Genomic DNA, 56314 nt, shown 5'->3' with positions numbered 1-56314 from the left:
GTCCCAGAGGTCTCTTAGGCTGTCTTCATTTCTTTTCATTGTTTTTTCTTTATTCTGTTCTGCAGCACTGAATTCCACCATTCTGTCTTCCAGATCACTTATCCATTCTTCTGCCTCAGTTATTCTGCTATTGATTCCTTCTATTGTAGTTTTCATTTCAGTTATTGTATTGTTCATCTTTGTTTGTTTGTTCTTTAATTCTTCTAGGTCTTCTAGGTCTTTGTTAAACATTTCTTGCATCTTCTTGATCTTTGCCTCCATTCTTTTTCCGGGTTTCTGAATCATCTTCACTATCATTATTCTGAATTCTTTTTCTGGAAGGCTGCCTATCTCCACTTCATTTAATTGTTTTTCTGGGGTTTCATCTTGTTCCTTCATCTGGTACATAGCCCTCTGCCTTTTCAACTTGTATATCTTTCTGTGAAGGTAGTTTTTGTTCCACAGGCTGCAGCTGTAGTTCTTCTTGCTTCTGCTGTCTGCCCTCTGGTGGATGAGGCTATCTAAGAGGCTCATGCAAGTTTCCTGATGGGAGGGACTGTTGGTGGGTAGAGCTGACTGTTGCTCTGGTGGGCAGAGCTCAGTAAAACTTTAATCCTTTTGACTGCTGATGGGTGCGGCTGGGTTCCCTCCCTGTTGGTTGTTTGGCCTGAGGCAACCCAACACTGAAGACTACCTGGGCTCTTTGGTGGGGCTAATGGCAGACTCTGGGAGGGCTCACACCAAGGATTATTTCCCAGAACTTCTGTTGCCAGTGTCCTTGTCCCCATGGTTAGCACAGCCACCCCCGCCTCTGCAGGAGACCCTCCAACACTAACAGGTAGGTCTGGTTCAGTCTCCCCTGGGGTCACTGCTCCTTCCCCTGGGTCCCAATGCACACACTACTTTGTGTGTGCCCTCCAAGAGTGGAGTCTCTATTTCCCCCAGTCCTGTCGAAGTCCTGCAATCAAATCCCACTAGCCTTCAATGTCTGATTCTCTAGGAATTCCTCCTGCCATTGCCAGACCTCCAGGTTGGGAAGCCTGATGTGGCACTCAGAACCTTAACTCCAGTGGGTGGACTCCTATGGTATAAGTGTTCTCCAGTCTGTGAGTCACCCACCCAGCAGTTATGGGATTTGATTTTACTGTGATTGCGCCCCTCCTACCATCTCATTGTGGCTTCTCCTTTGTCTTTGGATGTGGGGTATCTTTTTTGGTGAGTTCCAGTGTCTTCCTGTCGATGACTGTCCAGCAGCTAGTTGTGATTCTGGTGTTCTCAGAAGAGGGAGTGAGAGCATGTCCTTCTACTCCACCATCTTGGTTCCCAACTCTGTATTTTTACTTCCCCCCTACACATTTAATGTTTTTGACATCATATGTTACATCATTTTATTTTGTGCATCCCCAAATATTTATTGTGGATATAGAGGATTTTTACTATTTTTGTCTTTTAACCTTCCAAATAACTTTATAAATGGTTGATCTACTACCTTTACTATATGATTGCCTTTACTAATGAGATTTTTCCTTTCATAATTTTCATATTTCCAGTTGTGGTCTTTTCTTTTCCACTTAGAGAAGTCCCTTTAATGCTTCTTTTAAAGCTGGTTTGGTGGTGCTGAACTCTTAGCTTTTGCTTATCAGTAAAACTCTTTATCTCTCCTTTAAATCTGAAGCAGATCTACGTTGCTGGGTATGGTATTCTTGGTTGTAGACTTTCTCCTTTCATCACTTTGAATATATGATGCCATTCCCTTCTGGCTTGCAAAGTTTCTGATGAAAAGTCAGCTGAGAGTCTTATGGGAGTTCTCATGCATGTAACTAGTTGCTTTTCTCTGCTGCTTTTATGATTCTTTCTTTATTTTTTGTCATTTTAATTATTATGTATCTTGGGGTAGACCTCTTTGGGTTGGGTTCATCTTGTTTGTGACTCTGTTTTCCTGAACCCTAATATCTGTTTACTTTCCTACGTTAGGAAGGTTTTCAGCTATCATTTCTTCAAATAAGTTCTCTGCCCCTTTCTCACTCTCTTCTCTTCTGGGACCCAACGTTAGTACACTTGATGTTAGTACACTTGATGTTGTCCCAAAGGTCTCTTAAAATTGTAGAGACCTGATTTTTAAAAATTCATTTTTCTTTTTTTCTGCACAGCTTGGGTGATTTCCACTATTCTCTCTTCCAGTTTGGTGATCTGTTCCATCTAATCTACAGTTGATTCCTTCTAGTATATTCTTCAGTTATTATTTGGTTCTTCTTTATATTTTATAATTCTTTGTTAAACTTCTCACTGTTTTCGTATATTCTTCTCCTGGGTTCATTGAGCATCTATATGATCATTTACCTTGAGCTCTTTATCAGGTAGATTGCTTTTCTCAAATTCTCTTAGTTCTTCTTCTGGGGTTTTGTTCCTTTGTTTTGAACATATTCCTCTGTCTCCTCATTTTGCCTAATTCTCTGTTTGTTCCCATGTTTTTGGTAAGTTGGTTATGATTCCTGATCTTGGAGAAGTGACCCTGTGTAGGAGATGTCCTGTGGGGCCCAGTGATACATTCCCCTCCGATCACCAGAGCTATATGCTCTGGGGTGCCCCCTATGTGGGCTGCATGGGCCCTTCTTGTGGTGGGAGTGGCCCCCAGCTTGGTTGGCTGTTAGGCCTTGCCTCATAAGGTGGCTGCTGGTCTACTGGTGGGCAGGTTCAGACCCCAAAATGGCCAGCTGTGGGACCCTTGGGGCCCAGAGCTGGTGCTGGCCTGCTGGTGGGCAGGTAAGTCCCTGGTGCTAAAAGGCTGGAATGAGGCTCCAAAATGGTGCTTTCCAGCACCAGTGTCCTTGTGGTAGAAAGAGTTCCCTAAAGTGGTTGCCACCAGTAACTATGTCCCCAGGGGGAGTCCTAGTTGCCTCCCGCCCCTTTGGGAGGTTCTCCAAGATCAGCAAGTGGGTCTGACCCAGGCTCCTTTTATTTTTAATTAATTAATTAATTTTTGGCTGCATTGGGTCTTTGTTGCTGCACGTGGGCTTTCTCTAGGTGCTGTGAGTGGGGCTACTCTTCGTTGTGGTGCGGTGGCTTCTCTTGTTGCAGAGCATGGGCTCTAGGCGCGCAGGCTTCAGTAGTTGTGGCTCACAGGCTCTAGAGCACAGGCTCAATAGTTGTGGTGCACGGGCTTAGTTGCTCCGTGGCATGTGGGATCTTCCTGGACCAGGGCTCGAACCTGTGTCCCCTGCGTTGGCAGGCGGATTCTTAACCACTGTGCCAACAGGGAAGTCCCCCAGGTTCCTTTTAAACTGCTGCCTCTGCACTAGGATTCAGAGCATGTGAATTTTGTATGCAGTCTTTAAGAGGGGAGTATCTGTTTCCTATAGCCATCTGGCTCTCCTGCATGCAAGCCCTGCTGGGCTTCAAAGCCAGACATTCTGGGGGCTCATCTTCCTGGTACAAAACCCCTGGGCTGGGAAGACTGATGTGGGCCTCAGATCCCTTGCTCCTTGGGGAGAGCCTCTGTAATAGTTATTTCATCCCATTTATGGGTTGCCTATCCTGGGGATATGGGTCTTCACTCTACTGCATCTCCACCCCTCCTACCCATCTCATTGTGGTTCCTTGTTTATATTTTTAGTTGTGGAAAACCTTTTCTGCTAGTCTCCAGGTCATTCTCTTAGATATTTGCTCTGTAAATAGTTGTAATTTTGGTGTGCCCATGGCAGGAGGTGAGCTCAGGGCCTTCCTACGCTGCCATCTTAGTCACACCTCCTCCATGTTTGACTTTTTTTTTTTTTCATGTTTGACTTTTATTACTGGTTCTGACTAGCTGGGGAACAAAAGTCGTTGAATGCTAATACACAGAATTTCCCCTCTAAATATTTCCAGCATAGTTTTCCTCTGTTTCTGTGAAGAAACATCAACTTGGGAAGAGAATTCAAGGGATTTCAGAGACTAAACCACATCACATCACTGATACTGCATGAATTTACACCATTTAAGGAAATCTTTTCTCTCTGTAATATTTTGTTTTTGAAGATCACTACTTGAGAACACATTTTTAGGCAGAATCTCAGAAACTACTACCTCCTTGGATTTGACTCATCATGGATGCAATCTGGAAGTTATCTTCCTCTTTAAATTACTATATTTAAAAGTACAATTCTGTGATTATAGAATTTCAGGATGAGTAACTGCAATTAAATCAGAATCTAAGCAGAGTAACTCTCTCTATATCCAAAATATCTTTACTCTCTAATTATATTTAGGCTTTGTTTTACATATGTCTGAAGATGAGCATCATCTTTTCCATTTCCACACTGAATTTTGGCCCAGCTTATCTTTATTTTCCCAGTTAACCAGGCTTGAAAATTTGGAATCATTGTTGGCTCTTCCCTATTTTTCTCTAATAATAATGGCTAACGTGTTCAGTGTTTGTTACTTGTGAAATTCTGTATTGGGCCCTTTATATAGAATATTTAATATCCTCACAACAATTCTTTTAGGTATATACTATTATTACACCCATTTCATAGCTGAAGAAACAGCTTTATAGAAATTAAGTGACTTGCCCAAGGTCACATAGGTAGTAAGTGGTATAGCCAGGGTTGGAAGCTGGAAATGTAATACCTGAGGTTATGCTCTTAGCCATTTTTTCTATACTGCCTCCTAATAACATCATCACATTGATTTACAGATTTATCCATTCATTTATTATTTATTCATTGCACAAACACTTCTTTTTTTTTTTTTTTTTTTTTTTTAAACATCTTTATTGGGGTATAATTGCTTTACAATGGTGTGTTAGTTTCTGCTTTATAACAAAGTGAATCAGCTATACATATACATATGTTCCCATATGTCTTCCCTCTTGCGTCTCCCTCCCTCCCACTCTCCCCATCCCACCCTTCCAGGCTGTCACAAAGCACCGAGCTAATATCCCTGTGCCTTGCGGCTGCTTCCCCCCAGCTATCTACCTTACTACGTTTGTTAGTGTGTATATGTCCATGACTCTCGCCCTGTCAAAACTCACCCCTCCCCCTCCCCATACCCTCAAGTCCGTTCTCCAGTAGGTCTGCGTCTTTATTCCTATCTTACCCCTAGGTTCTTCATGACATTTTTTTCCCTTAAATTCCATATATATGTGTTAGCATACGGTATTTGTCTTTTTCTTTCTGACTTACTTCACTCTGTATGACAGACTCTAGGTCTATCCATCTCATTACAAATAGCTCAATTTCATTTCTTTTTAAGGCTGAGTAATATTCCATTGTGTATATGTGCCACATCTTCTTTATCCATTCATCCGATGATGGGCGCTTAGGTTGTTTCCATGTCCTGGCTATTGTAAATAGAGCTGCAATGAACATTTTGGTACATGACTCTTTTTGAATTTTGGTTTTCTCAGGGTATATGCCAAGTAGTGGGATTGCTGGGTCATATGGTAATTCTATTTGTAGTTTTTTAAGGAACCTCCATACTGTTCTCCACAGTGGCTGAACCAATTCACATTCCCACCAGCAGTGCAAGAGTGTCCCCTTTTCTCCACACCCTCTCCAGCATTTATTGTTTCTAGATTTTTTGATGATGGCCATTCTGACTGGTGTGAGATGATATCTCATTGTAGTTTTGATTTGCATTTCTCTAATGATTAATGATGTTGAGCATTCTTTCATGTGTTTGTTGGCATTCTGTATATCTTCTTTGGAGAAATGTCTATTTAGGTCTTCTGCCCATTTTTGGATGGGGTTGTTTGTTTTTTTGTTATTGAGCTGCATGAGCTGCTTGTAAATTTTGGAGATTAATCCTTTGTCAGTTGCTTCATTTGCAAATGTTTTCTCCCATTCTGAGGGTTGTCTTTTGGTCTTGGTTATGGTTTCCTTTGCTGTGCAAAAGCTTTGAAGTTTCATTAGGTCCCATTTGTTTATTTTTGTTTTTATTTCCATTACTCTAGGAGGTGGGTCAGAAAGGATCTTGCTGTGATTTATGTCATTGAGTGTTCTTCCTATGTTTTCTTCTAAGAGTTGCACAAACACTTCTTAAGCAAGCATTCTAAATCAGAGACTATAGAAGGAGCTAGGTATTGATTAAGACAAGGTCCCTACTCTAACAATTTAGGGAGAAAAGCATGTTAACAAAACATTCAAGCATATTACAAGTGTTTAATAGATGTTGTTTTTGTTTCCCTTTCTATCAATTTGCATGCTTTGGGATGAAAATAACTTGGAGCCTGACTTACAAAAACTTAAACAACGTGGGAAATTTACTTACATCACAGAAAAGTTTGGAGTTTGGCAGTTCCATGGTCCATTCAGTGGCTCAGTGATGCCAAGGATTGGAACACTTTTAATTCTTCTGCTTCACTATCCACACAATATATATGAGAGCTCTCTCCTCGTGTTCTGAAAATGACTGCCATGGTACCAGACATAACATCCTCACACTATAACATCTAAAGCAGAGGGAAGGAAATGAACAGAAAAGAGCTTTTTTGTATATCTGCTCTTTTACAGGGAAAAAAATACCCCTCCAGAAGCATCCAACATACTGCTCTTTATGTCTCAGTGGACAGAGCTTGGGTCACATGCCCACCACTATACCAGTCTCTGACTATGGGGAACAGTATTTGGCACAGTGCCTTCTGAACAAAAGCAGGGTTCTGTTACAAGGAAGAAGATGGAGGATAGGCAGCCAATAGTATTGCCATATCCCCTTTCCAATATGAGTGCCAAAATAGAGGTATACAGAAAGTGCTGTGAAAGCATTTATTAGATAAAGAAATGTTTCACTCTGGCTAGAACTACTGGCTTTTTAAAAAATTGAAGTATAGTTTATATATGTTATAGGTATACAATATAGTGATTCACAATTTTAAAAGATTATGTTCCATTTATAGTTATTATAAAATATTGGCTATATTCCCCTCTAGGAGCTTTATGGTATTTGGTCTTATACTTAGGGGTCTTTAATCCACTTTGAGTTTATTTTTGTATATGGTGTTAGAGAATGCTCTAATTTCATTCTTTTATGTGTAGCTGTCCAGTTTTCCCAGCACTACTTATTGAAGAGACTGTATTTTCTCCATGGTATATTCTTGCCTCCTCTATTGCAGATTGATTGGCCACAAGTGCATGGGTTTATTTCCGGGTTCTCTATTCTGTTCCACTGATCCATATGTCTGTTTTTGTGCCAGTACCATACTGTTTTGATGACTGTAGCTTTGTAGTATAGTCTGAAGTCAGGGAGTGTGATTCCTCCACCTCTGTTCTTCTTTCTCAAAATTGTTTTGGATATTCAGGGTCTTTTATGTTTCCATATAAATTTTAAAATTATTTGTTCTGTTTCTGTGAAAAATGCCATTGGTATTTTGATAGGGATTGCATTGAATATGTAGATTGCTTTGGGTACTATGGTTATTTTAATATTAATTCTCCCAATCCAAGAACATGAGATATCTTTCCATCTGTTTGTGTCATCTTCAATTTGTTTCATCAGTGTCTTATAGTTTTCTGAATAGAGGTTTTTTTTATCTCCTTAGGTAGGTTTATTCCTAGGTATTTTATTCCTTCTGATGCAATGGTAAATGGTATTGTTTCCTTAGTTTCCTTCCTGATAGTTCATTGTAAGTGTATCGAAATGCAACAGATTTCTGTACATTAATTTTATATCCTGCAACTTTACCAGATTCATTGATGAGCTCTAGTAGTTTTCTGGTGGCGTATTTAGGATTTTCTACATATAGTATCATGTTATCTGCAAACGGTTTACTTGTTTCTTTCCAATTTGGACTCCTTTTATTTATTTTTCTTCTCTGATTGCTGTGGCTAGAACTTCCAAAACTATATTGAATAAAAGTGGCAAGAGTGGGCATCCTTGTCTTGTTCCTGATCTTAGAGGAAATGCTTTCAGCTTTTCACTATTGACTATGATGTTAGCTGTGGGTTTGTCATATATGGCCTTTATTACGTTGAGGTATGTAGAACTAATGACTCTTTGAGGACTGGTACATTTAAGCTGAGTCTTGAAGGGTAGATAGGAGTTTACCAGGCAAAGGATGAATATCTCAGAACACTAGGGATGATGGACCTTAAAGAGTATTTAGTGCAAACTCCATTCAACACATGCATTTCCTTCACAGTATTTTCCAAATCTGCCACATTCCTTTCTATGACCTATGCCTCCAGCCAAGTCAAAGCCAGCAGTGCTTTGGCCTCCTCACTTTGGTCAACAGTGATTATATGTAGTAAGAGGTCCAAGATAAAATAAATGCGATAACCACATTTTTGCTAGCTGACCAAATACTCTTTTGATCAAAATAAGGCAATAAAGGACATAATAGGCACACTGTAAGGGGCCTTAAATATTTGTTCCTTTCTCAGCTCCTTTTCTCTCTTTTCCCATCTTTCCCATTTATTAACTATCTTACACTCTTATTTTAGGGAACACCAAAATTGAAAAGCTATCACTTACTTTTATTCCTCTGATAGAAATGAAATAGAAACTGAAGGGCACCATATAATAGAGACCAAAGAGCTCTACTTACTCGTTATTCAGTATTAAAACTATATTAGTTATCCTCTGCTGTGTTACAAATTATCCCCAAAACCTAGTGGTTTAAAACAATAATAAACATTTATTATCTCACATAGTTTCTGTAAGTCAGAAATTCAGTAGATTAGCTGGGTGCTTTCAGCTCATGGTCTTTCATGAGGTTGTAATTAAGATGTCAGCTGGGTGTATAGTCATTTGAAGGCTTGAATGGGGCTAGAGGATCTACTTCAAATATGGTTCACTTACATGACTGTTGGCAAGAAGCTTAAGCCCTCTCCATGTGATCTCTTCATAGGGCTACTTGATACATAGAAGCAGGGTAAATTAGCAGAGAAAACATGAATCATTAGATGGTGTTTGTATAACTAGATTACTATGTGAAATTAACTTGGATCCCTATTTTATATCACATAAAATTTCCATATAGATTAAAGGCCTAACTATAAAGGTAAAATTATAAAACTAATGGAAGAAAATATAATAGAATTTCTTTGAGAAATTTGGGATGGAAAAATATTTCTTAAACAAGACCCTATAAGCCTAAAATATAAGGTGAAAAAATGACGGATGCAACCACGTTAAATTAAGGATTTCTGTTCAACAGAGGATGTCAGAGACAAATGAACAGATGAGTCACAGATAAGAAGATATTTTCAGTGTTTGAATATCTGTAATAAACAAGGGACTCATGCATATCAACAAGGAAAAAGTGGAAAACACAATAATGAAGTGGCAAAGGGTCTTAATGTACACATCACTGATGGGGAAAGGTGAAAGACTAATGAGTTTATGAAGAGATGCTCAACCTATCTAAAGATCAGAGAAGTGCAAATTAAGACAATTGCATGCTTCTATACACTGATAAGATGGGCAAAATTTATTGAACAAAACCAACTGTTGGTAAGGAAGTTGGAAAAAGGAAATCCTTATGTACTGCTGTTAGAAGTTTGAAGTGGAATAGCCACCTGGGAGAGCAATCTGTTAGTGAAGAGTTGTATGTGCATACCTTCTGGGTATATCTGCAGAGCAACTGCTGTATAGGTTTATGAGGTCTTGTCCACAGCAACACTGCTTGTGGTAGGAGCTCACTAGAGGCACCCAAGAGTCCACCATTACAGGAATGGAGAAGTAAAAAGTGATGCACAGAATGCATAATTCAGAAGCTCAGAACCAGATATACCTATATGACAAGGGTAATCTGTTTAAACTTGTGCTTCATAAGGGCAGAAAGTAGATCAGTGGTTTCCAGGGCCTGGGAAAAGGGGAATGGGGAGTAACTACTAATGGGTTTGAGGTTTACTTCTGGGATGATGAAACTATTCTGGAATCAGATAATGGTAATTGTTGCACAATGTTGCGAACATACTAAAACCCACTAAATTACACACTTAAAAAAAACACTAAAAAAAAAAAAAAAAAAATCAGGGCTTCCCTGGTGGTGCAGTGGTTAAGAATCCGCCTGCCAATGCAGGGGACACAGGTTAAAGCCCTCGTCCGGGAAGATCCCACATGCTGTGAAGCAACTAAACCCATGCACCACAACTACTGAGCCTGCGCTCTAGAGCCCGCGAACCACAACTACTGAGCCCATGTGCCTAGATCCTGTGCTCCGCAACAAGAGAAGCCACAATGAGAAGCCCACACGCAACAACGAAGACCCAACACAGCCAAAAATAAAAACAAATAAAAGTTTTAAAAAAAATCAGTGAACATATCCACTGTAGAAAATACAGATAAGCAAAAAATTTCCAAAAAGTATGCTAAGTGAAAAAAAAAAGAAACAAACTGAGTCTATATCTAGGATGACATGTGTAAATTAAAAAACAAATACATGTATACACAAAACATTGTATATCACTAAATGATACGTATATAACCGAGGTTCCATTAAGTATTTTAAAGGGGATGGGGGCTTCCCTGGTGGTGCAGTGGTTAAGAATCCATCTGCCAATGCAGGGGACACAGATTCAAGCCCTGGTCCGGGAAGACCCCACATGCCGTGGAGCAACTAAGCCCCTGTGTCACAACTACTGAGCCTGCGCTCTAGAGCCTGTGAGCTACAACTACTGAGCCTGTGTGCCACAACTACTGAAGCCTGTGCACCTAGAGCCTGTGCTCTGCAATAAGATATGCCACCGCAATGAGAAGCCCGTGCACTGCAACAAAGAGTAGCCTCTGCTCCCTGCAACTAGAGAAAGTCCACATGCAGCAACAAAGACCCAACACAGCCAAAAATAAATATATAAATAAATAAATTTATTAAAAAAATAATAAAGTGGGTGCCTGGGGGATGGAGGTGAGGGAGAGTAGAACTGGAATGGGAATAGAAATGGTGAATGAAGAAGTGTCATAAAAAAATGACATGATACGACATGACATAAAATAAAACAGGAATGAGGACTGCAGTAGGTAGAATAATAGCACCTCCAAAGATGTCCGTGTCCTAATCCTAGGAATGAGTGAATGTTTTACCTTATATGACAAAAGAGATTCTACAAATGTGATTAGGGATTTTAAAATAGTGAGACTATTCTAGATTATCTGGGTGGGTCCAGTGTAATCACAAGGTTATATAAAAGATGGAAAGGGAAATAAATGAGCCAGAGAAGATGAGGTAGTGATGGAAGCAGGGTCGGAGGGATCCAACTGTTAGCTTTGAAGATAGAAGAGGTTCATGAGCCAGGAAATGTGGGCAGCCTCTAGAAAGAGGAAAAGTTAAGGAATGGATTCTTTCCTAGAGCCTCAAGAAGAAATGCAGCCTTCTTGACATCTTGGTTTTAGTCCCATGTGACCCATTTTGAAATTCTTACCTAAAGAACTATGTATGTGTTGTTTTAAGCCACGACATTTGTGGTGATTTGCTACAACAGCAATAGGGAACTAATACAGGCACTTGTACAAACCAAAAATAATAATCTGCTGGTCTGTGGAAAACAGTTAACTCAATTCTCTGCACTGAAAGCCTCCCCACCAAAGTCTATCTTCCCCCATAAACAATTAGCACTTGGTTCATTCTGTGTCTGTTCTAAGAATTACCGTGGCACCTATAATATGAAATTTCTAAAATGTAAGTTCAATTAAACTCATAATTTTTAAAAGATAAAAATACACCTTTTCCACTAATTTCCATGGATATTTGGTTCCTGTTTTTATTAATCTGCTTAGGCTGCCCTAACAAAATACCACAAACTGCCTTGCTTAAACAACAGACATTTATTTTCTCACAATTATGGAGGCTGAAAGTGCCAGATCAACATCCAGTAGAGGTGGTTCCTGGTAAGAGCTCTCTTCCTGGCTTGCAGATGGTCATCTTCTCACTATGTCCACACATGGACTTTCCTCAGTGTGTTCTTGAGGTGATTATAGGAATGGAGAGAGTTCTCAGGTGTCTCTTCTCATAAAGATACTAATCCTGTCAGTTCAGGACCTCACCATTATGACCTCATTTAACCTTAATTACTTCCTTAGAGATCCCATCTCTAAATATAGGCACACTGTGGGTGGGGGTGTAGGGTTTCAGCACAGAAATTTGGGGGGCCTCAAACATTCTGTCCACAACATTGTTTTATTCGATTCATTTTAAGTAACCTTCTTTGAGGACACTGTTGTGACCCTGAACAGTTTTGGTATGAATTTAAAATTTCTTTTAAAAACGTAAGTTGTGTAAGGGAAGAGGAATCATTTGTCTTATTCTCTGTTATATTCCTAGTGCCTAGCACAGAGCTTGTCACATTCTAGGGGTTCAGTAAATATTTACGGAATGAATAAATCAGTCAGTCAGCGAATGGAAATTCTCCTCTAAGCCTTCCTTAGTCAATGGAAAAGAACCAATCCCAGAACTTTCTGTAACACATTACCTATTAAGAAAAGAAAACGGAATATATTAGTTTCCAAGGGCTGTTATAACAAAGTATCACAAACTAGGTGGCTTAAAACAACAGACATTTATTCTCTCACAGTTCTGGAGACTAGCACATTCAAATCAAGACTGATTCCTTCTGGAAGCTCTGAGGGAAAATCTGTTCAATGCCTCTTCCTAGCTACTGGTGGCTCTCAGCAATCCTTGGCATTTCTTGGCTTGTAAATGCATCCCTCCAATCTCTGCCTCCATCTTTATATCATCTTCTCTGTGTCCTCTCCTCTTCTTATGACACTAGTCATTGGATTTAAGGTTCACCCAAATCCAGTATGATTTCATCTCACTTGTTAAGTAATTACATCTCCAAAGACCGTATTTCCAAATAAGGTCACATTGTGAAGTTCTGAACACTACAAGGAATCTGATGGCAGATAGATTTCCATCATTAAGTAAATAAATAACACTTCGTGCTATGCCTTATATAAACTGTCAAGGAACCAACTACTGAAATTAATATTTTATGTTATTTGACAATTATTATTGATGCCCTTCCATGAGAGATCAGAGAAGAGAGCAAGAGTCTATCAGATCCATTAGCAAATCAAAAGATAGCTTTCTGTGAATAGAAACTTACTGTATGTGAGTGGGATTCAGATATTGAATTTAGCAGGTAAAAACTTCAAAGGAGCTGTTAAGAATATGTTCAAAGAATTATAGAAAAGTATGATAATAAACAAATAGGAAATCAACAACTAGAAGTTATTAAAATTTGGAATTCTAGAGTTAAAAAGTACTACAATTAAAATGAAAATTTCACTGGACACCTCAAAAGTAGAACTGAGATGGCTGAAGGAAGAATCAGCAAGCCTGAAGATTAGATTGGATCAATAGAAATGATCTAATCCAAAGAATACAGATAAAAAGGACTGAAGAAAAATGAACAGAGCATCAGAGACTTACAGGATAATGGTAAGGGTCCCAACATGTGTTAATGGGAGTCCTCAAAGGAGAAGAGAAAGCCAATGGGTAGAAAAAAAATACACGAAGAAATAATGGTTAAAACTTTTCCAAATATGATTTAAGAGAAAACAAAACATACGATCCAAATGTCAACAAATCCCAAGTAGGATAAAAATAAAGAGAACCACACCTAAACTTATTACAGTCAGACTCCTGAAAACCAAAAACAAAGAGAAAACTGTGAAAGCTGCAAAAGAAAAATGACTCACTATGTATGGAAAAAACAAAAGTATAATTACTGGCTGACTTCTCAGAAACAAGAGCGTAGTGGAATGACATATTCAAGGTGTTGAAAGAAAAACAAGTCAACCATGAACTCTACATCCAATTAAACTAGCCTTCAAAGATGAAGGTGAAATAAAAATATTTGCAGATAAACAAAAATGAGAGAAGTTGTTGCTAGCATACCTGCCTTCCAAAAAATATTAAAGGAAATGATGCTTGACAATAACTTGGATCTGTGGGAAGGAAAGAAGAACGTGGGAAATAGAAATCTGTGGGTAAATATAAAAGACTACATAATTTTTCTCTTATTTTCTTTGAAAACCACAAGTTTGTTTAAGGCAATAAATATATTACTCTATTATTTGGTTTATAATATATATTATAATAGCATAAAGGAAGGAGGAGGAAATGGAGTTCTACTGGTGAAATAGTGCAATATTTTACCAGAATCAAGTCAGTATAGGAAGACTGTAGAAGACTCTGATAGGTTAAAGATGAATATTGTAATCTAAAGAGGATGCACATTTGTGTGCACACGTATACTCTCATACACACACACTAAACCTCATAAACTCATCTAAAAAAATCAACAGAGGAATTAAAATTGTAAGCTAAAAATATTTAACCAAAGGAAAGCAGTATAGGAGAAACCAAAGAACAAAAAGCACAGAGAAAACAAATTCCAGAACAACAGACACAATTCTAAGCATATCAATAATTACATTAAGTTGTACTGGACTAAAAACTCCAGTTAATAGGCAGAACAATCAGATGGGATTAAAAAGCATATTCTGTTTACAGGAGAAATACTTTATATTTAAAATACAACACATCAAATGTAATAGGATGAGAAAAGGTATACCAAGCAAACAGTAACCATAAGAAAACTGGAGAGGCTATATTAGAATAGATTTTAATAACAAAAATATCGCTACAGACAGAGAGGGATATTTCATAATGACAAAAAGGTTAATTCATCAAAAAGTTACAACAATTACAAATATACTTGCACCTAACAAGAGAGCCCCAAAATATGTGAAGCAAAATTTGACAAAATCAAAGGAGAAATAGACCATTCAGTAACTATAGTTGATATTTCAATATTTCTCTCTCAATAATTGATAATACTAATAGATATGACAAGAAGCAAATCAGAAAGGATGCAGAATACTTGAATATTATTAAACAGCTAGAATGCTCTACCCAACAACAGTAGAATATACATTCTTCTCAAGTACACATGAAACATTCTATAGAATAGACCATATGCAAGGTGATAGAACAAGTCACAATACATTTATAAGGACTGAAATCATACAAAGAACATTCTTTGACCACAGTAGAATTAACTTAGAAATAAAGAGCAGAAGGAAATCTGGAACATCTCCATAGAGTTGGAAATTAAACAGTACACTCCTAAATAAATCATAGGTCAAAGAAGAAATCACCAGAGATATTAGAAAATATCTTCTACTGAATGAACACAAAATCATGCCATAGCAAAAGTAATGGAAAGCAGGTAAAGCGGTGCATAGAGAGAAACTTATAGCTTTAAATGCTTCTATTAGAAAAGAAATGATTTAAAATCAATAACTTAAAAAGTCAACTAACTAAGCTTTCATCTTCAGAAATTAGAAAAAGAAGAGCAAATCAAACCCCAAGTAAGTAGAATGAACAAAATAATAGTGCCCACAGCAGAAATGAAAAGAAAAAAACTAGCAGAACAATAGAGAAAAATCAGTGAAACTGATGGTTGGTTCTTTGAAAAGACCTATGGAATTGCAAAACTTTAGTAAAATGACCAAGAAAAAAGAGAAAAGATACAGGTTACCAAAATTAGGAATGAAAAGGAAACATCCTGAACGCTACAGAAATTTAAAAGATTATGAAGAAATATTATGAACAACCTTATGCCAACAATTTGACAACTTAGTTGAAATGGGCAAATTCATAGATAGAAATTATCAAATTGACTCGAGAAGAAATATAAAATCTGAATAGACCTATATCAAAGACATTAAATTATTTGATTTACTAAAAAATCTTACTACAAAGGAAAGTCCAGGCCCAGATGGCTTTACTGGTGAACTCTATCAACATTTAAGGAATTGATAATACCAATACAACACAAATCCTTTCAAAACTAGAAGCGAATGGAACACTTTCCAGCTCATTTTACCCTGATACCAAAGTTTCAAAGATATCACAAGAAAACTACAGACCAATATCCATCATGAATATAAATGCTAAAATTCTTAGAAGAATAGTAACTGTGTATAATACTGTATAAAAAAGATTATACATTATGACCAAATAGGTGTATCCACTAAGGCAGGCTAGTTTAACATCTATCAATTAATGTAATACATGTAGTAGTAACAGACTAAAGCAGGGATCAGCAATCCACAGCTCAGAGACCAAATCTGGCATGACTTTTGTTTTTTTAAATAAAGTTTGATTGGAAAACAATCATGCCCACTCATTTACACGTGCTCTATAATTGCTTCCATTCTACAGTAACAGAGTTGATCGGTTGCAACAAAGATCATATAGCTCACAAAACCAAAAATATTTACTATATGGCCCTTTCTGGAAAATGTTGCTGACCCCTAGACTAAAGGGGAATATGACAATCTCAAAATATGTAGAAAAAGCTTTCGATAAAATATCAATATTTACAATACATCAGAAATCAAATCATTTGCAACTGTGTAAATTTAAAATTTAGATGTGAATTTAAAAAAAGAAAAAGCATTTGATAAAATGCAACAAACATTCATGATAAAGCTCTCAACAAACTAGGAAAGAAGAGAAAGAAACATCATTAATTTGATAAAAGGCAGCTACATAAAACCTACAACTAACATCACGCTTAAAGATAAAAGACATTGCTTTCCCCCTGACACTAGGTACAAAGCAAAGATGTCCACTCTCACTACTTGTATTCCACACTAGACTGGAGCTTCTAGCCAGTGCAGTAAGGCAATGAATACAAAATCAATACATAACCAACTAGAAATGAAATTAAGAAAATAATTACATTCATAACAGCATCAAAAATTAAAGTATTTAGAATGAAGTTAACAAAAGAAGTGCAGAACTGTACACTGAATATTATACAACATTGTCAAGAAAAATTAAAGACTGAAATAAATGGACATATATCCCATGCCTGCAAACTGAAGACTCAATACTGCTTAGAAGTCCATTTTTCCGAAATTGATCTATAGATCCAGTGCAGGCTACCTAAATCAGCAGGCTTGTTTTTGGTGAAAATTGATAAGCTGATACTAAAATTTATATGAAAATCTAAAGGATCAAGACTAGCCAATATGATTTTGAAAAAGAGCTAAGTTTGAGAACTTATATGACATAATCCCCAAATTTACCATAAAGATACAGTAATCAAGACAATGTGGTATTAGCATAAAGACAGACATAGATCAGAGGAACCGAACAGAGTTCAGAAATAAAGTCATGCATATATTGTCAATTAATTTTCAACAAAAGAAAGTAATTCAATGGGAAAAGGATAGTTTTTTCAACAAATGGTACTGAAACAACTGTAGAGTGTTAGGTAACGAACTAGTTCTTTCTTTGCATAAAAACTAAGTTGAAATGGATCATAGTGCTAATAAGAACTAAAGCTAAACTCTTCTAGAGAAAATCACGAGAGAAAAACCTTTAATCTTAGGTTAGGCAATGATTTCTTAAATATAATCAATGGCATGTTGACAAATTAGACTTCATCAAAGGTAAAAATGTTGCTCTTCAGAAGACACTACTAGGAATGAAAAAAAAGAAAAGAACAAAAAGACAAGCCACAGACTGAAAGAAAATATTTGCAAAACATATATCTAATAAAGAACTTATTTCCAGAATATATTAAGAATCCTTAAAAATCAAAAATAAAATCAACAACACAATCTAAATAATAGGCAAAAGAAACTTTAACAGAACTAGGCAATAAAGATATATGAATAGCAACTAAGCACATGAAGAGATGCTCAACATTATTATTCACTGTGAATTATTATTCACTGTTTTAAAACACAATTATTTACTATTATATACTACTACTATAATATATTCTATATATACTATATAGAATGGATAAAAATTTTAAAGGCTTTTGATACCAAATATTGGAGAAGAGGTAGAGAAACTGGGACCTTCATATGTTGTAGGTGGAAATGTAAGATGATACATTTTGCAAAGCAGTTTGGCAGTTTTGTAAAATGTTATACATAAACTTACCACATAACCTAGTAAGTCTGCTCCTAGGTGCCTACCCAAGTGAGACGCAAACCTATGTCCCCACACATATTTATACATGAATGGGCATCATATTGATAGCAGCCAAAACCTAGAAATAATCCAAATGCTCATCAGCCAGTCAGTGGATAAACAAAATGAGTGGGAGACATCTTACAATAAAATATCCCTGAATAATTAGGTATTTCCATACTATGGAATACTATGCTGTAATAAAATAATTACTGATACATTAAACTTGGATGAACCTCAAAAACATTATGCTAAGTTAAAGAAGCTAGACATATAAGCCTACACATTATTTGATTCTATTTATATGAAATTTCTAGAAAAGGCAAAATTATAGACAGAAAGCATACAAACGGTTGTTTGGGGTTGAAGGTGGGAGCATATATTGGCTGCAAATGGGAACAAGAGGACTTTTTGAGTTACCTTACCCTAACTTCTTTGAGTTTATGGAAATGTTCTGAAACTGGATTGTAGTGATGGTTACACAACTTTAAATATTTATTAAAACACATCAAATTGTACATTTAATTATAAACATTATATATAAATCAAACCTCAGTAAAACTTTTTTTTTTTTAAAAAAGATTGCTTTCTGCTTAAAATATACTCCCCGTATACTATTTGCACTGCTACCACAGAGGACTGACACATCACGTGCTTTGAATTACTAATTCAGATTGGAATATGTATTAGTCTTGCACAAAATCAACACTAACATGATTTATTCCTCTGCCTCTTTCACTAGCCTTTGTTTTGTCAGTGGTTCTCAAAGTGCGGTTCAGGGACTAACTCAGAGTGTTTGCTAGGTTAACAGTACTTTCATAATAATTCTAAGACAATATTTGCCTTTTTTACTTCATACTCTCATGAGTGTACAGTGAAGCTTTCTAGAGCCTATATGGCATGAATTACAACAAACTGAATGCAGAAGCAGCCGTGAGAATCCAACTTTTTTTTTTCAACTAAGTCAGACAGTAGATTCACAATTCCACTCTTCTAATTTTGGGGAAAACATAGTTTTATCATAATAATGTGTTATGTTAATATGTAATGGGTTTATTATAGATACTTAAAATGAATTGATAACTATTCATTAATGAATGAATTAAAATGAATTGATAACTATAACTAGTCCTCAGTTTTTATTTATAATATGGCAAATATTGACAGATAAAACCACATAAATAAAAGCTCTTTGGAATCTTCAATCATTTTTGTGGATATAAGGGGTGCCTGAGATAAAAATTTGAGAACCACTGCCCTTGACTACCTGCCAGTTGTAAGAACTCCTATTTGCCACATTTGACAACAGGGCATTAGAAAGAGAGTTGGGTCAGGTCTTCTTTGAGAGCTAACTTGTTCTGGTGGCAAAAAATTATCTGCTTCAAGATAAATCTATAGCTTTTAATCAGGACATCACTTAAAAATGTAACAAATGTTAATACAAGATTTCTTCTTTCTCTTGGTGATATTTAATGGAAACAAACACAATACAGTACTAGTAAAAGGAGAGGCATAAGCGCGCGAAGGACTTGAAGCAATGCCTAGCATAAAAGTAAGCCCTTAATATAGGTAGTGATTATTACTATTTTATTATCACACTACAACAGTCTTTATTCATTCAACAGGTATTTACTGAATGTCTACTATACGCCAGCCTCTATGATTGGCAATGGAGATTTACAAAACACAGTCGGCCCTCAAGGAGTATAAGTAAAGTGGAGGAGGCAGCAGAAATAATGCCATAAAGAAATATGTAATTACAAATTGTGGTAAGAACTTTAAAAGAGGTGATAGAGGTACGAGTCCATAAAGGAGATTTGACCTGATTTTCAGAGTCAGAGAACACGACTTTGAGGAAGTACTAGTTGAGGTGCAATTCGGAATAGGAGCAGGAGGTGTTAAGGAGACACAAGGGAGAAATACAAGTGAAGGCATATTCAAACATCTTTGAAGTAGGAGAAAGAATGAGGAGAGGCAGTGTAGCTAAGCTGGGGCTAGAGTGGTAAATAAGAGAACTACAGCCCAAGCCATTTGGGGCCTTACGGACCTTGCCAAGACTTTAAACCTTTACTGAGTGGCCTGAGAAGATTTTTTTTGGAGAGAGGGTGTGGGAGGACTAGATTTGTATTTTTCAAAGATTCTTGGCAGCTGGAGTGTAGTGAGACAAAAGCGAAAAGCAGGGAGACTATTTACAGAGCTATAGCAGTATCCAGGTGAAAGATCCAGGTGAAAGGTGAAAGATACTGCTATAGCAGTATCCAGATGTAAGAGCAGAACAGAGTAATCCTGGGAGAAACCGAAAGAGGTGGATGAATTTGGCATGTATTTTGCAAGCAGGGCCCAAAGGAGTGGTGATGAATATCAAGTTTAACTAGCACAGTAATGGCCAAGTCGAACACTCTTCCCAGCAAGATCAGCTAAGGGGGTTATTGAGAAGTTGCAAAATTTGCCTTCTTTTCCCTTGGCACAAATCCAAAGACCCCGGTGAGAGTCAGGGCCCACGAGGTATTCTGGAATTGCAAACCGCGTGTACAAGGCAGGTATGTCCAGCTCTTGTGCAGAACCCACACGGCTTTATCTCCTGGAGGTCAGTGGCGTGGAACCGCTCTGTTTCCTGGGCAACGCCATTGTGGGGCACTCAGGACTGGGGAGAGGTAACTTAGGACAACGGACGTTAGAGAACACCGGAAGAGAGGGAGAGTCACAGGGGTAAAATGGGAAGCACGTGCCGCTGCCCCGGCCGTAGCGGGCGATTCGAGGCTCGGTACCAGGGGTGCGTGGAGGGCGGGAGGAGCCGGAGAACGTGCCTGTGATTGGCGGACCGCGGGGGGGTGGGTGTACCAAGACACTTGTGGTTGGGCGAGGCCAAGACCAAGGGCTGCTTTTTGAACCGCGTAGGGTTCTGGGTAGCAAAGGCCTTGGAAGGGTCTTAACTGAAAGGGGGAGGGGAGAAGGTCGCCAACAAACGGCTGAGCTTACAATCCGGGCCGGGAGTAGGCCGGGGCGTCCCCCTACCCCCATGGAGAGAGCCAGGCCGGAGCCGCCGCCTCAGCCGCGCCAACTGCCGCGGGCGACCCCGCCGCGCCCGCTGCGCCCCGCTCCGCCCCCGGTGGCTGTCGAGGGCGCCTCCTTTCGGGCAGCGGCCGCGGAGCCCTCTGCGTCGCCGCTCGCCGCGTGCGCGGCCGCCATTGTGACGGTAGCCTCGTCGTGCGGAGAGGCTCCGGCGTCGGGCGTACAGCCCGCGGCACGGCGGGTACTGCAGGTGAACCCGGAGCAGGTGTTACTGCTGCCGCCGGGGCCACCACTGCCTCAGGGCCGGGAGGAAGGCGCAGCCGCCTCTCCCGCGCAGGCGCGGCTGCTGCAGCTGAGGCCCGAGCTGCTACTGCTGCCGCCGCCGGCGTCCGAGGGCTCCCCCTGCAGGCCTCAGTTGCACCCGGTGCAGCCCCTGCCGGTGCACGTTAAGACAGAGAAGCAGGAGCTGGACCCCAGCTTGGATCCGTCAGTGGGACCTCGGAGGGCCGTCAAGGCGGGCCTTAAGGCCTCCAAGGCAGCGAAGGCAGGAGGCCCCGGGCCGGCCCTCGACAGCCCCCGAGGGGACGAGAAGGGCAAGCTGGAGGAAGAGGAGGATGTCATGAGCTACACGGCGGCGAAAGGCGGGGAAGGCAAAAGCCTGGCGGCTATCAGAGAAGGAGTCATCAAAACGGAGGAGCCTGAGAGACTCCGCGAGGACTCCAGGCTCGGCACAGAGCCCGCGTCCAGTGACCTGGTCCATGGCAGCAAGGATGTCATCCTGACCCAGCCGTCCATTGCCTTTGGGCCGCACCAGCAAGACCTCAGGATCCCTTTGACTCTTCATACCGTGCCCCCTGGAGCCCGGATACAGTTTCAGGGACCTCCACCTTCAGAGCTGACAGGATTGACCAAGGTCCCCTTGACACCAGTGCCTATTAAAATGCAGTCCTTACTGGAACCTTCTGTAAAAATTGAAACCAAAGATGTCCCGCTCACCGTGCTTCCCTCAGATGCAGGTATTAGACGGCAGGGGAAACAATCTGGTTTTCAAGCTTCGTCTGTTGCCCCGTAGCTGACATGTCAGCTGTTGAGAAGCATAAACTAGAAAAATAAAATCATGGGTTCAGGGCAAAGTCTGCAAAGGTATCACTTCTGACTTGTACATATACCAGTAAAATACGCTAACACGTTCAGGATTCCCAAACATTAAAAATAATTATTATTTTAAGGCCCAGTGAAGAATGAGATTTAGATGTGACTAATGTTTATACACAAAAATAGAAATATTCTTGCTAGATAACACGAAGCCCTCAGTTTATATGCTACAGATAATCAACATTTTAAAATATTGTATTATAGTAGCTCAGTATTTTTACATGTATCAAGAAACAAGAAAAAATAGTGTTTAATGAAAAAATAAACAGGAAAGTTTATACTGGATATAGAGGTGATTTATCTTCTTTAAAAATGAAGAGTAAACATTTTCTAGGAGAAAACAGTACATAATTAATTGTAATGGTATTCTAAAAGCTAAGGACTTATAGAAATATAGAAAATGAAAACACTGTAGAATAAGTTGTTTTCAAAGAAATGACCACAGTTACAGTAGTAACAATTACAAGTAGATATTTTATTTCTATCCGTTATTTCCAAATATATAGCTAGAAAATTCTTATTTTAAGATGTAATTCAGACAGAATACTATGGCAGTAAATGTCAATGGAAAGTCATATTAATCTTCAGTTCATATCTTCATTGACTTTTATCTTTATTGTTTTCTTATTTTCTTTACTAATTCTTCCTCCCCACCCCACCCTCTTGCTTTTTTTTTTCTAAAATTAGAATATAGTTGCTTTACAATGTTGTGTTAGTTTCTGCTGTACAACAAAGTGAATCAGCTATATGTATACATATATCCCCTCTTTTTCGGATTTCCTTCCTATTTAGGTCACCACAGAGCACTGAGTAGAGTTCCCTGTGCTATACAGTAGGTTCTCATCAGTTATCTATTTTACACATAGTAGTGTGTATATGTCAATCCCAATCTCCCAATTCATCCCACCCTCCCCTTACCCCCCGTGGTACCCATATGTTTGTTCTCTCTACATCTGTGTCTCTATTTCTGCTTTGCAAATAAGTTCATCTGTACCCCATCCTCTTGCTTTTTATCGTCAGTAATTTTTAAACTTTGTTTTCATTTTCTAAAGGAGAGAAAGGGGAAGCTTTCTTTATAATACTTATTTCATCCTTTGTGCATTTAAAAATTTTATATATCAAGTAACCCTAAAATAAAGAGAAACAGTATATGAAGTGTATAGGCAGTGGTTTTTGATGAATTATGTAAGAGATGTGAATTTAAACAACTTCCTTTATTGTAATTTCAGCTGTCTCTGTGATTTTCAAAAAGTCACCTTTCTTATTTTCCTCTTATTTTTTCTCCTGGGACATGGAACTAGTGTTAGTGACCCACCTTGGCAGGTGCTTCACCTTCATAACAAAATATAAATAATATAGTATATTAATATTATAAGTATTTTTGTTTGAATGGGCACTCTAGTGGCATGTAAATGAATTCCTTTAAACATTTAGGGTACACCCACCTAGCGCTGGGATTATAGTCATTAATAAGTCCTAATTCCTGTCCCCCAGTAATAGAATATTTTAATGGGAAATAAACTAAATGTTAATTATTGTTAGATATATTAATATAGCTCAAAGAAGTAGTAAGCCAGCAGTTTACTGTGTCTTCAACATTATTACTTCCACAGTATCTTCAACAATATTATTCTTTTTGAGGAAGAGAAGAGTCTTTCTAAGCCACAGTTTAGAATGCAGAGTTCAGGGGTTATGAGGAATTCTGGAACACTGGCAGTTCCTTGGCTATATTGAAGTGTATATTTTCTCCAGATATTTAAAAAGTAAATATAGGTGGAAGTGCACTTCACTTTAAAATTGTGTGTGTGTGTGGCACATTAATTTAGTCTCTTAATTTTTGTCATGTAGGAATACCAGACACTCCCTTCAGTAAGGACAGAAATGGTCATGTGAAGCGACCCATGAATGCATTTATGGTTTGGGCAAGGATCCACCGGCCAGCACTAGCCAAAGCTAACCCAGCAGCCAACAATGCAGAAATCAGTGTCCAGCTCGGGTTAGAGTGGAACAAACTTAGTGAAGAACAAAAGAAACCCTATTATGATGAAGCACAAAAGATTAAAGAAAAGCACAGAGAGGAATTTCCTGGTAATCAAATGAAATGAACAAAGCCTCTTTCTAATTTCTTTAAATTTATTTAGGTAAAGAATAGGTTAGGTTGAGACTGAAAGACAAAAATGTAATTTTTTTCTAATCTGATATGTACAATAGAGAAAATACTGGCTAATATTACAGTAATGATTTAATTGATACTGGGCATAAGTTTCCTTAAACAGAACAAAGTAGAGGGATAGCTGGTCTCATATTTGCCAACTAATGCAAACCTGGGGACAAACAGTTATTACTGTCGTTTTGATTAAATATATAAATATAAACGTAATGAAGGTAAAGCTCCAGAGTTCTAGGCTATAATTTTTCAAATATGCTAGAAAATGAAGTTCAGATCAGAGCAACAGAGAAAATATGCAGGGCATGCTGCAGGTATTAACACCATGCTCCATTTTAATATTATATGATTATCAGAATATAGTGCTGCCTTCTGATTGATAAATTTATCCTCATCATGATGTAGTTTGAAATAAATTCTGATTCTCTCCCCAGCAGTGAGGAAATTGATATTAAGCTTGGTAAAAGCACAGTTTATGGCCAACATATTGTGCATGGTGGGAAAAGAATAACTATTTTTCTAAAGTAGTAGGAGAAAGGTTCTAGGGGGGAATCGTCAGAGCAGCAGTTACAGGGAACCAGTGATTCTCTTGGTTATACAGTGGCTACAACTGCCCTAACTCCACTTTTCTGAGTTTGGAAGGAAATTGGGTGGTTTGTGGACTTGGAGACTGCCAAGTCTAAGAGAGTGACTCTTTCTGAAGAAGGCATAAAAATAGTGACTGGTCGTTAGTAACCACTTCATCGTAAGATATAGATAATTGTGTCTTATAGAAAGTGAGGAAACAGGAGGAGACAAATAGTATCTTACTGGGGCATTGTTTTATGGGTAGAGGAAAAGCTTTGGGATTCAAACTCAGTGCCTTTAATGTTGATTTTAGTATAAATTCATTATGTGTCTTTGGATAAAAGACATTCGCCCTTTCTCTTCCTTTGAATTATGGGTTACAACATTGGCCGCTAGTTAGGAGCCATATGGATATATATGCTAAAATGCACAGAAATGGTATCATAGAGCTGGAAAAGATACTTTAGACAATGAAGACTTAGAAGTGTTTTGGACTTTTAATGTGTAAAGAACTATTTAAAGGCTAAATAGCATCTATATATTCAAATTAAAAATAGTTTATCTTCTCTAGGTTGGATTTATCAGCCTCGTCCAGGGAAGCGAAAACGCTTCCCTCTAAGCGTTTCCAATGTACTTTCTGGTACCACACAGAATATCATCTCTACAAATTCAACAACAGTTTATCCTTATTGCTCACCTACCTACTCTGTGGTAATTCCCAGCCTACAGAACCCCATCACTCATTCAGTTGGTGAGTTGATTTTATTGTAGATTACAAATTTTTTAATGGCTGTGTGATAATTTTACCTCTTAACTTGAAATTTTGTTTCTGTTAGCTTAAGAGTTTAGAACAACAATGTTAAGAAAAAAATCAAAAATAGAGTGAAAACATTGAATCAGGGAAAGAAAGATTTCAGTAGACATCAAAACCCTTGGTTTGCTAGAGTAGCAAATATTCTGTGTCAGACCTTTTAAGCAAATCAGGATGAGTCCATAGATTATGCAGATAATGCAGGAAATGACTGAGGTAATTCAATAGGAAATAGGAATATGTTTTTACTATTAGCATAAAAGAATGCCTTGCTGATGGGGTATGAGGCATCCTGTCCTGGAATATAGTAATAGTGACTGATCTCTTAAGACCATTTTTTTTTTTTTGCTGCCCTAGAAAAGCAATGGAAGTTATCTTCTACCAGATATTTCGTTCATTACATTGTCTTTCCCTAAATTTCTCCTCTGTTATCAGTTCTTCACAACATTCCTGTCTTTTGCTTTTAAGAACCCAAAATTGAGAATCTAGTATCTTAAGAACTTGTTATAGGTCTATCCATCATTAGTTTGTTCTTCCAGAGCCTATTTTAGTCATCTCTTAGGCAGAGCTTTGTACGTTCACTACTTGCTATCACTTGTCCTGAAACTACTGTTCTTTCCAGTTTCTACCTCCTCATATCTATGTGATGAGAGGTTTAGATATCTTGAAAATTAACTTATTAGGATCTTAGGCATTTTCAGTTTTTTTCCTGTGTATCATTGTAGCAATGGATACCAACAAAACCACGTTCTGGCTATCTAGGCTCAAGGCAAAGAAAGCTGATCCTATCACCCTGTCCTCTCCCAGAACAGGCAGGCACTTTCACCCTTTGCTATTTGGTAGTATCTCTTTTAATCCTGTATTTCAATCTCGCCTTAATTGTGCTTTTTTTAAAAACTTACCTTGTGTTATCTGTTATTTATGATTTACACTTTTATCATCTGTTTCTTCTCTTTACCCCTTTTTCTAAGACCCCTCTTCCATGTCATTCTATCCACAGTTAAATGCTGTATGTTTTCTCTCCCCAGAAATATATTTATCAGTGTTCTTACTTGAGACAGCTGACAGTTTTATACAATATATTAATTTTATGCAATTCTGAGCAAAGATTTGGGGAGATAGAAAGTGGTAGAGCTCTCGCATCCATGATGTTTTATTTAAGTATGAGAAGCAGAATTATAGGAAGCATTTCAGAGCCATATACAAAGTAATCAAATCTAAGGAAAATGATCTTTTATTTGCTTTTTTCTTTTTAAATTTCTCTTATTTCTAGTAATATGTAGTGTCAGTAAAGATTTAATTCTTGGGTCTCAAATGATTAAAAAAATCATTATCTTTTAAGTATAAAATTTGGGAATTATTTTCCCAGATATATAAAGTTATATGTATAATAATTATGATATATATATTTAATAGTTATATAAGAGTTATGATGAGATTTATTGGCTACTCTGCTGCCCAATCATACAACTTTTGAAATATGTTCTTTTAGTTTGTACTCATCAGTGTGGCATTATATTACTTGGAGGAATTGTTATCAGTTGCAAATTTGGTAATTTCACTATATATTTTATATTCTAAATCATTTATAAAACTGTTAAATAAGAACAAATTATAGCACAAATCCCTAAGAGAATCTACTTTTAATCGCTTATTACCTACAGATACAAATTTTTACACCATCCCTTTTTTTGTTTCTTTCAGCTAATTTTATATTATATTCTAAACATAAAGTCACGGTAATTGTGTTTTCAAACTTGTTTTGTTTATTCCCATGGAAGAAAGATATCAAGTTAGTGAGGAGTGAGGTATAATTTATCTCTTATCAGAAAAAATTTGCTCTCTTTTTTCCTAGCAACCTTTATACACTAATACATTGTATAGATTTCATCAGCTTTTTAAGTGTAGGAAATAGACTCACCAGGGCTTCCCTGGTGGCGCAGTGGTTGAGAGTCCGCCTGCCGGTGCAGGGGACACGGGTTCGTGCCCTGGTCCGGGAAGATCCCACATGCCGCGGGGCGGCTGGGCCCGTGAGCCATGGCCACTGAGCCTGCGCGTCTGGAGCCTGTGCTCCGCAACGGGAGAGGCCGCAGTGGTGAGAGGCCCGCGTACGGCAAAAAAAAAAAAAAGAAAAGAAAAGAAAATAGACTCACCAAACTATAGTTCTCAAGTTCACTACTTCCAATAACTTGGAAAATGCTCTGGCATAGCATTTTTGGCAGAGAAACCATTTGTATTTACTTCATCTAATATTTTCTCAGCTCTAACTTTGAGTTTCTCTAAAGTTCTTCAGTGAATGCCACCTAAGATCTTGTGATATTTTGATCTTGTGAGCTTGTCTCCTGTTTCTAGTTTCTGAAAGTACTTACAGCCAGATAGTCCAGAATACTTTTTAGATACTTTCTTTTATCATATGTCTTTGATGCCAGTTATGCCAGCATTTTCATTTTACATTAAGTGATCAAATTTATTTTAAAGGATTCTGGAAGTTTGGTAGAAGCTATATTTATTTTAGCCTGGCTTTTAAATGTCAGTTTTATATATTTAGGAATTTTCTGGTGAGATTATTTCATTTTCTACATTTTATTTCTCAAACCTGAAATGGGTTTTCCTTATTACATCCAAACTCAGTTGACATCTTTCATTCTTCTGAATTCATACATTTTCTCTAAATTTTTACTTTAAAAATGTTTACTACTATTTTAATTTTTTGGTAGTAAACATGTGATGTGATTTTGATTTACCCATCTGTTCTTATTTAACAGAAACAGAACAAAAAAAACCCTCCAACATTCTGATACTGTTATTATAATGCAAAAAAATCTGGTCTTGTCCCTGACTTAAGATCAGTTCTAGCTAAGTTTTATATCCATAAGAAACAAAGATATGGCTTGAAAATTCCTTGAAAAGTGATGTAGCTCATTATTGTAGGTTTTCTTATGAGGCAAGGAAGATGGAATCTTATGGTTCAAACTATAGTAAGTCTTCTTAGGTTCCTCATTACCATTTCTGTCCCCAAAGTCCCATCTTTCTTAGCAGTTGTCTAACTGTTCTTCCCAAGTCTCCATTTCCCATCTCTGTCTCTATGTCTCTGCTCTTACTCTATTTCTCTCTGTCCTCTCCTCCTCTCTCTGCCTCTGTTTCTCTCTCCTCAGCCATATGCTTATCCTCCTGTTCTTCTTTCTACCTCTATACAACTTTTTCTCGTAGAGAAATTTGGTCTGTCCTCAGTTTATGCCATTCTCTACTCCTTCCTGTTTATCCGAGTCACACAACAAAAGCCTGGTTGCATCCTTCACCCATTCAACACAGGCAGTAGAGTCTTCCTCTTTAGGAGTGGGTGGGAGAGATTTGCCAGAATTGTTGAAAGTTATTAATAACTTTAAATTTTTTCTTTTGTTCTTATCATATTGTACTATAGATCTAAAATTCTGCTCTGTACCTCATGTAACAATTAGATAATGCTAGCTGCTTCAACACTCATCTAAACATAACGGTTTAAACAGAATCATGGTTTACTTTTTTACACATGTAAAGTCCAAAATAAGTATTTCTGGCTTTCTTCCAAGGGATTCATGGACACAGTTTTCTTCTACCCTATGGCTCTTCCATCTTTGATATGTAGCATCCAAGTGTGCATGACCTGCGGAAGGGAAAAGAGCATGGAGGATCATGCATGAGAGTTTTTTATGGGCCAGTTTCAGAAGTGGTGCATATCACTTCTTCTTACATTCCATTGGTTAGCCTGAGCCACAGGACCACTCCTAACTGCAAGGGAGGCTGAGAAATGTAACCTAGCTGTATGCTAGAAGGAGAGAAACCAGGTGACTGGCTGGTCTTCTCCATACTTTATCTACAGTGTGATACATTAGATCTCTGCCCATTCCACAAGTCTTCCCTATTCACTGACAGTTTATCAGTGATGACTAGGTGTCGCAGACTTTAACCTCTTGTTTAGCAACAAGAATTTTGACATTTAGGACATCTTCATTATACTACCATATAACTCTCTATGCACCTGATTTATCTGATTTTTTACCTCAGGCCAAAATGGTGCTTGACACATGTTAGTTGCTTAGTGAATATTTGTTTAGTTAAATAAATGCATGATTTTATCACCTCATGCCTCACTGGTACCCCTTATTTTATAAAAATATCTTTGGTAGAAAAGAACATTTGTATCAGCTAAAGGATGAGTCCCTTCCTTCTTCAATAACTGAAATAATATCATTGTTCTCTATGGCTCGTATAATTTGTGTTTCCTTTGCCTAAAATGACCATACTTCTTTTCTGAGGACTAAGAGCCTCTTGTACTGTACAGGGAAAAGAAATCTGCATCAGAGTAGATTTTAGGAGCAGATGTCTTGAGTGCAGTGATAATTCAGTGAATAAAACTGAGAGATTTTACAGGTCAGCCTGGCTTCATAGTTGCATAGAGAAGGAGATTTTCCTTATACCAGATGAGTGGCAGAGGTTCTGTCAGCTATAGGTTTATTTGTTAGTTTGTTTTTTCTTTCATCTAGTCATACCTTTCTTAACTATTATTAACCAAGTTCTGTGCCAGGTAATGGGGATACAAACATGAATTAAACTGTCCCTGCTCTTGAGCTCCCAGTTTTGTGATTGTGGTAAGGGTGGCAGACCTGCAAATTTACACTATTTTGTGATGTTTGATAGATTTATAGGTTCTGAGGGGACCTGAAGAGGGAAATTATGTTTGATTAATCAGGAAAGGCCTAAGGCCTGTGCCTCACAGATTGGAGGGCTAGTCCATGTAACCCCATTAACTGAGAATCAGTACAGCTCCCATCTACACCCTGCTCCTGTGTTGCCTCTACTTCACTGGGTCAGAGGCCAACTTGAAACAGATATACCCCTTAATTCCCTACCTCCAGGTTTAAGCGGGAGGAGGGGTAGTTATTTGACTTATCTGGAGAGAAGGAAGGAGAGGAAGGTGTTACCTGGCCAAGGCTGAGAGAAGATTCACAATCCTTTTGGCCTCTGACAGAAACATTTCTAACCACAGTGTCTGTTCTTGGACTGCATCTTCTATATTAACAGAGACCTAACTGCATGGAAATAAACTAGATCATGAATCTATTGCTTTGGCTTCTCTCTGTATTTCTGTGGAAAAGTTGAGTTAAATTTAGGCTAAGTGTGTCATTTGGATAACTCAGCAACTCGGTCAGCAGTCCTCTCTTCTTCAGGATCAAAAAGATCAAATACATGGTTATTTCACTTGCCTCTAAAAATTCTGCTATATCCAGCATGCCCTGCTGCGATAATATTCCTTTCTTATCTGTCACAAATTGCTGACCTATGGTAAGTCTTAGTCTCACTTGGGAATTTCCTTATGTATTCATATTGAATGCAATAAAGCAAAATAATTTTACTGATTGTTTCTTTAGTTTTTTCCAATTAAAAAATTAAATGTCAATTATAATTTAGTTTAATATAGAGAAGTATACAAAATAAAAGAAAAATGACCCATACCACTAGGATGAAACCTCCATTAATATGTAAAATAAAATTGATATATTTAGAGAATAGAAAGTTCAAATAGTACCAATAGGTATAAAATGAAAGTCTGGCATCCCACGGCCCTGTCCCCTCTTCCAGATGACCACCTTTTAAAAGTAACCACTATCAGTAGTTTCATATTATTTCTTTTAGAAACATTTTTATATATGTGCCAGCATTTGTGTGTATTTGTCTTTCACTCAATCACTCAATCATTTTATTCATCCAAAAAATATTTTTTAAGGGCCTATTCTGTGCCAGGCAGAATTTTGAGGCCTGGGGATACAGTAGTGAGCAAAACAGAAAAGGTCTCTCCTCTTATGGCACTTAGAATCTAGGTGGGAAAGAGAGACAAGAATGTAAAATAAATGAACAAGATGGCTTCAGTTTGTTCAAGGTGGTAAAATAGAGTGGTGATGTTCTTAGGTAAGGTGGTTAGTGAAGGCTTCTGGTTGTATAGTTTATTAAGTTCTGCTGAAAAAAGAAAAATATGGAGTGACTCAGTTTATGCCTGACCCATGCTATTTTTATTTCCAAAGATGAAGCTCCACCTGCCATCCAGCTGCCCACACCTGCAGTCCAGCGCCCAAGCCCCATCACAGTTTTCCAGCCAAGCATCTCCAGTACTGCCCAGGTGGCTGTCCAGGCTCCAAGTTTGCCCCTTTGTCCACCACTCCTACCCCAGTGCTTTGCTGGGCCCTCCGAAACGGACACTCATCAGCTGCATTCTGGAGCCAGTCACTCTGTGAAGAGACCCACTCCTGTCTTTCTGGAGAGCACCAGCAGGATTCCAACTAGTGCAAGTACTGCCCACGCCAGATTTGCAGCCTCTACCATCCAGCCTCCCAAGGAGTATCCCAGCATTTCCACTTGTCCCAGAAGTGTTCCAATCCCCCAAGCTCCTCCTATTCCACACTCACATATCTTCCAGCCCCCTCCCCTTGGCCATGCAGCCACATTATTTGGGACGCCACCACGATTCGCTTTTCATCACCCTTACTTCCTACCTGGACCTCACTACTTCCCATCAAGGTAAATGAACAATTTATTTCCTTTCACCTAAAACTACTTATAGCTAATGAATTTTTACCTCTGAAGGCCTCTCTTATTTACTGAAAAAGGAACTTCCTCATTACTGCTTGGGATCTATATAATTTAGATTAGTGGCTAAATAGGGGCCAAGCAGTTAATATAAATACATGGAGGGGCCAGATGAGGACTGGGGAAGCCAAGGAGAGTGCATGCCCCATCTTATGAGGCAGCTGCTACTCAGTTCCAGCCTACTGTTGCCGCATGAGAATACAGGCGCCAGTGTTGTCAGATCTGATTTTTCTCTTGAAAAAATAATCAGTTATACGTGACCTTAATTTAAGATCATTTAGTCAAACCCCCTGATTGTATAGAGGTGTGGTTCTGAAACTTTCATATATATATATAAACCACATGTGATCTTGTTAAAATGAAGACTCTGAGTCAGCAGGTCTGGGGTACAGTAGTTTCCTATACTGAGTTATAGTGAGCCTAATATTCTGCATGTCTAACAAGCTCCCAAGTGATGTCAATTCTGCTGATTGTGGACCACACTTTGAGTAGCAGGGATATAGAGAGCACTTGATCTAACAGGTTAAGTGACTTGTCTGAAGTTATATACCCTCTCAGTGCCCTTTTTAACAAACCAAAATGTTTATTATGTAAATTACCAGTAAAGGAATTTATTTTCACAGGGAAGTATCTAGGGAAAACAAATTTGTAACTTTTCATTTTGGAGTGATAGAATTTAACTTCTTTGCAAACATTCTAATAGAGTGGCATTAACCTCTACTTTTCAGTTGCTGTTAAGTGTGTAGACAGAGATGGTTTCTGTTGAGAATGGAGTGTTACGTGTTTAACACAATCTTTTATGGTTACTTACTTAGAAAGTAAAACTACTCCCCACTTGGGTACTAAGGCCTCAAAGAACTTTTGAGGTATATATTATGTTGCCTCAATTCATAATGGGATTGCTTGCTTTCAAGTCCTTAGCCCAGAACTGGAAGAAAGTGGAACTAGGGGATCAGATCAGGAGAAAGGGAGATTTTGCTATTTGTTGTTTGTTTTGTTTTTCCCAATAGGCTCTTCTTTAATAGCTTTCAGAAGTCTTTTAGTTCAAGAAATCAAACTTCAAGAGACTCCTAAGGACAGGGGTTGATAATCTCTTCTCATTGCTATTTCCTAGGATCTGAGATGTTGCAGGAATTTTAGAGAATTTTACAGTGTTTTTTTTAGTTATAAGAAGAGTGCTAGGACATAGCTGGAATTTAATAAGTGAGTAGGTTTGAGAAGATCAGCCTTAGTTAGAACTTCGAGGTCCACAAACTAAAACTGCGGAAATTTTATCTTTGTTACATAATTCATTTTGTAATACAGGAAAGACTTAGACAGTATTTACTCACATTAAAGGAGAAAAAGAGGCATCTAGAACAGGTCGTGTACCACAATCTCACTCTAGTTGTTATTGTTTTTTTCTTTTTAGCATTTTGAGTACTTGGCATTTTTATCTATAATTCTCACAACAATCCTTTGTTTTAGGCATAGTAATCCCTTTACTTTTTCAGATAAAGAAAGTGATCAGCTGTTAAATAGCTTTGTTAAGGTCACACAACTAGTAAATGGCAGAGCCAGTAGTCAAACTTAGATTTGCTGTCCGATTTTGAATTCCATGTTTGTTTTTTTCACTGTATCAGTAAGGCTTCTCAATATAATGGCTTCTCTTGATTGGTAGCTGTTAGTTGCTAGCAGAGAATCACATGGAAAATACATACTGTATTTTTGAATGGAAAAATCATGTAGTCAAGTAGACTTTTGGGCAGGAAATGTTTCCTTATATAATAAATAGATAAAATCATAGGAAATTTATCTTCTTTACTCATGACAAGACTTATGGGATTTAGCTGTTAATGTACAAATCATCTGATAGTTTAAAGAACATTTTGAAAAGAAACTCTGAAAAGTATGTCCTTAGAAGACAGAAACTATACCTTTATCTTTACTACCATTATTGCTAATTAATAATAATGCTGTTGGGCTTCCCTGGTGGCGCAGTGGTTGAGAGTCCGCCTGCCGATGCAGGAGACACGGGTTCGTGCCCCGGTCCGGGAGGATCCCACATGCCGCGGAGCGGCTGGGCCCGTGAGCCATGGCTGCTGAGCCTGCGTGTCTGGAGCCTGTGCTCCGCAACGGGAGAGGCCACAACAGTGAGAGGCCCGCGTACCGCAAAAAAAAAAAAAAAAAATGCTATTAAAGGAACCAAATGAAGTGAGTTGGTAGTTTTATACTGAATTTTATTTCATGTAAGAATGTCAAACAAGTATATCAGCTTTAAACATTAAGTTGCTCCTAACTTCTACCTGTATGTGTGTGATGATAATTTTCCCGAGGATATGGATGATCTTATTTATGCTTATTTAGATAGTATATTTCAGTAAAATCCAGCCTGGCTAAATAACAAAATTAATTGATTTCCTCTCAATTTTTCTGTTGTCTCTTCTCCCAACTAATAATAGTCTTCTATAAAGAATATTTCCTCCCTAATCTAATCCATTTACGTGTGGAATTATTCAACCATTTCAATACCGTAATTGTAATGACTTTTGATATATATATTAAATATATACCAAATATACATATTTGATATTTTGCCCTGTGTATCTAGAGTAAAAATCAAGGAGTGTAAGCAGTTTAATCAAGGAGTCACTTTATGAAACAGATGGACACTTAGAAATGCTGATCCCTAGCTGTGAGGGCTAATATCCTCCTACCTTCAAATATTAACCATCTTCATACTGTGCTTATTGAGACACTCTCTTTCTGTACCACATTAATTTCTTAGTTATTCTTTTCACCCCCCCACCTTTTCTTCTTTTTATTTTTTTTTAATTAATTAATTAATTTATTTATTTTTGGCTGTGTTGGGTCTTCGTTTCCGTGCAAGGGCTTTCTCTAGTTGCAGCGAGCAGGGGCCACTCTTCATCGCGGTACGTGGGCCTCTCACTGTCGTGGCCTCTCCTGTTGCGGAGCACAAGCTCCAGATGCGCAGGCTCAGTAGTTGTGGCTCATGGGCCTAGTTGCTCCGCGGCATGTGGGATCTTCCCTGACCAGGGCTCAAACCCGTGTCCCCTGCATTGGCAGGCACACTCAGCTACTGCACCACCAGGGAAGCCCCACCTTTTCTTCTATACCTCCGCCTTCTTGTAGTATTTATACTTTCATATGCACAAGAGATATCTAGGATCTTCATTCTGTTGGCCATTGAGTAAATAAATGTGTTCAAAAAGTGTATTGCAGGGACTTCCCTGGTGGCACAGTGGTTAAGAATCTGCCTGCCACGGCAGGGGACACGGGTTTGAGGCCTGGTCCAGGAAAATCCCACATGCCATGGAGCAACTAAGCCAGTGCGCCACAACTACTGAGCCTGCGCTCTTAGCCCGTGAGCCACAACCACTGAGCCCACGTGCCACAACTACTGGAGCCTGTGCCCCTAGAGCCTGTGCTCCGCAACAAGAGGAGCCACTGCAATGAGAAGCCCGCACACCGCAATGAAGAGTAGCCCCCGCTCGCCGCAACTAGAGAAAGCCCATGTGCAGCAACAAAGACCCAATGCAGCCAAAAATATAAACAAATAAATTAATTAATTTTTAAAAAGTGTATTGCAGTTAGGGATATAGAAAAGATACGAATGATAAATGGGAATTTATTAGCTTGAAATGTATAAAAAATATAATCAGACATAGCTATATCTATGTATCTATTAGGGAAGGTAAGTCCAAAGAATTCTAAATTTGTAGGATTATATAGCATCTTAACTGTAAAATTTTAGACAAACAGATCTAAAGTTAAAAGCAATTATCCTTAAACCTTGTTTGGTTTGTAGACCTATTTAAGAATTTAATTAAAGTTTTGGACCTATTTTCTGTAATAATGCACATCTACATACATATACAATATTTTGCCTAATCCTTATTGGAGGATAGAATTTATAGTCCCAAAACATGATAGATTTAGCTAATATGGAATACCTTCTGCTGTAACTATCTATAACTGTTGAATTTATATATGAACAATTTAATACCTAGCTGAAATCACAAGAAAGGAAAATAAATCCCCCTTCGTTAAAATGACAAACGAGCTGAAAACTAGTACAGTGGTCTTGGGGGTAGTTTGCAGATTCATATAGTCTCAGCATTTATAAACTTGGGTTTTAATGCCTACATAAGGAGAGGATATGAGGTCATGACTCTGCTCAAGGTGAGGAGCTGAAACTAAAACCTCTTCATAAAGCTAAGACCTTAGAGGACTTCCCTGGTGGCGCAGTGGTTAAGAGTCCGCCTGGCAATGCAGGGGACATGGGTTTGACCCCTGGTCCGGGAAGATCCCACATGCTGCAGAGCAACTAAGCCCGTGCACCATAACTACTGAGCCTGTGTTCTAGAGCCCACAAGCCACAACTACTGAGCCCACACACCACATCTACTGAAGCCTGTGTGCCTAGAGCCCGTGCTCCATAACAAGAGAAGCCACCACAATGAGAAGCCCAGGCACTGCAATGAAGAGTAGCCCCCCCTCACTGCAACTAGAGAAAGCCCACACACAGCAATGAAGACCCAATGCAGCCTAAATAAATAAATAACTTTTAAAAAAAAGCTAACACCCTAGAAAGGCCTCTCAACCTTGATAAAGTAATAGAAGATTTTTATCATTGACCCAGAGAAAGCACAAAGGAAACTTGTCTTTATTCAGGGCTATATATGGAAAAAAGTCTTCTGTTAGAAATCAAAACCCTAGATTATACTGCACACTGGTTGAGAATCTGAAATCAACCTATCCACCTGATAAACTGAGACGTTAGGGATTTCCCTGGAGGTCCAGTGGTAAAGAATCCACCTTACAATGCAGGGGATGTGGGTTCAATCCCTGGTCAGGGAACAAAGATCCCACATGCTGTGGGGCAACTAAGCCCTCGTGCCACAACTACTGAGCTCACATGCCTCAACTAGAGAGCCCATGTGCCACAAAGTACAGAGCCCACGTGCTCTGAAACCTGCATGCCAAAGCTACAGAGCCCACGTGCCCTGGAGCCTGTGCACTACAACTAGAAAAGAGAAAAAACCCACACACCACAACTAGAGAGATGCCTGCGCGCCACAACGAAAGATCCCTCATGCCTCAACAAAGATCCCACGTGCCACAACTAAGACCTGATGCAGCCCCCCCATAAAATAAATATTAAAAAATAATAAAAAAATAAACTGAGAAATGAACATAGAAATTAGTTCTTGGATGACTTACCTGGGACAACTATTCTAGAGGAACACTTCCACTATTCAAGCCACTTGGAATTTCCAAAGGGAGAAAATTGTCATTAAAGGTGAACTTTAGAAAATTTTGGAACACGAGGAAAGTATTCATTAAGAACAAGAGTCAGTAGATGGTAGAAATAGGAGAATTAACGCCCCAAGAATTTGAAATAACTGAAAATCAGGGAGAGACTAAAAATGAATATTTCAAATGTTTAAAGAGGACTTCTGTACCAGCCAAGATGCAATATAAGGAACTGTATCTACCCTCATCTGAAATGATGAAAGACAGACAAAATATATGAAGATATGGTTTTCAAGACACTATTTACCAGGCAATGAATATGAAGATCCCTGAGAGACAGAAAATAAATGAGGTAAGCCTTGCAATCTAACCAGCTTACTGACCTGGAAACCGTGGCACAAGCAGATCCTTGCAGACTCCCTGAGTTGAGGAGATGGAGCTGAGAGACCAGTGAAACCAAGTCAGTTAGAATTCTCAGGATAGAGTACTGGAGAGAAGAAAGCTACACAGTGCAAGAACTCTGGATCTCTGCATAGGTTCCATCTTGAGTATTCAGCTGAATACTGATCACTGTATGCCTGTGAGGAAAATTACCCAAGGCTAGTGGGAAAACTACCTGAAAAATCAGAGACAACAGTTCCCAGCAATCACACCAGGCTGGAAATAGTTTCTGTTCTCACCAAACAGATTGGAAAACCTTGATGGGGTATTAAATACTTAGAGAGTCTTGTTTCAGCTAGGCCTAGACTAAAAATTTCTAATCAATTTTTATCTAAAAAATTTTATCTAAAAATTCTTAAGATCTGAAATGATCAAACTGTTTTCAAGTAATTAACTGCATCCAAAACAAAGCTCAAGGATATTAATAGAAATAGTATGATTAAAAAGATAAGTGAGAGGGAGTTTCATTTCTGAGGTGGCAGCATGAGGACCTCTGTGAAGCTGCTCCCAAGCAAACAAGCATAACTGGTGAAAACTATTTTAAAACACTAACCGCTTAAATTCTCTGGGCAGTGTCCTAAGGGCATACAGCAAATGAAGAAACATTTATTCAAGAAAACATCCTAAAACTTGGTGAGAACAGCAAGAGTCTATGACCCTTGAGCCATGACAAGTACCATCCCTCACTCCCACCCTCAGTTCATCTGGATGGAATGCCAGCTCTGGGTGGGTATGGCCAAGAAGGTAGCTCTCACTCCCCTCAGCTCCTAATCAAGGGATACAATATCTTACAGAGAATGGTAGCATTTCTCATCCTCTCCACTCTTGAGTTAAAGAAACTAAGTTGATGGTGAGTGTGAGCAAGAGGTTGGGGGTTCCTTTTCTTCGCTCAGCCCCTACTAACAGGATAGCCACTCAACTCTAAGGATGACAAGCAGAGAATACTGCAACCCTGAACACGCTTGACCCAGGTCACTCGTAGAAGAGATGTTCTATGCTGGCAGAGGCAAGCCAAGAAGACCAGCGATTTTGCCATAAGAACAGAGAGCTCAGAAGCTTTCCCCCAAAGGAATTTGACTTTATCTGAAACAGTGTGGGGAAGTTCAACCCTAAGGACACTCTTGAAAACAATGAGATTTTGGTGATAAGCAAATAAAAAGAGACTCCTCTTAATTGAGACCAAGCAGCTACTGTATGCCAGCTAGTACACCAAAGAGAACTAGGGAAAGAAACAGCTAAGAAGAGCCCTCCTGCAGTCAGAACAAACCTCAAAGACTCCTCAAAATTTACCCCATCTGAATTTAATTGGATCAGACTGTGGAACAATCTCTGCCCCAAGGCATTTCGAAAACAGAGCAATCAACCAGCAATTAGTGGAATCTTAACAGCTGTATGTGATAACAAATGAGTCAGAGAGCTTAACACAAAAATCAGGGAAAGAGATAGTCAAAGAGAGTCCTGCTAAAACCAATATCATCCTAGGGTGACTGTATTCATGTCCAAGTCTGTACCCTCTGAGGAGTGACACTCAAGGTTCACACTGCAGAGGAAATAGACTTCACTAAAATAGTCTGTCCCTGGTGGTCCATTGGGTAAGACCCTGTGCTCCCAATGCAGGGGGCCTGGGTTTGACCCCTGGTCTGGGAACTAGATCCCGCTTGCATGCCACAACTAAGAGTCTGCATGCTGCAACTAAGAAGTCTGCATGCCTCAACCAAGACCCGGTATAGCCTAAATAAATAAATAAATATTTTTAAAAATAAAAAATAAAATAGTCTAGTCAAGTCAGTAAACAAAAAACAAGCAAAAAAAAAAAAAAACCAAAAAAGTAGCCCTGGAGAAGTGAGTCATTGTCCAGAGTTCCTACAGTATATTACCTAAAACGTCCAGACTTCAACCAAAAATTATGACATGCACAGAAACAGGAAAGCACGATTTGTACATGGGGGAGAAAAACAGGCAAAAGAAACTACCTGTGGTAGGGCCCAGATTTCAAATTTGACAAAGGCTTCCAAGCCATTATAAATATATTCAAACAATTAAAGGAAACCATTTTTAAAGAAGTAAAGGAAGTTATGATGATGATGTCTCTTCATAGAGATACTATCAATAAAGACATAGAAATTATAAAAATAGCCAAATGGAAATTCTGGAGTTGAAAAGTACAATAACCAAAATGAAAAATTCACTAGAGGGGCTCAACAGTAAAATTGAACAGACACAAGAATGAATCAGAAAACTTGAAAATAGACTGGTAGTGATTATACAGTCTGAAGAATAGAGCGGAAAAAGAATGAAGAAAAATGAACAGAGCCTCAGAACACAGTCATCATTAAGTGTACCAGTGTATCTATAAAAGGAGTATCAGAAGGAGAGAGGAGAGAGAAGGAAGCAGAAAAAAGTACTTGAAGACCTAATAGCTGAAAACTTCCCAGATATGATGAAAAATATTACACACTTAAGAAATTTAATGAATTATGAGTAGTGTAAAAGCCAAGAGATCCACAGCGAGACACATCATAGTAAAATACTGAAATCCAAAGCCAAAGAGAAAATCAAAGTGAGAGAGACAGACAGACACTCATCATGTACAAGGAAACCCCAATAAAATGAACACCTGACATCCCATGAGAAACAGTGGAGGCCAGAATACATATTTAAAGTACTGAAAAAAACCTGTCAACTTACATTTAGTGAAGCCATGTTTCAAAAATGAAGCCAAAGTAAAGAGATTCTCAGATAATCCAAAACTGAGATTGCTAGCACACTTGCATTGTGAGAAATACGAAAGGGAGTTCTTCAGGCTGAAAGTAAGTGATCACTAATGGTAATTGGAATACAAACAAACAAAATACCAAAGAGCCCAGTAAAGGTAAAAATGCAATTATAAAAGATAGTATAGGAAATCTAACAAAGAGTGGATATATGTAATGTATATGTATAACCAATTCACTTTGCTGTACAGCAGAAACTAATACAACATTGTAAAGCAACTATACTCCAATAAAAATTAAAAAAAAATAAAAGATAGTATAAAAAGACAGTATAAATCTTCTTTTGACTGGTTTTAAAAGCAGTTGTATAAAACAATATGCAAATAATTGTTTTGGGGGACCTATAACATATAGAAATGTAATATATTTGATAATAAAAGCATAAGGAAGTAGGTGGAGGCAAAGTTGTTTTAGAGTAAGGAAATGATGGCAGATGGTAACTTGAATCCACAGGAACACATGAAGAGAACCAGCAGTAGTGAATAAAAAGGTTAATATAACAAACTTCAAAGTATATACTTGCTCTCCTTTCTCTTCTCAGCTTATTTAATAGGCATAAAATTATATAAATTAATAATCATACCAATGGATTGCTGGTTTTATAACATATAGCTATAATTTATATAACAATAGTAGTACAAAAAGGGGGAAGAAGGAGTAGAGCTATATACAAGCAACATTTCTATATTTTGGGACTTCCCTGGTGGTCCAGTGGGTAAGACTCTACGCTCCCAACGCAGGGGGCCTGGGTTCAATCCCTGGTCAGGGAACTAGATCCCGCCTGCATGCCACAACTAAAGATCTTGCATGCTGCAACTAAGACCCAGTGCAGCCAAAATAAATACATATTTTTTTTAAATTTCTATATTTTACTGGAATTAAGTTAGTAAAAATCTGAAGTTGATTCAGGTAAGGTAAGATGTATATGATTAGCCCTAGAGCAACCACTAAGAAAATAACGAAAAAATAGTGGAAAAGTTGTTAAAGGAACTAAAAAGTTATTTAGAAAATATTTACTTCATGCAAAAGAAAGCAGTAAAGAAGGAATAGAAGGCCACAAGGAAAATACAAGACACATAGAAAACAAAAAATGGCAGACATAAATCCAGCTGTTTCAATAATCACATTAACTGTTAATGATTAAACAATCAAAAGGCAGATATTGTATAACTGGATAAAAATCAAGATCTTAACTATATGTTGCCTACAGTAGACACACTTCATAGTCAGACTCTTCCGAAAAATGGGAGGGCCTCATTCCATGAGGCCAGTATTGCTCTGCTACCAAAACCAGAGAAAGACAACATAAGAAGGAAAAACTGCAGGTCAATATCTCTAATGAATACAGAGACAAAAATCCTCAACAAAATACTAGCAAACTGAATTCAGCAGCATAACAAAAGGATTATACACTGTAACCAACTTGGATTTATTCCAGGAATGTGAGTTGTTTAACATTTGAAAATCGATTAATGTAGTATAGGATAAGGGACAAAACCACACAACCATCTCAATAAACCCAGAAAAAAAGCATTTGACAAAACTGAGCACTTCTTCATGTTGAACATGAAGTATTCCAGCAAACTAGGAATACAAAGAAACTTCCTCACCTAGTTAAAGGGCATCTAACAAAAAAACCCTAACTAACATTATACTTAATGGCAAAGACTGGAGATCAGCAAGACCCACTTAAGATCAAGAATAAGACACGGATGTACATTTTTACCACTTCTATTCAACATTTTATTGGAGGTTTAATCCAGGACAATTAGACATGAAAAGTAAATAAAAGGTATCTAGATTGTAAAGGAAGAAATAAAACTATATTTATATATTGCACAATCTTATATATAGAAAATCCTGAGGAATCCACAAAAAAAGCTATTATAAGTAACAAATGAATTCAGCAAGTTTTCAGGACATAAGACTAGTATATATAAAACAGTTGCATTTCTGTACAGTAGCAGTGAATAAATAGAAAATGAAATTGAGAAAACAATTCCATCTACAATAAAATAGAATTTAAAAACCTTAGGAATCAATTTAACAAAATAAGTGCAAAGCTTATATTCTGAAAAGTACAAAACACCACTGAGGTAGAATGTCACTGAGAGTTACAGAATAGGGAGCCCCAAGAATCTCTCTCTCCACTGAAGCAATAATTAAGCTGGCAAAACCTGTCAGAATCAGCTGGAGGGGTGTTTAATGAAGAAAGAAGCTGCTAAATTCTGATAAGAGAGCACTGTGGTATTTTTGCCACAGCCATCTCACATTTTCTACTTCAGTGATGGCCAAGGGGATGGTGACCCGTGTTCCTGCTGTGACTTGTTGCTATTAGAGGAGGCAGTACAGACCTTGTTCTTACAGCATTATGGTTGTGCATTTTTGACTTGTCTGGTGACTTCCTGAGGAATTGGCTCAGGGGCTTAGTTTGACTCTCCCAAGCATTCCCTTAGAGCTGGAGTGGCCTCACAGCTAGTGTTTGTGGAAAATATTTAAAGATATGTACTGTCCACAGCTGCCTGGGTTAAGGGACAACAGACAGGACAAGCAGAAGACAGACTGAAAAGCCTAGAAGAGACTGGGAAAGGAGATATATGGGGAATAGAGGCTTTGAAAATCTCCCATGTATACTGAGGAATCAGTACACAAGGGTACAAACATATCCAGAGCTAGCATATCCAGAGCTAAACACATGTTCAGCAAACACTGGAGAAGACCCTAAGCTTTCACCTCTGACTGCTTTTTAGGCTCTATGTAAATAGGAAATCAAGGCTGAAGAAGACTTGTAAATAGCTTGACCCAAAACTTCCAAAATTTAAAGAAAGATAGGAATCCAAGATGCTCAATGAGCACTAAGTAGGGTAAATTCAAAGAGATACATTATAATCAAGCCGTCAAAGCCAAAGAAGGAGAGAATCTTGAAAACAGCAAGAGAGAAGTGACCAATCTTGTACAGGAGATTCTCAATAAGGTCAACAGCCAGTTTCTCATCAGAAACCAGGGAAGTCAAAAGACAGTGGCATAGCATAGGGCTGAAAGAAAAGAAACCATCAACCAAGAATTCTATAACCAACAAAACTACCCTTCAGAAATGAAGGAGGGCTTTCCTGGTGGTGCAGTGCATAAGAATCTGCCTGCCAATGCAGGGGACACGGGTTCGATCCCTGGTCTGGGAAGGTCCCACATGCCGCGGAGCAACTAAGCCCATGCGCCACAACTACTGAAGCCTGTGTGCCTAGAGCCCGTGCTCTGCAATAAGAGAAGCCACTGCAGTGAGAAGCCCGCGCACCACAACGAAGAGTAGCCCCCGCTCACTACAACTAGAGAAAGTCTGTGTCCAGCAACAAAGACCCAACACAGCCAAAAATAAAAAGAAAGAAAGAAAGAAAGAAAAGAAATTAAATGAAGGAGAGGGAATTCCCTGACAGTCCAGTGGTTAGGACTCGGCACTTTCACTGCCAGGGCTCCAGATTTGATATCTGGTTGGGCAACTAAGATCCCACAAACCAAACAGTGTGGCCAAAAAAAAAAAAAAAAAGTAGAGGAAGTTCATCACCAGTAAACCTACCCTACAAGGAATGCTAAAGGAATGCTAAAGGAAGTATTTCAGAATAAAATGAAAAGGCAGTAGACAGTAACTCAAAGCCAGACAAAGAAATAAAGAACACTGGTAAAAGTTACTAAAATAACAGATAGAAAAGCCAAGTATCTTTTTTATTTTGTTTTTTTGGCCTCGCCAGAGACATGCAGGATCTTAGTTCCCTGACCAGGGATCAAAGCCATGCCCCCTATAGTGGAAGCACAGAGTCTTCACCACTAGACCACCAGGGAAGTCCTTCTTACGTTTTTAAAAGCCAAGTATATTGTATTTTTGGTTAGTAACTTTTTTCTATGTGATTTAAAAAGCAAACGCATAAAACATCTATTATAAAATCTGTTAATAGATATAAAATGTATAAGTACATAATTTAGGACAGTAGCAATACAAAGGAAGGAAGGTACTGTATACAAGCAGAATTTTGATATGCTAATGAAGGTAACTTAGTATCAATTTAAACGAGATTGTTATAAATTTAAGATGTTAATTATAATCCCCATGGTAACCACTTAAGAAAATAACTTAAAAATATTTGAGGAAATTCCCTGGCGGTGGTGGATAGGACTCCATGCTTCCACTGCACCCCTGCACCCCAGCTCAGGAACTAAGATCCCACATGCCATGTGGTACAGCCAAAAAAAAGAAAAAAGGCAGAGTAAGTATTTCCTTATCAGTAATCCCCTTAAATGGATTAAATTAAAAGGTAGATTGGCAGAATGAATTTAAAAAATAATCACACTAAATCTTGTCTCTAAGAGACTCACTTTATTTATTTTAAAAAATAAACATGATATTCACTGAGCAGATTTTTTTTTTTTTGGCTGCACCATGTGGCTTGTGGACATCTTAGTTACCTGACCAGGAATCAAGCCTGTGCCCCCTGCAATGGAAGTGCAGAGCCCTAACCACAGGACCACCAGGGAATTACCACAAGAGACTCACTTTAGATCCAATGACACAAATAAGCTGAAGTGAAAAAATAAAAACAGATATTCCTTACAAGTAGTAACCAAAAGAGAGCTGAGGTGGCTATAATAGTATTTAACAAAATAGGTTTTATGTCACAATTGTTACAAGAGACAAAGACATTACATATTTTATTTATTTATTTATTGGCCACGCTACGTAACATGTAGGATCTCAGTTCCCTGACCAGGGATTGAACCTGGGCGACAGCAGTGAAAGCCTGGAATCCTAATCACTAGGCCACCAGGGAACTCCCACATATCTATTTTAAAACGTTAAGAAGGGACTTCCCTGGTGGTACAGTGGTTAAAGAATCCGCTTGCCAATGCAGGGGATGGGTTTGATCCCTGGTCTGGGAAGATCCCACATGCCATGGAGCAACTAAGCCTGTGCGCCACAACTACTGAGCCCAGGTGCTGCAACTACTGAAGCCCACGTGCTCTAGGGCCCATGTGCCACAACTACTGAGCCCACATGCTGCAACCACTGAAGCCCGCGTGCCTAGAGCCCATGCTCTGCAACAAGGGAAGCCACCACAATGAGAAGCCCACGCACCACAATGAAGAGTAGCCCCCACTTGCTGCAACTAGAGAAAGCTTGCGCGCAGCAACGAGGACCTAACACAGCCAAAAATAATAATAAAATGTTAAGAAGATATAGCAATTATAATCACATACATATATAACAACAGTACCCCAAAATATATGAAGCAAAAATTGACAGAATTGAAAGGAGAAATACACAGTTATGCAATAATTGTTGAAGACTTCACTACTTAATTTTATTTATTTTTTATTTAGATATAATTGACATATAACGTTATATTAGTCTCGGTATACAACATAATTCTTTTCTTGTGCTGAGAACTTTTAAGATTTAATCTCTTAGAAACTTTCAAAAAAACAATACAGTATTATTAACTATAGTCACTATGCTGTACATTACATCCTGAGGACTTACTTATTTTATAAATAAGAAGTTTGTATATTTTGACCACTTTTATCCATTTTGCTCACCTCTCACTCCCAATCTCTGGCAACCACAAACTGTTCTCTGATTTGGTTTTCTTTGTTTTTTTTTTTTTTGTTTTTTTTTTTTGCGGTATGCGGGCCTCTCACTGCTGTGGCCTCTCCCATTGCAGAGCACAGGCTCCGGACGCACAGGCTCAGCAGCCATGGCTCATGGGCCCAGCCGCTCTGCGGCATGTGGGATCTTCCCGGACCGGGGCACGAACCCGTGTCCCCTGCATCGGCAGGCAGACTCTCAACCACTGCGCCACCAGGGAAGCCCTGTTTGTTTGTTTTTAGACTCCTCATGTAAGTGAACCCATATGGTATTTGTCTTTCTCTGACTTATTTCACTTAGCATAATGTCCTCAAGTTCCATCCATGTTGTTGCAAATGGCAGCAATGATATCATTGTGGTTTTAATGTGTATTTCCCTGATAATTGTGAGCACCTTTTTTTTTTGGCTGCGTTGGGTTTTCATTGCTGCGCATGGCCTTTCTCTAGTTGTGATGAGCAGGTGATACTCTTCATTGAGGTGTGTGGGCTTCTCATTGTGGTGGCTTCTCTTGTTGTGGAGCACGGGCTCTAGGTACACAGGCTTCAGTAGTTGCAGCACGTTGGCTTAGTTGTTGTGGCACGTGGGCTCTAGGGTGCGTGGGCTTCAGTAGTCGTAGTGCGCAGGCTCAGTAGTTGTGGCTCGCAGGGTCTAGACCGCAGGCTCAGTAGTGGTGAGTGGTGCACAGGCTTAGTTGCTCCACGGCATGTGTGATCTTCCCAGGCCAGGGGTTGAACCCATGTCCCCTGCATTGGTAGGTGAATTCTTAATCACTGTTCTTGAGCACCTTTTCATGTACCTGTTGGGAAGTTCTTGAGCACCTTTTCATGTACCTGTTGGCCATCTGTATGTCTTCTTTGGGAAGAAAATGTCTGTTTAGCTCCTCTGCCCATTTTTAAATCAGATTTTTCTTTTTGCTATTGAGTTATATGAATTCTTTATGTATTTTGTATATTAATTGTTTATCAGATGTATGATTTGCAAATATTTTCTCCCATTCGGTAGGTTGCCTTTTCATTTTGTTGATGGTTTCCTTTACAGTACAGAAGCTTTTCAGTTTGATGTAGTCCCACTTGTTTGCTTTTGCTTTTGTTGCCTTTGCTTTTGGTGTCAAATCAAAAAAAAAAAACAAGAAAAAAAACTTGCCAATTCAGTTGTCAAGGAGCTTATTGCCTATGTTTTCTTCTAGGAGTTTTAAAGCTCTGGGTCTTATGTTTAAGTCTTTAATCCATTTTGACTTGATTTTTGTATATGATGTAAGATGGGGTCCAGTTTCATTCTTTTGCATGTGGCTGTCCAGTTTTTCCAACACCATTTATTGAAGCTACTATCTTCTCCCAATTGTCTCTTTTTGTTAATTAATAGCCATGAATTAATTAGCCACATATGCATGGGCTTTTTTATAGCTCTGTTTTCTGTTCCATTGATCTATATGTCTGTTTTTATGCCAATACCATACTGTTTTGGTTACTATAGTTTTGTAATATAGTTTGAAATCAGAGTGTATAATGCCTCCAACTTTGTTCTTCTTTCTCAAGATTGCTATGACTATTCACTGTCTTTCATGTTTCCAGAAAGCATTTGGGATTGTTTGTTCTATTTCTGTGAAAAATGCCATTGGATTTTGATAGGTATTTCACTGAATCTGTAGATAGCTTTGGGTAGTACGGATATCTTAACAATATTATTTCTTCCAATCCACGAGCACAGAATATCTTTCCATTTATTTGTGTTTTCTTCAATTTTTTTCATCAGTGTCTTATAGTTTCCAGTGTACAGGTCTTTCACCTCCTTGGTTAAATTTATTCCTAGGTATTTTATTCTTTTTGGTGCAATTGTAAATAGAATTGTTTTTCTTAATTTCTTTTTCTGACAGTTTGCTCTTAGTGTATAGAAATGCAACTGATTTCTGCATATTGAATTTGTATCCTGCAACTTTACTGAGTTCACTCACTAATGCTAACAGTTTTTTTGGTTGAGTTTTTAGGTTTTCCTAGATATATTATTATGTCATTTGCAAGTAGAGACCGTTTTACATCTTTCTTTCCAATTTGGATGCCTTGTATTTCTTTTACTTGCCTAATTGCTGTGGCTAGGGCTCCCAGTACTATGTTGAATAAGTGGCAAGAGTGGGCATCCTTGTTCTGTTCTTTATCTTAGAGGAAAACCTTTAAACTTTTTACCACTGAGTATGATATTAGCTGTGGATACTTTAAATAATGAACGGAAGACCATCCATCCAAAAATGGTGAAGATCAAAAATGAAATAGAAGACTGTATGATACTTTAAACCAACTAGATCTAACAGAAATACATGATCTCCACCCAACAACAGGATATAGATTCTTCTCAAGTGAAAATGTATATTCTGTAGGATAGACCATATGTTAGATCACAAAATGAGTCTCAGAAATTTTTAAAAGATTGGAACCATACAAAGTTTCTTCTCTAACCATGATGGAATGAAACTAGTCATCAATAACAGAAAGAAAAACTGGAAAATTCACACATATTGGAAATTAAACAACACACCCTTAACCAATGGGTCAAATAATACATCACAAGGAAAATTAGAAAATACTTGGAGATGAATGGAAATGAAAACACAACATACCCAAGCTTAAGGAATTATATAGCAAAAGCAGTGCTGATAGAGGAATTCATAGCTGCCCTAGCCTAAAGAAAGATGTCAAATTACAACCTAACTTTATACCCTAAGGAACTAGAAAAAGAAGAGCAAATAAAACCCAAAGCTAGCAGAAGGAAGGAAATAATAAAGATTAGAATAGCGATAAATGAAATAAAAAATAGAAAAACAATAGAGAGTTTAATGAAATAGAGAAAAAAAGGTCAACGAAAGTTGGCTTTTTGAAAAGATCAACAAAATTGACAAACTTTTATAGCTAAGCTAAGAAAAAAAGAGAGAAGACATAAATTACTAAAGTCAGATATGAAACTGGGTACATTACTCTGACCTCATAGAAAAATGATTATAGGATAATAATAATTGTACACCAACAAGTTAGATAACCTAGATGAAATGCACAATTACTTGAATTACCAATACTGCCTCAAGAAGAAATAGGAAATCTGAATAAGTATATATCAAGAGATTGAATCAGTAATTAAAAACCTCCCAACAAAGTAAAGCCCTGGACTAGATAGCTTCACTGGTGAATTCTACCAAACTTTTAAAGAAGAATTAATACTAATCCTTCTCACATTCTTCCAAAATATATAAGAGGTAATGATTCTAAAGCCAGCATTACTCTGTTACCAAAGCTAGAAAAAGATATCACAAAAAAGAAAATTACAGAATCAACAAAATACTAGCAAACTGAATCGAGCAGCATATTAAAAGGATTATACACCAAGACCAAGTGGGATTTTCCCCAGGAATTGTAAGTGTGGTTCAACATCAGGAAATCAATCAGGGTAATACATTTCATTAAAAGAATGAAGGAACAAAACCATCTGATCATTTCAATTGATGCCGAAAAAGCATTTGATAAAATCCAACACCTTTTCGTGATAAAAATCGATTCCTGATTTCAAAACTTAGCAAACTAGGAGTAGAAGGGAACTTCTTCTACATGATAAAAGGCATTTAGCAAAAACCGACAGTTAACATCATACTCACTGGCAAAGGACCAAAAGCTTTCCCCCTAAGACTGGGAACAAGACAAGGATGTCTGCTTTCACCACTGCTGTTCAACATTGTACTAGAAGTTCCAGCCAGAGCAATTAGGCAAGAAAAAAAGACATCTAAAATGGAAAAGAAGTAGAATTACCTCTTTTCACACATGATACTATATATGGAAAATCCTATATATAGAAAATCCTAAAGAATCCACAAAAATTTATTAGAGTGAATGAATGAATTCAGCAAAGTTGAAGGGTATAAGATCAATATACAAAATTCACTTGTATTTCTGTACATAAGCAATAAGCACTCAAAAAAGGAAATTGAGAATACAATTCTTTTTACAATAGCATCAAAAAAAGTAAAATACTTAGGAATAAATCTAACTAAGGAGATGCAAAACTTGTAGACTGAAAATTATAAAACATTGCTGAAATAAATTAAAGAAGACTGAAATAAATGGAAAGGTATTCATGTATATGCATTGGCAGACTTATTATTAAGATGGCAATACTTCCCAAAGGGATTTACAAAATCAATATAATCCTTTTCAAAATCCCAGCAGCTTTTTTGCAGAAATGGAAAAGCTGATCCTAAAATTTACATAGAATTTTAAGTGACCTGGAATAGTTAAAACAATTTTGAAAAAGGAAAACAAAGTTGGAGGACTCACAATTCGTGACCTCAAACTTACTACAAAGCTACTTTGTATCAAAAAACATGGTATCAAGAGAAAGAGGAGACAAGCCACAGACTAGGAGAAAATATTTTCAAAAGATGTATCTGATAAAGGACTGTTATCCAAATATACAAAGAACTCTGAAAATTCAGTAATAAGAAAATGAACAACCTGGTTAAAAATGGACAAAAGACCTGATCAGATACCTCACCAGAGAACATATACAGATGACAATTAAGCATATGAAAAGATTCTCCATATCATATATCATTAGGGAATTGCAACTTTAAACAACATTGAAATATCATTACACACCCCTCAGGATTGCTTTTCCCACTACACCATGATGCTTCTGTAGGTATTCATTTTCATCCATGTAACCTTTTAGGATTACTCTTTTTTATTTTTTCAATAAATTTATTTATTTATTTTTGGCTGTGTTGGGTCTTCATTGCTACATGCGGGCTTTCTCTAGTTGTGGCAAGCAGGGGCTACTCTTCGATGTGGTGCGCGGGCTTCTCATAGGGGTGGCTTCTCTTGTTGTGGAGCACTGGCTCTAGGCACGTGGACTTCAGTAGTTGTGGCATGTCGGGTCAGTAGTTGTGGCTCGCAGGCTCTAGATTGCAGGTTCAGTAGTTGTGGCACACGGGCTTATTTGCTCCACGGCATGTGAGATCTTCCCAGACCAGGGCTTGAACCTATGTCTCCTGTATTGGCAGGTGGATTCTTAACCACTATGCCACCCGGGAAGTCCAGGATTACTCTCATCTTTACTGATCTTTTTGTTCTCCAGATATAATACTAACTTGTTTTTACCACACCAATATAACCGTGTGATGTTTGCATTATAGCACACTTTAGCACATATCAAGTATATACTACCTGGATTTTAGATTTTTTTTAAATTAAATTCTCCACCAAACCTTGTGTAACATCTTGCCTATATTGAGTCCTAAAAGAATAGTTAGTAGGTGAATTGTTCCTAGCTGAAGAGAAGAAGGCTTTGTGAAGGAAGTAGATTTGAGCACACCCTTGAAGTATTTGTGGAATCCAATGGATGGAGAGATCTAAAGGTGGAAGAGCTACCGAGCAAAGTCATAGTAGCTGCAAGTACAATGCATTCAGGATGTATGTATTAAAGTAAAAATGCCTGAATAAGGATGTGGCAGTAGGAATGGAAACCTGAAACGTTTCAGAAACTAGGTCTCATATTTGTGATATTGAACACGGGCAAGGTCCCTAGCACTTGGAGATTTGGGGGTAGGACACCAACCACTGAAGAAACCCTATATTTACAAAGAATTTGAGATGATAGTCTATTATGTCAATCATACTTATATTTTTAAAGGGAAGGAAACAAAGTTGACCTTTTAAAAAAAAATGTGGGAGCATGAAATGAAACACCCAACTTGTCTTGGGTTTTGCTAATGAGCATGGTTATTATGCTTATATTATCTGTCACTAGATGGAGTCCGTGAGTCCAGGCAACTTTTGGTTGGACTTTTCTACATAACTCTTCCAATGATTCCTGTTCTGTGCCTTTGAAAAGTGGAGTCATACTTTTTTTAAAAAATTGACAAATGGGTTTGAATGGCAGAATTTTTAGATTTGCCTTACAAGAAAAACCATTAGTTTATAAAACAGCAAAGTGATCTTTTCAATTCTTCACATTCCCACACTCCAAATTTTTTTTTGGAAAAGATCTCTGAAAACCACACTTTAATATTAGTTCTAAATCTTTCTGGTATTGAGTGTTTTAATATAATTAATTATTGAAAGTGAGTTTAAAAATTAAGTTGTTATCCTCTGTTCGAGTGCCCTCCCCCATCCCCAAGAGCTCTTGATTTCAACCCAGTTACACATTTCCCCCCACCTCCTGTAAATTTTGCTTCAAATACTAGTAAGAACAGTTGTTACACTGCTTACTAAGTGTCAATATTTAGCACAGCACAGAAGGTGTCTGCATTTCTAAAACCTTACATGGCATAAGGCATCATGAGAGAAAGGCCCAGATAAGTAATTTTTCTTTATTAAGGCTGCCAAAGGTAAGAAACCGGAGGCTGATAATAGGTAATAGTTATAAGCCTACTTTGCTTTATGTTGTTTACTTTGTTTTATGTTGGGACTAGGCAACGTGTGGATGAGTACATGAAGTAGTTGCAGAAAGTTATCTTGGGAGCTCTCTAGGCGCCAGTTAAACTTGCTCAGTTAGTCTGTATACAAGGCAACATGTGGACAAGTTATGATCGAATTCCTTTTTTGTCTTTCTGATACAGCACGTGCCCTTATAGTCGGCCTCCTTTTGGCTATGGAAATTTTCCAAGTGCAGTGCCAGAATGCCTTGGTTATTATGAAGACAGATGCCAGAACCATGAGGCTATGTTTTCAGCTTTAAATAGAGACTATCCTTATGGAGACTACCCAGATGAACGTGCTCACAGTGAAGATTTTTGGAGTTGTGAGAGCATGGATGGGACCTCTTACTGTAACAGTCATAGCCACAGTGGGGAGGAATACTTAAATCTCGTGCCTCAGCTGGACACTGGAGCCTTGGAAAGTGTCTTCACAGCCCCGACAACAACTCCCTCTAACATCCAGCAAGTCAATGTCACTGACAGTGATGATGAGGAAGAAGAAAAAGTGCTCAAGAATTTATAATTATAAAACAAATATGTACAGAAAATAAATATTTCTTAAAATATATTCTGGGTCACTTGATGTGAAAAAAAGAGCCTAGAATGCTTTGCTGAGAGTTTTCAGCTGTGATCTGAGGAGTCAAAACCAAATGCAATTTATGCCTTCATAAACTTTTGATTAGTGAAACTGGAATCCTGATGTTTCATCGTAGGAATATTTAAGATATGAAGTAGTTTATTTTTATGGCTGAAATTTGCATCAGCGTATATTATCATTACTTTATCTTGGAACGTGCAAAACACTGAATCCTCACAATTATATGTGAGGGGAAAGGGGGTGTATAATCTGGCATGACAAGTGTGATTTGTATTTTATCTCAGGATACATTTATTTTTCTTTATATGATGTTTTGTTTGGTGTTTATGTAATACTTATGGATGTTTCACTTTTTATGTAACATTTTGAAAATATTTTGATAACTTTTAGTAGTAAATTGGGACTCAGTTACTAAATTTAATTTACACTAATAACCAATTATAAGTTGCAAATATGTTTTAATGGAACCTGAGTAATTCCTTCAGCTAAATTAGTCATTTCTGTTCCTAAACATTCTCATCATCTTTTTTGGATATCTTTTTACATTTGGTATGCATTGTTCTACTTTTGTTATAATTAAATAAACATAGAGAAAATTGTTCTTGTTGGATGTTTTCTGTTTGGGAGACAGAAATAAGCAAAATGAGTATTGCTCAAATGAGAATGGGTTCCATACCACATGCAGATATTCATTTTAACTTAATAGTCTCTAGAATTATACAGATCCTATTAGCTTACTTGAAACTGTATCAACAAAGATGGTGTGCACATATTATGATGCCATTTCCAAACTCTTTACAGATGTGTACCTATGACTTAAACACTCCCTAAATGGAAGAACTCTTCCAGATTTGGTCCAAGCAGCTGTCTTTAAAACCATGGAGTTCATTTAAGAGCACCTGGAATTTGTTTAATTCATAATGAGCAAAAAAATCCTATTTGCGATATGGCCTCTGGGTAAATGCCCACTTATGGATGGAGAGAACCATATTAGAACAGGACCAGAACAACCAGAGTTGGGATCAGGGTAAAAGAGATCTACAAGACACAAAGTGAATTGATGATCAGAAATCACCACAAACCAATACACTTTTCTCTCAATGATCTGTATAATTTATGCAAATTGAGATCTTTTACTTAAAGCTGCTTGGAAATTATGTATGGAAACCTATACTAAGCTTCCAACTTCTTCCTTTACTAAACCTGTTCCTTAAGCAAAGGCTGTTACTGTATGATACATCTCATCAACCATACACTTAATTGTATGTAACATTTCCTCTTCCCAATAAAATTTTTATTTTCACATTTTATATTTATTATTACTCTGTGCAACATCATCTGAATGTGGTTAAAGACCAAAACTTGAATTTCTTGGTAGAGAATAAACATGTAACTTCACATTGGAGCTACAGCACATTTGATGTCTACACCATGACAGATGTCTACACCGTTGTATTGTGACAGTTTGAGCCATTTTATCCCATTTCATTTTAATCGCACCTTAGTGACTGAACTGGGTTTTGATCACAGACCTTATTCTTTTTTTTACTGAAGTATAGCTCATTTACAATTTATATTAGTTTCAGGTGTAAACAGTGATTCGATGTTTTTATAGATTATACTCCATTTAAAGTTACTATGAAATACTGGCTATATTCCCTGTGCTGTACACTATATCCTCGTAGCTTGTTTTATACATAGTAGTTTGTACCTCTTAATCCCCTATCCCTATCTTGGCCCTCTCCCATTCCCTCTACTCACTGGTAATCACTAGTTTATTTTTTATCCTGTGAGTCTGTTTCTGTTTTGCTATAGCTGTTTGTTTTATTTTTTAGATTCCTCATATAAGTGAAAACATACAGTATTTGTCTTTCTCTGTCTGACTTATTTCATTAAGCATAATAGGGAATTTCCTGGCGGTTCAGTGGTTAGGACTCTGTGCTTCCACTGCAGGGGACATGGGTCCCTCATGGTCGGGGATCTAAGATCCCCCACGCTGCGTGATGTGGCCAAAAACAAAAAGGCATAATACCCTCCAGCTCCATCCATGTTGTTGCAAATGGCAAAATTTCATTCTTTTTATGGCTGAGTAATATTCCATTGTGTGTGTGTGTGTGTGTGTGTGTGTGTGTGTGTGTGTGTGTCTTTGTCCATTCATCTATTGATGGACACTTAGTTTGCTTCCACATCTTGTATTTCCCAAAATTATTTGACCAAATATTGTCAGAATATCTAAAAGGCTTGGATTCCAACTAGCACCTTTAGAGAAAGACTGCTCTTGACTTTCTAAATTTGATAATTCAGCTACTTGAAAGTTGGGACTAAATCTATTTTCAGTCTATTTGCAGTGAAAAGAATAATGCTGCTGTGAACATTGGGGTGTGTATATCTTTTCGAATTAATGTTTTCCTTTTCTTTGGATATATACCCAGGAGTGGAATTGCTGGATCATATGATGGCTCTACTTTTAGTTTTTTGAGGAACCTTCATGCTGTTTTCCGTAGTGGCTTCACCAGTTTACATTTCTAAAAACAGTGTACTAGGGTTCTCTTTTCTCCACGTCTGTGCCAACATTTGTTATTTGTAGACTTTTTGGTTATAGCCATTCTGAGAGGTGTGAGGCAATATCTCCAATGGACCTTGTTCTTATAGACAAATTCATTGGGGGAATCCCTTTGTAAGGCAGTGGAATAATATAGAGGATAGTTCAGTGTGTCCTAACTATCTGTGTTCAGGCTAGTCCTTCCCCAATCTTCACTTTAATAGCTGTTGAGTCAGGGCTACTCTTTTAATCTTCTTCCTTCTCTCCCTTAATGCTGGGATCAGAAGTCAGTTTAGATTGTTTACAGATCCACAATATAATTTGGGCTGGGAAATACGGGTATCTCTTAGGTGAAACAATATCCAATAGCAGTTAAGCATGCCTAGCT

The 56314-nt window shown here is 37.9% G+C and overlaps 1 protein-coding gene across 2 annotated transcripts; it reads left to right on the top strand.

Moving 5' to 3' along the window:
* The first annotated feature begins 20915 nt into the window (after window positions 1–20915).
* Window positions 20916–53309, top strand: SOX30 (SRY-box transcription factor 30). 2 transcript variants are annotated; one of them, XM_065874727.1, is made up of 5 exons: window positions 20916–21924; window positions 23912–24151; window positions 25369–25548; window positions 31668–32160; window positions 52928–53309. In XM_065874727.1, the coding sequence occupies exons 1-5, from the start codon at window positions 20916–20918 to the stop codon at window positions 53307–53309; spliced, it is 2304 nt and encodes a 767-aa protein (XP_065730799.1). The 2 variants fall into 2 exon arrangements, with proteins under 2 accessions (XP_065730799.1, XP_065730800.1); XM_065874728.1 differs by lacking the exon at window positions 31668–32160 and having other exon boundaries at window positions 52928–53046.
* Window positions 53310–56314: the final 3005 nt, after the last annotated feature.

This window comes from Phocoena phocoena, chromosome 3 (assembly GCF_963924675.1).
Source record: "Phocoena phocoena chromosome 3, mPhoPho1.1, whole genome shotgun sequence".
Lineage (NCBI taxonomy): Eukaryota > Metazoa > Chordata > Mammalia > Artiodactyla > Phocoenidae > Phocoena > Phocoena phocoena.
The sequence above is the reverse complement of the archived record's forward strand: the minus strand, read 5'-3'. Positions and strand labels throughout refer to the sequence as shown.

What these genes read in the sequence shown, in the direction of transcription:
- SOX30 (XM_065874727.1), top strand. Translation starts at nt 20,916, where the DNA reads ATGGAGAGAGCCAGGCCGGAGCCGCCGCCTCAGCCGCGCCAACTGCCG. An exon ending in CGTGCTTCCCTCAGATGCAG is followed by an intron (nt 21,925 to 23,911) that starts GTATTAGACGGC and finishes TTTGTCATGTAG; the next exon opens with GAATACCAGACACTCCCTTC. An exon ending in GCACAGAGAGGAATTTCCTG is followed by an intron (nt 24,152 to 25,368) that starts GTAATCAAATGA and finishes TATCTTCTCTAG; the next exon opens with GTTGGATTTATCAGCCTCGT.